Below are 72,089 nucleotides of genomic sequence, written 5' to 3'. Positions count from 1 at the left end.
ACATGGCAAGGGTAGGGATGGGGGCCAATGACTGTGACGGTGCAGTTGGTAATAAGTTTCTCTTCCCCCTGTACAAATCATGTAGGTCAGCGCCCACCAGAAAAAATATATTTGCTGTGCCATCGCCAAGGACGTCTGGACCCTGGGGGTCTACCACAGACGGAGCACCCACTGCCGGAAAAGATGGGAGGACATTCGCCGCTGGAGCAAGAAGATGGCGGAGGCTCAGCTGGGGATGGCCTCTCAACGTGGGAGGGGTGCCCGTCGCACCATGACCCCCCTGATGTTCAGGATCCTGGCGGTGGCATACGGTGGTGGTGTTGGATGGGCGCTTGAGGGTATCACAGCAGCCACAAGGGGGTGAGTACACTCTCATTCTGCTGATTGTGCGCGCAGTGGAGGGGTCTGGGTGGGGGAGGTGGGCTGTGGGTTTCCCTAGGCCAGGGCAAGTTCCGTAGGCAAGGTCCCTCCGTAAGGCAGGCCATGTGGCACCCCACCGCACCTCTGTAGGGTGCCAAGTACACCTAGTCATGCCCCTGTGTCATCCATGTGTGCAGATGTCGTCCATAGCCTAGTAGGCCATTTCCCAGGAATTGAACAGTGGAGCCCAAGACCGCGGCCTAGTGCAGGGGGCTTGTGTGTCCGCCAATGGTAGCGGCAATGCATGCACCCAACATGTCTTTCTTCTGTTGTCCCCCCCCCTATTTGTGGTCTCCCTGTTCTTGTGTGCATTAGCATCATCAGGCGGAGGAGCAGTGGCACCGAAGCACTAGGGGGCTGCATCCCACATGGCCATGGAAGGCCACACTACAGAATCGGAGTTCACCAGTGGGACGGAAGGCGAGGGGAGCTCCACGGCGGGGACAGGAGCTGAGACCAGTGACACAGACTCGTCCTCTGATGGGAGCTCCCTTGTGGTGGCGGCAACATCTGTGCCTCCCCATCTACAGGTACAGCTGCCACCCCCCCTTCCAGCACTGCCCTCCCAGCAGCCCCTCAGTCTTTGCCCCGTGCCCGCTCACCCGGGAGGGTAGGCATCACCTTCGCCCCAGCCTCAGCCCCTGCCCCAGTCACCCCTGCTGCCCTCAGTGAGAAGGCCATTGACCTCCTCAGGTCCCTCACTGTTGGGCAGTCTACCATTTTGAATGCCATCCAGGGTGTAGAAAGGCAGTTGCAACAAACCAATGCATTCCTGGAGGGCATTCATTCTGGTCAGGCCGCCCTTCAGCTAGCTTTTCAGACTCTGGCCTCAGCACTGATGGCAGCCATTGTCCCTGTTTCTAGCCTCTCCCCTCAAACTTCCTCCAACCAGACCCAATCCCCTGTACCCCAGCCTATCACAAGCACACCTCTAGACCACCATGCACACACGTCAACACACAAGGGAAGCTCAGGCAAACATAAGCACCACACATCCCACAGGCACTCATGCAAGCATCACACACATGCAGACACACCAACATCCACTGCCTCCACTGTGTCCCCCTCCTCCTTGTCTCCCTCCTCCCTCCCAGTCTCATCTACACTCACACCTGCATGCACTACCTCTACAGCCACTACTACCATGACCAGCACACCCACCACCACACCCCGCTCACGTGCAGTCACCACCCCCACTACCATTCACACGTCACCTGTGTCCTCTCCCAGTGTGTCTGTGATGCCCCCTCCCAAGATACACAAACGCAGGCACACACCCACCCAACAGCCATCCACCTCACGATAGCCTCCAGCGCATGCACCTTCACCCAAAGTCAGCAAACGAACCCCTCCTACAACCACAACCTCTTCCTCCACTCCCAAACCCCCTCCAGCTACCCGTCCCAGTGTCTCCCAAAAACTTTTCCTGTCCAACCTTGACCTCTTTCCCACACCTACCCCACCCCGTCCGTCTCCTAGGTCCCGAACTAGCACCTCAGCCACAACATCTCCGGGACCAGTGGTGCCTGTAGTCACCGGAATCTGGAGTGCACCAGCCACCAGGGCAGCCAGTGTGGCACGGAGCCACAGCACAGACAGTCCCCCACCTGTGAAGCATCAGAAGTTGGCCAGTGCCTGGCGGGAGAGGGGGAAGACTCCAGCCACCAAAGCCGCTCCCAGGGTTCCCGGTGGGAGTGTGGAGTCAGCTGCGACACCTTCCAAGGTGGGGAAGGGCCACAAGAAACCAGGAAAGTTTGGGAAGAGCAGCACGGCGGAGGAAACCGCCATCATCCCCGCTGCCCAGGAGGCCACAGCCGTCATCCCCGCTGCCCAGGAGGCCACAGCTGTCATCCCCGCTGACCAAGAGGCCACAGCCGTCATCCCCGCTGATCAGGAGGCCACAACCATCATCCCCACTGACCAGGAGGCTACAGCCGTCATCCCTGCTGACACAGAGAGGACCGTCAGCACAAGCCCCGCTGGGCTAGAGAGGACCGCCAGCACAAGCCCCGCTGGGCTAGAGAGGACCGCCAGCACGAGCCCCGTTGGGACAGAGAGGACCGCCAGCACAAGCCCCGCTGGGCTAGGGAGGACCGCCAGCACAAGCCCCGCTGGGACAGAGAGGACCACCAGCACAAGGCCCGCTGGGCTAGAGAGGACCGCCAGCACAAGCCCCGCTGGGACAGAGAGGACCGCAAGCACAAGCCCCGCTGGGACAGAGAGGACCAACAGCACAAGCCCCGCTGGGCCATGAAGGACCGCCAGCAGCTGAGTCACTGCAAAGGAGCCCACTGCTCCAAGCACCGCTGAACAGGGCACCACAATCTCAAGCACCATTGAACAGGGCACCACCGTCTCAAGCACCGCTGAAAATACCGGAAAATGAACCAAACATGCATAAATGGTGCAATTAACCAGCAAATAGAACACACCCAAACAGATTATGCCATTCAGTGACATATCGGGTAATCCTGACATACACTGCCACTGGTTGGTATGTGATGAACACCTCAGAAATCATTGGCCAACATACTTTGGAGCACCATCTGACACATAATGGGATTATCCAAAATTTGAGACATATCTGTGTCTAGAGTGGCGTGAATTGACATATAACGCACCCTGGCACATGAAAGTGAACGCGCCCTGGCACATGAAAGTGACTGACGTATTGGCATATGTAGACATCCAGCATTGAACGGAATATGATGGAGTTTTCCTGGTCCTTTGGCAGATAATGCTAATACTTCGGTACATGTAATCGGGTGACGGATTATTATGGAATATCTGGATATCATGTAATGGGACATGTCTGGGCTTGGGGTGATGTCATTGCTCAGAATCCGGCCAAAACATTGACAACCTTTAGCTGAAGTTTTTGTTTTTGTTTTTAATGGTATTCTTGTCAGAACAAGGGAAATGGGTGTGGGGTCTCTATTGCAGGCAGGTATAGACCCTTAACTTTCGGTGAACTTCATGAATGTTCGTTCTGAATTTTAATATTACAAATACTACAGAATGTGAGTCCATGAAAAATCTATTAAAATTTGAATGCATGCATACGTATTTATGTCTCCTTATTCGATGCATTTTTGTTTCATAGGCTATTGTGTTGCCATATTATTATATGTCTAAAAACCTTAGTGAGAAGGGTAAGAAAATCTAACATGGTGCACCAAGGATGACGGCAATGACTGGTAATTTTTTCAAACTCAACAAGGGAAACTTTGCAGTGAACAGTTAAATTTTTTACACCATTTCTGCTGCGCTTTCTTCCATTAACAGCACCAAAAGTGATAAATTATTTCAGCAAAGTATGTAAAACATTGCAAGACTAAGCCAAGACGTTATTTTATGTATTTATAATGCAATGGGTTGGGTTTATATGTGTGTAGTTTCATAAGTGTTCATACTCTTCAATTGAAAGCAGCCTGGTTCAAAGCAAATATCCTGAACCTGGTTGTAGTGTAGGAACACCAGAATACAGAAGGATTGATTTGTGAAGGAGTGGCGCCTCAGTAACAAAATAGGTTTACAGTAGCTATTGCTGGAGTTTGGCTTGGGACCAAGTGGTTGACTTGGGAGCCGGTGGTAGGCCTGGGAACGGGTGATCAATTTGGAAACGGGTGGTTGACTTGGGGGCTGAAAGGTTTACTTGACAGCTGGTGATTGACTTAGGAACATTCAGTTGTCTTGGGGGCTAGTGATCATTTTGCAACGGCGATAGGTTTAAGGGGAAAACACTCAAATAGATCAAATACAGCTCTGCAGCTCAATTGTGTCCATAGTCGTAGAATGCGTGACAATCTCTGAGAACAATTTCCAAGAATTGCCAACGATCAAGATTGACATGTCACGTAGGCTCTCATTATTCTAATGACACTACTGGATTTTGAGCGGCAGAATCACCCGCGGTGTGGGAGACTAAGGTGGTCATTACAACCCTGGCAATCTGTGTTAAAGCGGCAGTAAGACGGGCAACAGGCCGGCGGTAAACAATTTGCAATTATGACCGTGTTGGAAACCACCAACAAAGACAGCCACTTTTGCACTCCGACCGCCATGGTGGTACAGACAAACAGCGCGGCAGTCACCACCAACAGACAGGCGGAGGACAAAGTACCGCCCACAGTATCACAACCTACCAATCCACCACCTTTTCCGGGGCGGATTCACTGCAGATAAAAACACGGCGGAAACAGGATTCCGAAGGGAAAATGCTCACCTCTACACACCCCATGAGGAACTAAGACACCATGGAGTCGGAACTCAAAATTCTCCCTGCGATAGTCTTCCTGCTCCTCTACCAGGAGAACGAACGCCGGCGGCGAAGACCACGGTGAGTACTGCACCTACGACACAGGGGAGGGGGGAGAGAAAAAACAGGGACACACACACGCAACACGCAACACCCCCACCCCCTCCCTCACCCACGACAACACCCACACTAATACATATTGATACATCACAGTTACACCCTCCAACCCCCCCGGAAGAATGAAAAGACAAAAGAAAATGAGTGTAACCATTGTAATATATTAAAAGCAAGTATGCAAAAATATATGTACACCATTACAAAATATACACCAAGCATAGTAGTCCAGGTAGTGCTCCAATTAAGTCCGTGGAACACTGGGCCACACGGTATGGGCAAGGCCCACACAAGATCCCTGACCATGACAGAGAGAACACTGCAGGGGCATCAGAGAGCAAGAAAATAGGCACCTCAGGGGGAGGGAAAGGGGGGCACCTCAGCCGGTTGAGTGCACGACGCCAAATCCACGAGAGGGCCACATGCCCACTGTTCAATCTTGGGGAGTGCAAAGCCACAGTCTCTCAAGTCTCTACAGTGGGTGGCTTGCCCACTGTTCCATCCTGGGGAGTGCAAAGCCACAGTCTCTCCAGCGGGTGGGTTGCCCACTGTTCAATCCTGGGGAGTGCAAAGCCACAGTCTCTCAAGTCTCTACAGTGGGTGGGTTGCCCACTGTTCCATCCTGGGGAGTGCAAAGCCACAGTCTCACAAGTGGATAACAGTCTCCACTGGTTCTGGAGGGGGCATTGGGCCAAGAGTGCTTCATCCTGCTAAGGACAGAGCTAGTGGATGGATCTCTCCACTGGTTCTGGAGGGGGCATTGTGCCCAGAGTGCTTAATCCTGCCAAGGACTGAGGTAGTGGATGGATCTCTCCACTGGTTCTGGAGGGGGCTTGGTGCCCAGAGTGCTTCATCCTGCTAAGGACAGAGGTAGTGGATGTCATTCTCCACAGGTTCTGGAGGGGACTTGGTGCCCAGAGTGCTTCATCCTGCTAAGGACAGAGGTAGTGGATGTATCTCTCCACTGGTTCTGGAGGGGGCATTGTGCCCAGAGTGCTTCATCCTGCTAAAGACCGAGGTGGTGGATGGATCTCTCCACTGGTTCTGGAGGGGGCATGGTGCCCAGAGTGCTTCATTGTGCCCATGACGGACTCAGTAGCATCAGTGCCCTTGGTGCTCATGGGCCAGTGTTGCTTGAGACGGTGGTGCCCTGTTCAGCGGTGCTTGAGACGGCGGGAGATGACTCAGGGGCCTCGGGATCAGCTGAACAATATTATTTCAGCCTTCAGGGTTAGGCATCAGATTGCAGATTTGCATGGCAATCATTTCTAAAAATCTATAAGCAGATCATGAAACACCTTTGCTTAAGTCATGAAATAATAACTGTTAGACTTGGCATCCTTGGTGTGCTTTCCCCCTACCTTTTGGTCCTCAGGCCTCCTGATTTTCATGACTTTGTTTTTGCTGGCATTAGGACTCTGCACACTTTACTACTACTAACCAGTGCTAAAGTGCTTGTGCTCTTTTCCCAAACCAAGGTAACATTGGCTTATTGCCAATTGGCATTTTTAATTTACTTATAAGTATTCCAGTAAAGTGCTACAACATGTACCCAGGGCCTGTAAATTAAATGCTACTAGTGGGCGTTAAGCACTGATTGCATCACCCACTTAAGTAGCCCCTTAAATAAGCCTCAGGTCTGTCATTGCTAGGTTTGTGTGTGCAGGCACTTTGACTTGGCTGAAGTAGGCCCTAGGTAACCCACAGGGCAGGGTGCTATGTAAGTAAAAGGCAGGACATGCACCTATGAGTTTTACATGTCCTGGATGTAAAAAAACTCCCACAGTCGTTTTTTCACTACTGTGAAGCCTGCTCCTCTCATAGGACAGCATTAGCGATTACCTTATATATTTTTAATTGGTGAATTGTGATCTGAGAGGGATATACATGTCATATTGGTTATGGTTGGAGTGGTAGCAATAAATCCTACTTACTGGTGTAGTTGGATTTTACATTACTATTTCAGAAATACCACTTTTTTAGAAAGTATGCATTTCCCTGTACTTACTACCATCTGTGTCTTACAGCCTGTCTCCAATCCACATCTGATCTGTGCTGGTTAACAGCTGCATCTGCATTCAGATGGGATCTCTGAGCAAAAAGGGTGGAGGGGCTGTCTCTTACACTTCAAAGGCCAGTGGCCTGCCCTCACACAGATAGCTGATAACCCCCCTAGAGGGCTCCTGGCAGTCAGGGCTGGGTAGAAAGGGGAACCTCCGAACTTCAAGATCACTCTTTGAAGTTTTCTCCACTCCAAAGGTACTTTTGGGTATATAAACTGGGTGCCTGTGACCCCACCAAATCCGACACTACAGATCTACAACTGGACTCTGTCCGGGGGGCTGCCTGGCTGCCCAAAGATTCATCTGGACTGCTTTCCTGGAAGGACTTCTGGCTTGCTTGTTGTCCTGCTGACTCCTGACTCTGCTGGAAGGACTCTGCCTTCCTCCTCAAGGGCTCTCCAATGGCTTGGATTAAGCTTGCCTCCTGTTCTGATGTCTCAGGGCTATCAAAGCCTTCACCTAAGAAGGTAAAATCCAGCACATCAGAAAATCAACCAAACAGCTGCAAAATTCGACACAATGCCTGCCGAATCAACGCAGCGACTGCCTCGTGGCTGAAAAATCACTGCATCGCCTGCTGGATAGACACATCACCTGTTGCCTCTGCTCAACATGTTCTGAGTTTTCCACACATTGTCCGGGGGCATCAAAATATTCCCGCATCGCAGTGAGGAACCAGGGCTGTGCTCCTGGAAGCCAAGGCATCGCCTTGGAACATGGAAAGAAATTATGTATCGCCTTTACTGCACAACAAAAATCGATGCACCGCTTTTTGACGCATCCCCTCCTCTGTGGCCCCTCTGCATCATTATTTTTGGTGCATCCCAGGTACTGTGTGATACAACCACTGATTCTTAAGGATTGAGTGTCATTTAAACCTTTAAATAGTGATATTTTGACTTGTGCATATTGGATTTTTGTTGTTGTGGTCTTATTTTGTTCAGATCCATTTTATCTATTTTCCTAAACTGGTGTGGAGTACTTTTTGTGGTGTTTTCACTGTGTTACTGTATGTATTACTGCACAAATACTTTACGCACTGCCTTCTAAGTTAAGCCTGTCTGCTCTGTGCCAAGCTAGCGAACAATGATCACATGATAACTTGGGTTGTGTTGTGATTTGTCCTGACTAGGACTGTAGTCTCATCTTGGACAGGGTGCATTCATCTGCCAACTAGAGACCCACTTTCTAACAGCAAGAGATAACTGGTTTATGTATGGTGTCTCTGGAAACCTAATTTAAAATCCTAACATATGCTGAAGCCAGATTGAAAATTACAATTCTGAAAATGCCACCGTTAGAAAGTTGGCATTTTCTTGCCTTAGCCTGCAGCATGTCTCTCGTCACATGTCTGGGTGTAGTTGAAAGTTGGGCTTTGTGTACTCTACCTATTCTCCTAGACAGCCACACACAATGGGTGCTTATGTGTGATCAGGTGGGCCCTCACTGGCAAGATGGGAGGGAGCAGCTGGGCTCAGTCTCACTCCTGAACAGGCTGTGTACTTTCTCCACACAAATTGCTGCATACCCCCATAATTAGTCTGGAGCCAGGGTAGGCAAGACAGGGCCTCTGTGCACTTCAAAGGCATGCCTCTAGAAGTTTCCCTCCACTTCAAAGGTCGAACTGTGTATAAAAGAAGGACCTCAAAATCAAACATCCAAGGAAAATCCCTCATCAAAGAGGTCTCTCTCTCTCTTGCTATTGGTGTTGGAAATAGAAATTATCCGCCAGACAGGGATACACCTTTTCTCTTTAAAAGTAGGTTTTTTATTTGTCTGTCTTTTTCGTATCCAAGTAATCATTAAAGGAGTGAGAGGATATGATGGATAGATATGAATGAGTGTGTGATTGTTAGCAAGGGTATAGTGTGTTGTCTTAAGTATTGTGTGATGCTTGATTTATAACCCTTTTCACATAAAAGATATTTGGTGATTTATAATTTAAAAAAACGTGGATTTAATATATTAACAGGAAGTGAGATAATAAAAGAATAAGTAATGGAGAACTACTGAACCTCGCTTTGTTTAATAATGAATCACTGGATGAATCCTATAGAATTTGAAAGTCTAGCTTGGGTTTTTTCCTTGGATATTTCATTTCGTGTTCCCTGCCCCATTGCCTAAATATATACTGTGGGTCCTTTTTTTCATATTTAAAAGAGAGACCTCAGACAATGTGGTACTGAAAATTCTGGACCCGTGTTATAAACGTCGTCGTATTACAACGATTTTGGTATCAGCAGACCGGGAATGATTAGAACAGTATGCACAAGCATTGTATTCATATTCGGGTAACGAAATCACCCGAATATCAGAGTTTCCATCCTGAACCCTTGTGTTCCATTTAAACGACAGCCATTTTGTGATTGCCCTCACATAGGCCAATGTCTAATGCTGAAAACGAGTCTGAAGGACACGTACACATTTGCTGACTCCTCTGTGACCTGGGCAAGCTGACTCCACTGCCTGAAGCCAAACCTGTTAGGCCAGTTTCTTTCCCAGTGGCCGAATGAGATTAGTATCAAGGCACAACACATCATAAACCTTTCATCACACACAAACCATGCCTAATCTTACACACACCTGTCTCTGTTTCTTTCTTTATGACTTGCTTTACAAGGAGGAGGTGCCCGTTTATATTGGGGGTCCGTTGATATCTGATGAAAGTACTAAGCCTTTCCGGGTAATTGATTGAGGGCTGGACAAACTGAAATATGGGCTTGTCATCATAAACCTGCTATTTCTTTGTAGTGAAAATATGTGAATGGTCAACTGTAAAATAAGGAATGTTTGCCTAAAGCATAATATTTTGTATAAAAGAGAAGGTTAGCTTTGCAAAGAGAGCAGTCTCCTGAGAATATACACCGTGTTGTACTTCTAGGATACCTGTTACTGGCTGCAGCCAATAAACAAGATCTTTGACTTCACCAAGAAGACTCTGTGTTTCTGTAGTCTGAAACAGGAAGGACTCGAAGTCTTAGGGTGTGTTCCCTGGCACCACTGGGTTCTGAAAAACCCAGTACTTCAGTTGGCGCCCAACGTGGGGCGATTTCAGCGGTACCAGTCCAAGCCAGAGGTTCGTGAGGAGCTTCGTGTGAAAATTCTGGAGGAAGGCCGCCACTTCATCGACCCCTGTATGTCGACGTGGTCCGAAAGTCTTTGCTGCGAGGTTCCCCGCTTCCCGACGGCTACGAAGGACTGCTGCCCTGACTATCGCCCTGTTTTGGACCCTTGATGATTTGGTAGAGCGAAACGATAAACGAGTCTTCTGGTGACGTCATCGATACCTCAGTTAAGTATAAGTGGAGCGTCTCCCAGTCCTTAGTTTGGTTCTTAGTTTGGTATCCCCTTGGGATCTTTGATTTGGAACTTGCAAGTACCAAAGCCGAGGGATTCGTGTATTCACGAGACTATCGTATTCGATAATCCTTTGAAGTTTGAAGCTAGACTAGAGAGCGAAGATGCCTGGTCTTAGCAGATATGGAAATTTGTTTTGTCTTGGTTATAATAGGGATTCCCGATTGGAGGACTCGTGTCCGGTTCCTCCGATTGGAACTCCAACCTATGAACTATATGTGAAACATGGCATAGGCCCCCTCACATATAATGAAGTATGGATCCGATACACCAGGAAAGATGATGTTTTAAAATGGCCCCAATATGGTAGTTTTGACACAGAGATTCTGAATAATCTGGAGTTTAAACTTTTTAAGAAGAAAGCCCAGCCGGCGATGTTCGACTCTTTCCGCCTATGGCGTAAGGAAGCCAAACAGAAGGAAATTAAATTAGCAAAGAGAAATAAGAGGGAAGAGGGTATCTCGATAATGCAAGCTGCTATGCAGTTTAAAGATGATGAAGAAGAACAGATGAATGAGCAGTTGCACAGGCAACGTAAATTGGTGACCGATAAATGTTATCCAGTTCTTCCGCTTCTTCAGCAAGATGCAGCAAAAGAACTTGAGAAAGATCCTTTAATGTCACACTTGTTGAGGTCGCCACCCCCTTATGTGCAGAATGCTACAGCACCTCCGCAACCTTTAGCTGTGCAACCTCCGGTTATTGTTCCTCAGGTTCTTCCACAGCCACCAGCTCCTTTTCAGTCGGCTCCTACTACTATGGCGCAGCCCCTTCAAGGGCTGCCGACTTCGCTACCTGCTCCATCTGTACCTCCTACAACTTTATGTACTACATCGACTGCCTCTTCTGGTGTTCTTCCTGATACTGCCTTTGAGTCTGCTTCTGCGTCTGCCTTGCCTCCCTCTGTTTTTCCTCCTGTTCTTTCATCAACTTCTCCTTCTGTCTGACAGAGAATGACAGATACTGTTTCCAGCCTTATATTTCCTCTCTTTGGGTCGTCTGGTGTGACCCCAGATTCGGAGCGTAAGCAGTCGCATAGTCAACTGCCTAATTCTCAAGAGAAAGAAATGTTTGACCGTATGGCACGTAAATGGGTTGTTTACCCTTTAAGATACGATGTAGAGTCTATTATGGATGTCTTCCGCCAATGGGAAGCACCGAAACAAAGATATGTTTTTGAGAAAATGTGTGCTTTCCTTTGTGAGGAACTAGAGGAAAATGATTTGGAAACAAATCCGCCTAATTTGTGCCGTGTACGGTTTGAGTTTGCAAAGGGCACGATTGTGGGTCCTGATGTTGAGACAGCAGTTGCGACGTTGTTGTCCTTTAGGAATAAGGATCCTTCTCAGTCATTGTTCCAACATGACTCCTCTGTTAAGAAAAAGGTGCGACAGTACCCAATGAGAGAAGTCCCTCCGGTATGGAAGGACGCTGTTGAGGCTGATGATGCTAATCACATTGATGCTGTCCCAGCTCATTTTCAGCGTGTTTGGGTACATGTTCCGTGGAAGCGAGCTGAAGTTTTAGCCCTTAAGCAGACTTTGCCTGATCCCCGTAAAAACCCTGCAGGGTATTATAAGGAATTATCACAGACTGCAGACTCATGCATTATGAATCTAGCCGACATAGACATGTTATTTGGGAATGTTGTTCCACAGCCTTTGTGGGGATTGATTCGCCATACAGATCATGCGCAAGAATTAGGTGACTCATGGGCTAATATTAGTGCTGCAAATGATAGACAAGTTGGTGGTGCCAAGCCTGAGCCTTTGGTAGCAGAACTGCCTGCTAGGATTATTACTTACATGAAGACTTTAATGCCTGCGATGCGTGTGAATTGGGATAAATTGTCTGCATGTAAGCAGAAGAAAGATGAAACAGTGTCTGATTGCTTCACCAGGTTTGAGGAAACGTTTATCGACCACAGTGGTCAAGATATGAGTACAGAAGGTGGTCAACGGTTGTTCGTCGACAAGTTTGTGCACAATTTGCTTGCCGAGCTGTGTAAGAAATTGAAGGATTCAGAGAGTTCTTGGGCCGTTTCCTCTTCAACACAAATATTGGCTACTGCACAGTACTACGAAAATAGGGATAAAGATGAGAAGGATAGAGCAGACAAGAAAACTAAAGACTTAAAGACGAAGGTTCTTTTACAACAGGCGTATCCGCCACGTGGTGGTCAGAGTAACTATCAGCAACCTCAACAGTTCCAGAGAAACTCGCAAAGGTTCGAGTTTTCTCAACCACGTGCTCCTTTAGGTCCCAATCAGTGTTCATATTGTAAAGAAGAGGGTCATTTCAAGTATAGTTGTCCTATTTTGTTACAGCGTACGAATGGTGCTTCTGGCGCAAGAGGTCGAGGTGTTCAACAAGCTCCTAGAGGTAGAGGACATGGAAGTTTCCCACAGAACACGCGTTCCTTTCCGTCTCAAAACTCAATGAATAGTTTTGACCAGCAACATAACGCGTCTGGTAGGACGGCTCAGTACTATGCTGACGACTACTATGCAGAAGATGAGAACTTGGAAGGTAATAATTGCTAGGACAGCCATAGACGAAGAGAGGGAGTTTTTTTAGTTCCAGTAGATCAGAATGGACCTTATGTTAAGGTGATTACCTCAGGTGTGTCGGAGCCTTTTCTATTGGATACTGGTGCTACAAAGAGTTCTATTATGCACTCAAAACTCCCTGGCGCACCTTTGTCTGGCGAGATGAATGTTTCAGTAGGTTTTTCTGGCGCCCCGGTTAGGAACCCGATTTCTAGTCCTATGTCCCTTTCTGTTGGACCTTGTGAATTAGAAGCACCCCTTATTCTGACGACAGGTTGTGGTGAAAACTTGTTAGGATTGGATTTGTTGAAAAGATTGTATGCAACATTATATTGTTCTCCTTCGGGAGTACAACTTACACTGGGTAGGAAAATGATCTCTCCAATGTATTTGTCGAAGGATAAACTTCCGACCGAATTGTCGTTTCTTCCTGTTATCATTTGGGCTACTGGTCCTAATGACGTGGGTCTGTTGGAAATACCGCCTTATGTTGTGACACTGAAAGCCAATGTTAAATTACCACGCATTCAACAATACAAGATCTCTAGTGAAGGTGAAAAGGCGTTGCTAGCGATCATTTATGATTTAATTGCAAAAGATGTAATTGAAGAGACAAGAGGCAACGTTTGTAATAGTCCTGTTCTGCCTGTTTTGAAACGTACTGACCCCTCTAAGCCACCTGTTTACAGGCTCGTGATTGATCTTAGAGAGGTAAATAAAATAGTTGTGCCACAGTTTCCAGTTGTTCCTGATATCACTGCCATATTGACTATGATTCCAGCTTCCGCCACCTGGTTCTTGGTGATTGACTTAAAAAATGCTTTCTTCAGCATCCCGATTGCCGAGGAGAGCAGGGATATTTTTGGCTTCAGTTTAGGAGGCCGAAGTTTCCGCTTCAAACGAGCTCCTCAAGGCTACTGTGAAAGTCCATCAATATATAGTCAGGCTTTAAAAACACAGCTTGATGCAATTGTTTTACCTGACGGCGCTACCCTTATTCAGTACATTGATGATTTGCAAGTCGCTACAGATACTGAAAAGATTTGTAAAGAAGCCACCTTGTCGTTGTTGCGTCATTTGTCTGATTTACATCACAAAGTGTCCCTTTCAAAACTGCAATATTGTCGACAAGAAGTGACCTACTTAGGTCATCTCTTATCGAAGGAGGGAAGGAAACTGACCTCAGAAAGAATTCAGGCAATTGCAAAATTGAGTGTGCCAAAGACACAGAGAGAAGTACGTGCTTTCTTGGGCATTACATCATACTGCAGACAATGGATACCGAATTTTTCTTTGCTGGCCAAACCTTTGGTAGCGTTGACCTATAAAGATACACCAAACCCTGTTCCGTGGTCTGAAGATTGTCAGAAAAGTTTTTCCGAATTGCGTAATGCATTGTGTTCGGCTCCTGTGTTGGGTACCCCCGAGTACAGTAAGCCCTTTACACTGTATGTCCATGAGAAAGAGGGTTGTGCATTGTCAGTGCTGACACAGTCTTTTGGAGACAAGCAGCGCCCATGCGCATATTTTTCATCGACTTTGGATCCGATAGCTAAAGCATTGCCGAGTTGCTTGAGAGCCACAGCGGCAGCAGCTGTTTCTATTCGACAGTCTGCTGGGTTAGTGATGAATAATATGTTGATTGTGATGGTTCCACATGCAGTGGACATGTTGTTAAACAGGACCAAGACACAGCATTTAACTAGTGCTTGATTGTCAGGTTACGAGTTGACACTGTTAGCGAGTCATGTGCACATAAAGAGGTGCAATACGTTGAATCCAGCCACGTTATTGCCAATTTCAGTAGAAACAGATGTTGTTGAACAACATGATTGTTTTCTTAAGACAGAAGAAGAAACGAAAGGGAGAGTAGATCTTAAAGATACTCCCCTTGTAGAGTGTGATGGTACCTTATGGGTGGATGGTTCATGCTTCAAGCTTCCGAATGGTGATACGACTGCAGCATATGCTGTCACAACTTTGCATACGATTGTTGAAGCTGCACGTATACCACATAATTCAGCTCAAGCAGCAGAGCTGATTGCTCTTACGAGAGCGTGTGTGTTATCGAAAGGAATGAAAGTGACCATATATACCGACAGCCAGTATGCGTTTGGTGTGGCCCATAGTTTTGGACGATTGTGGAAAGAACGTGGGTTCCTGACTTCGCATGGAGCTAAAATTCAGCATTGTCAGTTGGTGAATGAGCTTCTTGAGTCACTGACCTTGCCATTACAAGTTGCGATTGTGAAATGTAGTTCACACAAGAAGGTTACTGATGATGTCGGTCGTGGCAATGCATTTGCTGACGAAATCGCAAAAGAAACAGCAAAAGATGTGATGAATCGAATGTATGTTGCAGGCCCCGCAAGATGGGTTGGTGACGTTGGAATATGTGAAGATACGATAGAGGGTGTGAAGTCTATTCAAGCTGAAGCTTCAGAGAAAGAGTTGAGTGTGTGGAAAGAAAGTACGGGTAAATTGGATGAAAATGGTTGTTGGGTTGACTTGTCAGAACATCAGCGATGGTTGTTACCCGATGCGTATGTGCTTGCAGTGGTGACAATGGCTCATGGAATGGCCCATATCAGTGTGAAAGGGATTTGTAAGTTGTTGGCTCCAGTATGGCAAAATGCTGGAATTCCTAAATGTGCAGAGAATGTGGTCAAGAATTGCATGGTGTGTCTGAAATACAATCCTGGTAGGGGAACCCCAACTCCAGCTGGTCATTTTGCGCCTCCAACGTATCCGTTCGAGGTTTTGCAGCTAGATTTCATCCACATGGAAAGGTGCAACAATCTGAAATACTTACTCGTTGTTGTTTGTGCCTTTTCAAGATGGGTAGAAGCATATCCCTTAAAAGACAACACTGCCTTATCCACAGCTAAAGCCCTTGTCAAAGAATTCTTCCCTAGGTTTGGAATGCCGCGAATGGTCTGGAGTGATAATGGGAGTGAATTTGTGGGTCGAGTGATGAAAAAAGTATGTGAAGGGCTAGGTATCCAGCAAAAATTCCACGCTGCAAATCACCCCCAATCAGCTGGACTAGTAGAGTGCTATAATGGCACGCTAAAACTGAAGTTGGCAAAGATACAAGCGAGCTCTGGTCTTAAATGGCCTGACGCTCTGCCTCTAGCACTCCTATCAACAAGAATGACTGTGCATTCGCGAGTGGGACTTAGTCCATATGAAATTGTGTTCGGCCGCCCGGCCAACATATGGGGAGTGCCAAGACCAACAAAATTCAGTGAGATCGAACACCCTGTACTGCTTGATTATTTGTATGAATTGACGGCTAAATTGCGTGTTCTACACCAACAGGTTCACAATACTCTGCCTCAGGTCTCTGAAGCTCCAGGACATCTTATCGATCCTGGATCATGGGTACTGGTCAAGAACTTCCAGCGGACAAAGAATGACCAGCCCCGTTGGACCGGCCCCTACCTCATCCTTCTCTCAACAAGATCAGCTGTTCGAGTGGAAGGGAAAAAGAACTGGATCCACGGCGTACACTGCAAGAAGGTCCCTTTTCCTCTACCGTACGACCGGTGGGTCCAGGAGGGGATCGCTGACTCTGAGACTGAGACTGTGCCTCGTTTTTTGCCATTTAGCGATGCACGTGTAAAAGGAACAATTTCTGAACAAGAAAGTGACAATAATTTGCAAGAAGCTGTGCCACCGTCAATTTGATTGAACACTACAGAGCCTGAACTCTTGTTCCAGAACCAGACAGTTCCTGGAAAAAGCCGTTATAATTTGAGACCAAGAACTAAGGACAAATAATTTTTTTTCCGTTCCTTTGCTATTTTTTTTTAAAGTGCAGCTCTCTCATCTGAGAAACTTTCTTATTTTAGTTTTTTTCTTTTCGAACCGCTATCCGGGTTCAGCTGTAGGGTCGTGGTTGCCCAAGTCTTTGGAGTGCAGCTGAAGACGTTAGGTCGACAGTTCTGGTCGGTCTAAGGGAGTTGCCCTGGACTGACAGAAGCATTCCCTAGCATAGAACACCCTACCACCACAAGCAGCAATTAGAGAGGATGGAGTTTTTCAAGAATGAGAGACCTGCCAGACAGATGGACTTTAAAGCCAGAATGGGTATAATAATGAGAAAGAAACTATTTTTGATATTATGTATTTTCATGTTGCTTAGTGTAATGACGTTTTTAATAGGATATGTTTTATTCTCTTTTCAAGTGACATTTGCACCCATTACTCAGCCCATACCTCCTTCTACTGTTTCCTCGCATTCTTTTCACCCCCTGCCTGAACACGAGTCTGCCAGAAGATTAGAGTTTGCCAACAATTCATTCATTCAGCTTCTACACCAACACCAATTAGTAGTGAACACAACTAACTGTTGGGTGTGTGGTCTTATGCCTCATACTACTGATAAAGGTATCCCTTATCTGGTCCTACCTTTCAGCCAAAATGGTTCTGTGTAGGCATATAGAACGGTGTTCATATACGCATATGAAGCCAACCCCCTACGTTCTGTGAAAGATAATCCTAAGAATAGTGCTCTAGCTAAGGGTATAGTAGATATGATTAGGGAAGATATTTCCTATGAGACTATCCTGAGAGATGAGACACTAGCATATATTGGATGGAACATAACAGGATATGGAGTTACTCTGAGTGGGAACCAGCGAGCAAAGAGATCCTCCCCGATTTGGATTGTACCCCATCAGGGTCACCTATGTCTGGACGGTAATGGCAAGAATCCCAGAGCTCAGTTAGGGAAAAGTATCTGCACTGAAACATATGTTTTTGCGTCTCAGACTTCTCCTTCGTTCTTAGCAGCTAAGGGTACCTATTTCATCTGCCATAATAGAGCCTATACATGGTTGCCTCCTGACTTCCCAGGCACATGTTTTGTTTCGTTCCTGTTACCTCCCACATACACGGCCGCGGCAGATTACCATAAGACAAGGATAGTTCGAGGTGTCATAAGTAAAGAAGACACTACAGGACAAGAATTTGGAGATTTCGCAAAGGGTTTTCTGCCGTTTTGGGGCCCTATGGTTAACAGCAGGAACATAAGGCAATTGACAAAGGTGGTTGAATCCACGGTAGTTGAAACCGCCGGTGCCCTTAGTAATTTGACTGCTGAGCTCCAGTCGGATCGCCTTATGACTCTTCAGAACAGGGTCGCATTAGATGTCATACTTGCAGACCGAGGTGGGGTATGTAAAGTGATCCAATCAAGTTGCTGTGTTTTCATCCCAGATAACGCTCCGACAGTCTACCAGGCCATTTCCAAACTGCATAAGATCTCCGAGTCTATTCACGTGGATAAAGGAGATTGGTCATTGATGGGGTGGTTCTGGGAGTTGATATCCGCCTGGGGATGGAAGACTCTGGTAGTCATTTGGATGATCTTAGCCATTCTTTTCCTGTCCTGTCTATGTATACAGTGTGCTCCTGCAATATGTGGCCTCTGTGCTACATTGTGTGTAAGGAAACCGGTATCAAGGGACGAGCTAAGTAATAGGATGATGCTACAGCAACATCTCAACGACTTTATGAATATAGACCTGGACTCAGATTAGCGTGAGTATGGGTTATTGCCTATGTAAGGGCAAAAGGAGGGTCTGTGGTACTGAAAATTCTGGACCCGTGTTATAAACGTCGTCGTATTACAACGATTTTGGTATCAGCAGACCGGGAATGATTAGAACAGTATGCACAAGCATTGTATTCATATTCGGGTAACGAAATCACCCGAATATCAGAGTTTCCATCCTGAACCCTCGTGTTCCATTTAAACGACAGCCATTTTGTGATTGCCCTCACATAGGCCAATGTCTAATGCTGAAAACGAGTCTGAAGGACACGTACACCTTTGCTGACTCCTCTGTGACCTGGGCAAGCTGACTCCACTGCCTGAAGCCAAACCTGTTCGACCAGTTTCTTTCCCAGTGGCCGAATGAGATTAGTATCAAGACACAACACATCATAAACCTTTCATCACACACAAACCATGCCTAATCTTACACACACCTGTCTCTGTTTCTTTCTTTATGACTTGCTTTACAAGGAGGAGGTGCCCGTTTATATTGGGGGTCCGTCGATATCTGATGAAAGTACTAAGCCTTTCCGGGTAATTGATTGAGGACTGGACAAACTGAAATATGGGCTTGTCATCATAAACCTGCTATTTCTTTGTAGTGAAAATATATGAATGGTCAACTGTAAAATAAGGAATGTTTACCTAAAGCATAATATTTTGTATAAAAGAGAAGGTTGGCTTTGCAAAGAGAGCAGTCTACTGAGAATATACACCGTGTTGTACTTCTAGGATACGTGTTACTGGCTGCAGCCAATAAACAAGATCCTTGACTTCACCAAGAAGACTCTGTGTTTCTGTAGTCTGAAACAGGAAGGACTCGAAGTCTTAGGGTGTGTTCCCTGGCACCACTGGGTTCTGAAAAACCCAGTACTTCAACAACACCGCTTCAGTACACTTCTGGACCTGTAAATACTGTGCCAGGAAGAAGGACTGCTGTGCTACTACAAGGATCGCCACCCTGCTGGACTGCTTTTCTGAAGGAACTGCTGCCTTCTGTGCTGACCTGCTGCCTGCTGCCCTCGTGCCTGGGGGAGAAGTACTGCACCTGCATTGCTTTATCCCATAACCCAGAGAGACTCCGAGGGCTAGTTGGCTGGCCTCCTGATCTGAAGCTTCAGGGATATAACAGGCTTCCAGAAATGTTTCATCTGCACCTGGACTCTGCCACCTGTGAGTCGACCCTGCCAAGTGGTACGATCCCAGTCCTGCACCCTTTGAAACAGGCTTAAGGTTTTTTTCCAGAATCTGCCATACCAGAAGTACTGATGTATTTCCTCTGCTGTGCTTCACAACCCAGAGCCAAAACCAATACACCTCTGATGCTGCATAGACAGGACCTGTTGTAAAAGACTTGCATTGCTGCCAGAGCCACAGCACCTTTAGAACTGCCCCAGCATGATTAACCCCTGATGCAGGCCCTCACGTCTCTCACCAATGGCAGTCTCATTATCAACCCTGGACTCTGCATTACAGTATTGCAACTCCTCATAACCAACACATTGACACGCCTGTGTGTCGCATCCCCAACACCGGAATTCGAATCGCAACCCCTTTTGATAGGATCCTTGATGTTGATGCAACAGGGCCTCACACCACAGCCTCACCCCATTCCTGAACCAACGCATCGCCTTGTCTGTGAGATGTCTCTTCGACGCACATCCATGCATCACTCTGCAAACCAGGATCGAGGATGCTTTTGATCTGTGGGCCTAACTGGGATCCTGTAGCTGGCCGGGGCTCCATCATGATCGGCCTGAACTGGGGAATTTGTCCCAGTCCGATGAGATTATATAACCACAGATGGAACATTACGTTCACGCTATATTTCTTAAATATATTCGCTTCCCATAATCATATTTTTGTTGTTTTGCTCTTGCTTTATTCATTAAATTAAGCTCTATTTGTCTACCCTTGGGTGGGATCTTTTTGTGTGGTGCCTTATCCTGACATGGGTTGTTGTTTCTGCTTCAACAGGGCTTACACTCTAATTAAACAATAATCAATTTTCTAATTACGGCCATAACAGCAACTAGAAGTTCTTTTACACATAATAAATCATTACATATGCTCAGCAATCCTCTGCATCCTCCACTTTGACTTCTCACTGAAGAAACTGCATCTGGACCCTGTAGGAACTCTACAAGCTGCAACAAAGAAGCAAGACACCTTCTGCAACATTGTATCTCCAGCTACTGCCAGCAAATAAAACAGTTTCCCGGTCATGCATCCTCTGAGGACAGTCTGTCTTCAGCATGCATGAGAAGAGTGAAGGAATCTCCTTTGAGGTGAAGGAGTCACTCCCCTGCTTCAGCAGGCACCAACTGCGATAAGAACCGGCTGCATGGATCCCCTCTCCTGCAGAGCTATGTGGATCCTGCATCACAGGTGGTGGACTGAAGTGGTCCAGAAGGTCCTCTCTTCCAGCTAACCCACTTTGGTGGAGGTAAGACCTTGTCTCCTCACGCAAGACAGTACCCCATGCACTGCATCTTTTGCAGCTGCCAAAGCTTGTTGGCAACCTTCCTCCAAGTCCTTCATGCATCTTATAGCTTCGGCCCCCAGCACTCTATCCTGTGGTGCACAGCTTCCTAAATGGTTCTCCAGCGGCGTGGGAGCCTTTGTCATAGTGCTGCATGGGCCTCTTTTGCAACTTTCTTGTCCCCGTGCTGTGGGACTCCTATGTGCGCTGCCTGGTCTTCTGTGGGCTCTCGGAGGTGCTGAGCACCCCCTCTAACTCCCTGTCCTGGGTAGCGTCCTCCTGGTCCTTCCTGGTCCCCGGCAGCTCCATTTTCTGCTAACTGCAAGCTTTGCATGTGCCAAAGCTTGTTGGCGGACTACAATGCAAACCCGACTGCAATCCTCCATCCGGCATGGGACATCACTTGCACCCTCCAGGAACCCAACTTCATCTTCTTGGGTGCAGTACTGACTTTTCTTCTCCACCGGTAGTTCTCCTTTTGTACCTTCATCTTTCTGGACTCTTCTGTGCTTTTTGGACTTGGTCCACTTCTTCCGCAGGTCTTCTTGTCCAGGAATCCACTGTTGGTGTCTTGCAGTCTCTTCTGGGTTCTGCATAATTCTTCTTCTTGTTTCTGTGTATGTTCCCGGGAAACTTACTGTTATTCACTCCTGTTTTCCTGGGCACTTGGGTGGGCTGTGGTACTTACCTTTGGGTGTTTCTAGTACTCCCAGCTCCCCTTTACACACTACACTTGCCTAGGCGGGAGACCGACTTTCGCATTCCAGTTTCTTAGTATATGCTTTGTGCTCCCCCTAGGCCCATTTCTAACTATTGTGATTTTCACTAATTGCACTGTTTTCTAACAGTTTTATGCCTATCTCTGTATACAGGTGTATATAATTTGTGTATTACTTACCTCTTAAGGAAATATAGCCTCTGTGGTATTTTTGGTATTTGTGTCACCAAAATAAAGTATCTTTATTTTTGTAACACTGAGTATTTTCTTTTATGTGTGAGTACTGTGTGACTACAGTGGTATTGCATAAGCTTTACATGTCTCCTAGATAGTCCTTGGCTACTCATCCACAGCTACCTCTAGAGATCCTGGCTTCTAGATACTGTCTACACATCCTCACCACATCCCGGAACCGACGCATCACCTTGGCTGTGAGATGCATCTTCGATGCACATCCATGCATCACTCTGAAAACCAGGATCGAAGATGCTTTTGTTCTGTGGGCCTAACTGGGATCTTGTAGCTGGCCTGGGCTCCATCATGATCGGCCTGAACTGGTGAATTTGTCCTCGTCCAATGAGATTATATAACGACAGATGGCTCATTATGCCTTTCACTCTATATTCCCTAAATATAACCGGTTCCCGTAATCATATTTTTGTTGTTTTGCTCTTCCTTTATTAATTAAATTAAGCTGTATTTGTCTAACCATGGGTGGGATCTTTTTTTGTGTGGTGCCTTATCCTGACATGGGTTGTTGTTTCTGCTTCAACAGGGCTTTCACATTCCAGTTTCTTAGTATACGCTTGGTGCTCCCTCTAAGCCCATTTCTAACTATTGTGATTTTCACTAATTGCACTGTTTTCTAACTGTTTTTATGCCTACTTCTGCATACTAGTGTATATAATTTGTGTATTACTTACCTTCTAAGGAAGTATAGTCTCTGGTATTTTTGGTATTTGTGTCACCAAAATAATGTACCTTTATTTTTGTAACACTGAGTATTTTCTTTCATGTGTGTGAGTACTGTGTGACTACAGTGGTATTGCATAAGCTTTGCATGTCTCCTAGCCTAGCCTGGCTTCTAGACACTGTCTACACTACACTATTAAGGGATAACTGGACCTAGTATAAGGTGTAAGTACCATAGGTACCCACTATACACCAGGCCAGTCTCCTACATTGGTGGTGCAGCAGTGGGATAAGTACTTGCAATTGCCGTATCACTCTGTCACCTGGTGCTTTCCACAGGAAAGATCACTCCATACCTAGGGACAATACATGCCCTAGTGCCGGAATCTAGTCTCTAAACTTCTTTCTGAGAGACTAGAGGTTAGGTAGGTTAGGTACACTCTACACCACCCTAACACATACCATGTCTGCAGCTGGACCTAGCTCTGAGGTCATGGACCCTCCTTATGAGGGTATGGCCTCTAAGGAATTGAAGGGGCTGTGTTCAGAGAGGAAGTCTGACATGGGGAAGAATCCTAACAAGATTTTACTTTTGAGCCTCCTTCATGAGGATGACCAAAAACATGCTGATGGCCAGGAGGAGGAGGAGGAGGAGGAGGAGGAAGGAGACTATCCCTATTGAGTTAGAGGATAATTTTCTAGGCCCAGGGGAAGCTTCTCCAAAGGATCTTGTTACTAGCAGACCAACCAGTGTAGCTGGTAGTGGGAGGGTAAGTTACTCACATAGGGCTCCCTTTACACCCAGAGGACAAGTAGCTAGGGCCACTAAGACTAGGGAAAGATCCACTTCTGCCCACTCTCTTGTCACTTCAGTGTCTGAGGGGTCACACTGCACAACACTAGGAGATGACTCTATAGATAGAGAGCTCAGAAATGTGAGACTGGAAGAGGCAGGCTGAGGCTGCAGCAGCAATAGCTAGCCCTAGATAGGGATGCCTTGGCAGTGGAGAGGGAGAGGAAGGGGTTGGGATTAGCACCCCATGGTGGCAGCAGCAACAGTTTTAGGGATTATAATGTCAGGGAGGACTCCATAGATTCCAGAATCTTTCACTTGTCCCTCATACAAGGTGGGGGGTGACATCTACAAGTGGTTTGCTTCACTTGAGAGGGCCTGTAAAGTTCAGAGGGTCCCTCAAAGAGTCCCTCAAAGGCATTAGGCTACTATTCTCTGGTTGTCCTTCTCTGACAAGGGGAGGAGTAGGCTACTCATTGTCAGAGAAAAAGATGCCGACAACTACAATATTATAAAAACAGCACTCTTAGAAGGTTTTGGTCTCACCACTGAACAATACAGGATCAAGTTCAGGGAGACCAGAAAAGAGGCCTCACAGGACTGGGTTGACTTTGTGGACTGTTCAGCTAAAGCTTTAGAAGGCTAGTTACATGGCAGTAAAGTGTCTGACTATGAGGGCTTATATAATCTGTTACTGAGAGAGCATATTTTAAATAATTGTATCTGACTTGTTGCCCCAGTACTTGGTAGACTCAGATCTGACCTCTCCCCAGGAATTGGGAAAGAAGGCAGACAAATGGGCCAGACCAAAGGTGAGCAGAAAAGCTCATAGAGGGGGTGACAAGGACAAGGACAAGAAGAAGGATGGTAAGTCTAAAGACAAAGTTGGGGACAAAAATAAAAGGAAAGAGTCTTCATCAGGCCCACAAAACTCTTCTGGGGTGGGTCTAAATCCTCTTCTCATCACAATCAAAATAAAAAGCCTTGGTGCTATATTTGTAGAAATAAAGGCCATAGGGCAGGAGACAGCTTTTGCCCTAAGAAAGGCACCAACCACCCCACCACCACAACCCCCACTGCTACAACTAGGGACCCTGTAATGTAGCCATTTTAGTGATAGCTTTACATATGTTATTTTAGCAGGCTAAGCTTGCCGTTGTGCACTTTAACCTAGATATGTTTTATTCGAGCTTTCTTATAATATTTTAATAACAGCCACATTTGTGGTCTTATTTTATTTTCGCTATCTAGTTGCTCCTCGCCTAAATCAGCAATTTGTCCTTAAATAAAGACATCTCTTTCACTCTGTGCTTTCTCAAGGCTGCAGTGAAATACGTTGCTGGAAAAAGTGGTACACTTTGGCCCTCATTACAACCTTGTCGGTCGGACAAGGCCGCCTGCCAAGGCTGAACCGCGAAATTCGTGAAAATCACGACGGGCTGTGCCCTGCAACTCCCCTTACCGCCAGCCTTTCTATGGCGGTGTCTACCACCATGGACAGGCTGGCAGGAAGGGGAGCAAAATCCTGAGGGCAGCGCTGCAAGCTGCGCTGCAAGCAGCGCTGTCGTGGCGGATTCTGACCGCCGGGACAACCATGGCGGTAAACCATAAATAAAGCGATTTGACCGCCAGGGTTGTAATGAGGCCCTTTGTCTCCAATATTCACAGAAACATACAAACTGTTACATAGGTATACTTTCCTGGAACAGTAGCTGTTTTATTATAAAAAAAACTACCTTAACCCATGTACGTTAGAGGGAGATTCTGGCCAGATGACCACGACTGGGTGTTGATTGCTGATTGCTTCGCTGCAGCTGCTTATATAGACTGTAGGCCTCTTGCTCAGGTATGAGGGATGATGTCTTTCCCATGGGGAACCCGAAGGGCAGAATTAGAGCTTAACATGTTGTTCTCTAACACAACCTAGGTAGAAACTATCCATACAAGCCTTAGTGACAAAATGGTAGCGTTATTCTTGTGTTTTACTCTCCTTGTCACTTTTTTAATCCTATTGTGCTTGGTATTGCAATACATGCTTTATTATCTAAGATGCAGTTACTTCAATCAAATCTTATTGAACTTTACTCTGCCTCTGATTGTCCTTGCACATGTGAGACTAATGTAACTGAGAGAAACAGAAGAGATTTGGACGACCACGAGTCCCCTGAGAAGTCATTTATGTCATGCGCCTGGTTGCCCAAATCATCCCTGCTCTTGAGGAAAGATGATGCACTGCTAGTTCGCCGGAACAAACCCGGATTAGGTTTACAGGTGTCACCTGGAGCAGCTTCAGACTCAGTCCCCCGCAATCCAGGCGATTCTGCCACCCAAATCCAGTAGTCTCATTAGGATAATGAGAAACTATGCGACAACCCTAGCAATAGCAGTGGTGGTGGTGGGAAAACTAATACTACAAATTGTCAGTCCAAGGGTGTAGGAGGGCTCACTCTGGGAAATGTAGTGGGGGTTGGTTTAGTTAGGGAAACCACTGGGGCTGTTTTAGTCTCTGGTGGTGGCATTGACCTTGCCACCCTTGTTGCTTGTCCCCTTAATATGGGTAAGTGCAATCAACAACCTCTAATAAATGGTGTTTAGGTTGAGGCCTACAGGGACACAGGTGCCATTGTCACTATGGTGAATGAAAAACTGGTGGCACATGAGCAACACATACTTGGTCATCAGTACCAAGTGCCTCACGCCCACAAAAATACTGTGAACCACCCCATGGCAGTTGTTAATCTCAACTGGGGGGGGCATACTGTGAGAAAGTAGACTCTTTCTAGCATGGTTACCCACACTTTTGGCCTGTTTGTGAGTCTGTGAGTCGGTGTGTTTTTACTGTGTCACTGGGACCTGGCTATCCAGGACCCCGGTGTTCATAGTGAAAACCATATATGTCAGTGTGTTTTGCCTGTCTCACTGAGATCCTGCTAGCCAGGACCCCAGTGCTCATAGTTTGTGGCCTAATGTGTGTGTTGCCAGTAGTGCTTAACTGTGTCACTGAAGTTCTGCTAACCAGAACTTCAGTGCTTATGCTCTCTCTGCTTCCAAATTTGTCACTGTAGGCTAGTGACTTCATTTACCAATTCCAATCTGCAGGAAGAACAAACACCAGCAATGCAACAACAGTGGATTTCCAGACCTGAGTACCTGTAAGACAAGGGGACCAAGTCCAATAGTCGCGACAGTGTCGAGAGTGGGCAAGAGCCCAGGAAATGCCAGCTGAGGGTGCAAGGAAGCTGCCACTGGATGGAAGAAGCTTGGAGTTCTGCAAGAAAGAAGAGGACTAGGAACTTCCCCTTTGGAGGATGAATGTCCCACATCGCGATGAAGCTTGCATAGGTGTTCCCACGCAGAAAGACCGCAAACAGAGAAAGACCGCAAACAAGCTTGCTTGCTGCAAGGGTCGCGATAGAGGTTTTTGGGTGCTGCTGTGGCCCAGGAGGGACCAGGATGTCGCCACTTGGAGGAGGAGACAGAGGGGGCACCCAGCAACTCAGGGAGCCCTCATAAAAGCAGGCAGCACCCGCAGAAGTACCTGAACAGGCACTTGGAAGAAGAGTGAACCGGAGTCCACACAAAGTCACAAAAGGGAGTCCCACGATGCCGGAGGACAACTCAGAAGGTTGTGCACTGCAGATTAGAGTGTCGGTGACCCAGGCTTGGCGGTGCACAAAGGAAATCCTGGAAGATTGCACAGGAGCAGGAGCAGCTGCAAATCACTGGGTACCCAGCAATGCAGTCTAGCCTGGGGAGGCAAGGACTTACCTCCACCAGACTTGGACTGAAGAGTCACTGGACTGTGGGAGTCACTTGGACAGAGTTGCTGAGTTCCAGGGACCACGCTCATTGTGCTGAGAGGGGACCCAGAGGACCGGTGATGCAGTCTTTTGGTGCCTGTGGTTGCAGGGGGAAGATTCCGTCGACCCACGGGAGATTTCTTCAGAGCTCCTGGTGCAGAGAGGAGGCAGGCTACCCCCAGGGCATGGACCACCTGGAAACAGTCGAGAAAGCCGGCAGGATGAAGCGATACAAGGTTGCTAGTAGTCGTCTTGCTACTTTGTTGCGGTTTTGCAGGCGTCCTGAGCTGTCAGCGGTCGATCCTTTGGTAGAAGGTGAAGACGGAGATGCAGAGGAACTCTGATGAGCTCTTGCATTCGTTATCTGGTGAGATCTCCAAAGCAGAGACCCTAAATAGCCAGAAAAGGAGGTTTGGCTACCTAGGAAGGAGGATTGGCTACCAAGAGAGGTAAGAGCCTATCAGAAGGATCCTCTGACGTCACCTACTCACACTGGCCACTCAGGGCAGTCCAGTGTGCCACAGACACCTCTGTTTCCAAGATGGCAGAGGTCTGGGACACACTGGAGGAGCTCTGGGTACCTCCCCTTGGAGGTGCAGGTCAGGGAGTGGTCACTCCCCTTTCCTTTGTCCAGTTCACGCCAGAGCAGGGCTGGGGGATCCCTGAACCAGTGTAGACTGGCTTATGCAGAGATGGGCACCATCTGTGCCCATCAAAGCATTTCCAGAGACTGGGGGAGGCTACTCCTCCCCAGCCTTCACACATATTTCCAAAGGGAGAGGGTGGTACACCCTCTCTCAGAGGAAATCCTTTGTTCTGCCTTCCTGGGCCAGGGCTGCCTGTACCCCAGGAGGGCAGAAACCTGTCTGAGGGGTTGGCAGCAGCAGCAGCTGCAGTGAAACCCCGGGAAAGGTAGTTTGGCAGTACCCGGGTCTGTGCTAGAGACCCGGGGGATCATGGGATTGTCTCACCAATGCCAGGATGGCATTGGGGGGGCAATTCCATGATCTTAGACATGTTACATAGCCATATTCGGAGTTACCATTGTGAAGCTATACATAGGTAGTGACCTATGTATAGTGCACGCGTGTAATGGTGTCCACGCACTCACAAAGTCCGGGGAATTTGCCCTGAACAATGTGGGGGCACCTTGGCTAGTGCCAGGGTGCCCACACACTAAGTAACTTAGCACCCAACCTTTACCAGGTAAAGGTTAGACATATAGGTGACTTATAAGTTACTGAAGTGCATTGGTAAATGGCTGTGAAATAACGTGGACGTTATTTCACTCAGGCTGCAGTGGCAGGCCTGTGTAAGAATTGTCATAAAAATAAAGTACCTTTATTTTTAGTATATCTGTGTATTGTGTTTTCTTATGATATTGTGCATATGACACCAGTGGTATAGTAGGAGCTTCACACGACTCCTAGTTCAGCCTAAGCTGCTCTGCTAAGCTACCTTTTCTATCAGCCTAAGCTGCTAGACACCCCTCTACACTAATAAGGGATACCTGGACCTGGTGCAAGGTGTAAGTACCCCTTGGTACCCACTACAAGCCAGGCCAGCCTCCTACATTGGTTGTGCAGCGGTGGGATAAGTACTTGCAACTACTTACCACTTTGTCATTTTGTACTTTTCATAAGAGAAAAATATACAAAACAAGTTCAGTGTATGTACACCTAACCAAAAAGTTTTGCTTTTCTCTCCTTACTCTTTTGCTAAGTGCTGAAAAGTACCTCTAAAACTTTCAAAAAGTTCTTAAAAAGTTTTAAACATTTTTTTTCAGTTCTTTAAAAAGTTCTGAAACTTTTTCTTTCTTCTTCTGTCCCTTAAACCTTTTCTATAATGTCTGGTACAGGTCAAACTGTTGATCTGACCAAAGTTGCTTATGACCACCTTAGCTGGAAAGGAGCAAGGAGTCTCTGCATTGAAAGAGGTTTAGTGGTAGGGAAGAATCCCTCAAGAGAACTGTTAGTTAATATGCTCATTGAACAGGATAAGACCTTAGTTGGCACCTCTGGTGAGAGATTGGCTGATGGTTCCCACTCTGATTCTGGGGCACCCCCAATCAGAGGGTTAGAAGGGAACCTTCCCAACCTGCCCCTTAGCAGGCCACCTAGCAGGGTTGGTACTGATGTGAGTTCTCATCATAGTATAGAGGTTACTCCTTTAGGCCAGGTTGTTAGAGTGCCATCTGTTAGGGACAGGTCTCCCTCTGTTCATTCTCACCATTCTTCTGTGTCAAAGCATGCCCAACCCAACCTCCCTGAAGACAGAATGTTAGAAAGGGAACTCAATAGATTGAGAATGGAAGAATCCAGGCTGAAGCTCAAGAAGCAACAGCTGGATTTAGATAGACAAGCATTTGACTTAGAAAAAGAAAGACAGAGGTTGGGGTTTGGACCCCATGGTGGCAGCAGCAGTATTACAGATAGTAATCCTGTAAAAGAGCATGATTCTAGGAATCTGCATAAGATAGTTCCCCCTTACAAGGAGGGGGATGACATTAACAAGTGGTTTGCTGCACTTGAGAGGGCCTATAATGTACAGGGGGTCCCTCAAAGGCAGTGGACTGCTATCCTATGGCTATCTTTCAGTGGAAAGGGTAGGGATAGGCTCCTTACTGTTAAGGAAAGTGATGTCAATGATTTTACAGTTCTTAAGAATGCACTCCTTGATGGTTATGGCTTAACCACTGAACAGTACAGGATCAAGTTCAGAGAAACCAAAAAGGAGTCTTCACAAGACTGGGTAGACTTTGTTGACCATTCAGTGAAGGCCTTGGAGGGGTGGTTACATGGCAGTAAAGTTTCTGACTATGAAAGCCTGTATAACTTAATCCTGAGAGAGCATATTCTTAATAATTGTGTGTCTGATTTGTTACACCAGTACCTGGTAGACTCTGATCTGACCTCTCCCCAATAATTGGGAAAGAAGGCAGACAAATGGGTCAGAACAAATGTGAACAGAAAAGTTCATACGGGGGTGACAAGGATGGCAAGAAGAAGGATGGTAAGTCTTCTGACAAGGGTGGGGAAAAATCTAAAAATGAGTCTTCATCAGGCCCACAAAAACACTCTGGTGGGGGTGGTGGGCCCAAATCCTCTTCAAATCAAAATCAAGTAAGGAAACCATGGTGCTATTTATGTAAAATAAAAGGCCATTGGACAACTGATCCCAGTTGTCCAAAGAAAAGCACCAAGCCTCCTACCACTACAACCCCTGCTGCTACACCTTGTGCCCCTAGTAATAGCAGTGGTGGTGGGAGCAAACCTACTAATAGCCAATCCAAGGGAGTAGCTGGGCTCACTTTTGGTAATTCAGTTGGGGTTGGTCTTGTTGGGGAGACCACAGAGGCTGTGTTAGTCTCTGAGGGGGCCATTGATTTGGCCACCTTGGTTGCTTGTCCCCTTAATATGGATAAGTACAAGCAACTTCCAATAATAAATGGTGTTGAGGTTCAGGTCTACAGGGACACAGGTGCCCGTGTTACCATGGTAATAGAGAAACTGGTCCACCCTGAACAACACCTACTTGGTCACCAGTACCAAGTGACTGATGCTCATAACCACACTCTTAGCCACCCCATGGCTGTTGTGAATCTCAACTGGGGGGGGGTTACTGGTCCAAAGAAAGTTGTGGTTGCCTCAGATGTACCTGTAGACTGTCTACTAGGGAACGATTTAGATACATCAGCTTGGGCAGAAGTGGAGTTGGAGGCTCATGCAGCAATGCTGGGCATTCCAGGGCATATTTTTGCTTTAACCAGGGCTCAGGCCAAAAAGCAAAAAGGACAGGGTGACTTGGATCCTGGAAGAATGGACCAAGTGCTCCCTAAAGCTAGGGTTAGTAAAGGTAAAACACTACCTACTATCCCTCCCTCTACAGTGGATTCAACTTCTGAGGAAGAAGAATTTCCACCCTGTGCAGAACCTACACCTGAGGAGCTGGAAGCAGACACTGCTGAGCTTTTGGGTGGAGGGGGGCCTGCCAGGGAGGAGCTGAGTGTGGCACAGCAGACCTGTCCCACACTAGAGGGTCTAAGACAGCAAGCTGTCAAACAAGCAAATGGGGATGTCAGTGACTCTCACAGAGTTTACTGGGAGGACAACCTCTTGATTACTGAAGCAAGGGATCCAAAACCTGGAGCTGCCAGGAGATTGGTGATTCCTCAGCAATACAGAGAGTTCCTCCTAACTCTAGCCCACGACATTCCCTTGGCTGGGAATTTAGGGCAAATGAAAACTTGGGACAGGCTTGTCCCCTTGTTTCATTGGCCTAGAATGTCAGAGGACACAAAGGAATTTTGTAAGTCCTGTGAAACCTGTCAAGCCAGTGGCAAAACAGGTGGCACCCCAAAGGCACCCCTTTTTCCACTACCTGTGGTTGGGGTTCCCTTTGAAAGGGTAGGGGTTGACATAGTTGGCCCCCTTGACCCTCCGACTGCTTCAGGCAATAGGTTTATCTTGGTGGTAGTGGACCATGCCAACAGATATCCTGAAGCAATTCCTCTAAGGACCACTACAGCTCCTGGGAATCTTTTCCAGGGTCGGCTTCCCAAAAGAGGTGGTATCAGACAGGGGAAGCAATTTCATGTCTGCTTACTTAAAGGCCATGTGGAAGGAATGTGGTGTGACATACAAGTTCACCACACCCTATCATCCACAAACAAATGGACTGGTTGAGAGGTTTAATAAAACTCTCAAAGGAATGATAATGGGACTCCCTGAAAAACTCCGCAGGAGATGGGATGTCCTGTTACCTTGCCTCCTTTTTGCTTACAGGGAGGTACCCCAAAAAGGAGTGGGCTTCAGCCCCTTTGAACTCCTATTTGGACACCCTGTGAGAGGTCCTCTAACACTTGTAAAGGAGGGTTGGGAACAACCTTTAAAAGCTCCTAAGCAAGATATAGTGGACTATGTACTTGGCCTAAGATCTAGGATGGCTGAGTACATGAAAAAGGCCAGTAAAAACCTTCAGGCCAGCCAAGAGCTCCAAAAGCAATGGCATGACCAGAAGGCTGTTCTGATTCAGTACCAACCAGGGCAGAAAGTGTGGGTCTTGGATCCTGTGGCCCCAAGAGCACTCCAAGACAAATGGAGTGGTCCCCACATTATTGTTGAGAAAAAGGGAGAAGTCACCTACTTGGTTGGCTTGGGCACTGCCAGGAGTCCCCTTAGGGTGCTCCATGTCAATCGCCTAAAACCCTACTATGACAGGGCTGATCTCACCCTGCTCATGGCAACAGATGAAGGACAGGAAGAAGAGAGTGACCCTCTCCCTGATCTCTTCTCTTCCACAGAACAAGATGCTCTAGTGGAAGGTGTAGTTCTGGCAGATTGTCTTACTGCTGAGCAGAAAGACCACTGCATAAATCTCCTGGGTCAGTTCTCTGAACTCTTTTCTACTGTGCAAGGCACCACTTCTTGGTGTGAGCACACTATAGATAGTGGAGACAGCTTGCCTGTCAAAAGTGAGATATATAGGCAGCCTGACCGTGTCAGGGACTGCATAAAACAAGAGGTTCAGAAAATGCTTGAACTGGGAGTGGTTGAGCACTCTGACAGTCCATGGGCCTCTCCTGTGGTACTTGTACCAAAACCTCATTCCAAAGATGGAAAGAAGGAAATGAGATTTTGTGTAGATTACAGAGGTCTCAACCAGGTAACTAAAACTGATGCTCACCCTATACCCAGGGCAGATGAGCTCATAGATACACTGGCATCTGCCAAGTATCTAAGCACCTTTGATTTGACTGCAGGGTATTGGCAGATCAAGTTATCAGAGGATGCTAAAACAAAAACTGCATTTTCAACCATTGGAGGGCACTACCAATTCACAGTAATGCCTTTTGGGTTGAAAAATGCACCTGCCACTTTTCAGAGGTTGGTGAATACAGTCCTGCAAGGTTTGGAGGATTTTAGTGCAGTATATCTAGATGATATAGCTATCTTTAGCTCCACCTGGGATGATCACCTGGTCCACCTGTGGAAAGTTTCGGAGGCCCTGCAAAAGGCAGGCCTCACTATCAAGGCTTCAAAGTGCCAGATAGGGCAGGGGAAAGTGGTTTAACTGGGACACCTGGTAGGTGGAGATCAGATTGCACCACTTCAGGGGAAAATCCAAACTATTATAGATTGGGTTCCCCCCACAACTCAGACCCAGATGAGAGCCTTCTTAGGCCTCACTGGGTATTACAGGAGGTTAATAAAGAACTATGGCTCCATTGCAGTCCCTCTTAATGAGGTTGACCCATAGAGAAAAGTGTTGGTCTGCCATAGAGAGGGAGGCCTTTGCTGTGGTCTGGGCACTGAAGAAGTTGAGACCATACCTGCTTGGCACTCACTTCATTGTTCAGACAGACCACAAACCTCTACTTTGGCTAAAACAAATGAAAGGTGAAAATCCTAAATTGTTGAGGTGGTCTATTTCCCTACAGGGTATGGACTTCACAGTGGAACATAGACCTGAGAGTAGCCACTCAAATGCAGATGGACTTTCCATATATTTCCACTTAGACAATGAAGACTCATCTAGGCAAGGTTAGCCTTATTGTCCCTCGTTTGGGGGGTTGTGTAGGAAAGTACCCTCTTTCTTGGCATGGTTACCCCCATTTTCTGCCTGATGTCAGTGTGTTTGACTGTGTTCACTGGGATCCTCCTAACCAGGACCCCAGTGATTATGCTCTCTCTCCCAAAAGTCTGTATTTCACCCACAATTGGCATACTGGTGCCCCCTTATAAGTCCTTAGTATATGGTACCTAGGTACCCAGGGCAGTAGGGTTCCAGGGGATCCCTATGGGCTACAGAATATATTGTACCACCCATAGGGAGCCCATTCAAAGGCTTCTGCATGACTTCCATTGCAGCCTGCGTGAAAAGGTGCAAGCACCCTTTCACTGCCATTTTCACTGCACAAGGTCACTTATAACACCCCTATAGCAGGCCCTCCAGCCCTGAAGGTGGGGTGCAAAGTACCTGTGTGTGAGTGGACTCCTGCACTAGCAGAGGTGCCCCTACGAACTCCAGGACCATTTTCCCAGACTTCATGAGTGCGGGGACACCATTTTACATGTGTACTGGACATAGGCCACTACCTATGTCCAGCTGCATAATGGTAACTCCAAACATAGGCATGTTTGGTATCAAACATGGTGGAATCATTCCCCAAGGCTTTTGCAAGCATTGGTTGTATGATCCCATGCACTCTGGGGGCTCCTTAGATGACCCCCAGTACTGCTATTTCAGCCTTCTGAGGTTTTGTTTTTCAGGCAGCCCCAGCTGATGCCACCTCACAGACAGGTTTCTGCCCTCCTGTTGCTTGACAATCTTGAGCTCAGGAAGGCAGAACAAAGGATTTCCTTTCCGAAAGGGGTGTTACACACTCTCCCTTTTGAAATAGGTGTTACAGGCTTGGGAGGGGTAGCCTCCCCGAATCATTGGAAATGCTTTGAAGAGCACAGATGGACACTCAGTCCCTGCTCTGGCACAAAACTGGACAAAGGAAAGGGAAGTGACTACTCCCATGTCCATCACCACCCCAGGGGTGATGATCAAAGTGCCTCCAGAAGGTCCCTGGATTTAGCCATCTTGGGTTCAAGATTGACAGGGACCTCTGGGAGCAACTGTGTGGCCAGTGCCAGCAGGTGATGTCAGATCCCTCACCTGATAAGTGATTACCTGGTTGGGTGAACAATCCCCCTTTCAGGGCTATTTAGGGTCTCTCCTTTGGGTGGTTCTTCAGATTCAGATTGCAAGACTACAGCAGGAATACTCTGCATCCTCCAATTTGACTTTTCAAAAGACGCCTTTTGCAATATTGTATCTCTAGCTCCTGGCACCTACTTTCAACATAATCTCAGCACATTCCAGTCACTGCCATCATGTCCTGGAGGAGGGACACGTGCAAGGTAGGCCACGTCACATTCCAGTCATTGTCTTTTTTTGCTGCTAATAGAGCCAAGAAATTGTACAGTGCCAATGCATCAGAGACTCCTCAAACCATCCGAGCACAAGTTTTAATAAATAACAGGAGCTTGCCAACCAGAATACTGTAAAAAAGCTTACCCTGTACATCTTGTCAGAACTTCAAGAACCTGCTATTGGACCTCATGAACAAAACACCAAGATTAATCTACTCCAATTTAGGACCCTTGTCTCTCATTCCCTTAACAATTCCCTGATTCTGAACCCCTTTCAACATCTTCTATTCTGGATCAAAGAGCCCTTAATCTAATTAAACAGCCCTGATTAGTGACATGCATCAAATAATTTCTCCCTTGTCCTGGTTTCAGTCATTATTTCCATGATCACATCACTGTTTAACTTGGTTGTTCTGGGACAGTTCATGCATGCCGTGATTATGCCTCTCATATAAAACCATGAGCTGGTCTAGCTAATCTCCATTTAACAGAGCCCCTATAAAGTCACTAAAAAGGAGCCCACAGTCTGCGTAAAGAGCATGAACTTGCCAGAACTGTGCCTTCTTATGTACACTTTTGTCTTCCTTGCACAGCAGCAGTATATCCATTCAAACAATGTAGATGGGATCATGTCAAGAGGCCATAACACTGGACATGCTGGGGGCCTTACTCTAGTTCATCTGTGATGGACACACAATAACACTAATAGCACTCCTCTAGATCGGTGAAAGACCCCTTGACTGCAACTCAAAAAATCATGGGACAGCTGCATGTCTCAGCACAGACAGTGCCCTGGCCTCTGTGATACTTCTCATTCTCGCTATCAATAGGAGTCATACCGAGGAACCAGTGATCAGGATTATGGTTTTTGCCTAGATGATGGTAGATCTAATTTTCAGCGGTTCTGATTTCTGTCATCATCTTAAGCTTTCCCAGTTTCAACCTAAACACCATCCTTTTCTCAGGTCAGCCGGCTACACGTGAGAAAATTAGGCCAACTGGTAAATGCATGCAGGAACTGAGGGGGGAGGCTCCCTCTTGTTATCTAAAATTTGATGTCCCAATTCTATATTTGCTGACTGCGATTCTTTGTGACATGTCTTGTATAAAAATGAGAAACACTGCTCTCTAGTATGTGAACTTTTGCACATTTGGACACTGTAGGAAATTACTATCTTTTGCATGCCTCCCCCTAGATATTTTCGCTCTCTCTGCTTTGTTGACGTTAGAACTCCTATCCATTTTGCGACCTTCTTGAGGGAAGATTGATATCAAGATGATCTAAACATTCATATAATTATTAATTATGTATTGAATTGAACATCAATCTTAGGGACTCATTTAGATATTGGCGGATGACAGATATTCCATCACTAATATTTGAATCCCAGAGGATAGAACAGGATTTAGATATTGGCAGATGGGATTATCGTCACTGTTGTGACAGAGTCACTAGTCCGCCAGGCCCTTAATTTTTTTTCTCATTTCACAACTCATTCCCTGCAGTCACTTCCCTAACTAACCCTCCCAGGGTTTGGCCAGTCTGATCTTCAGAGGTTCAACAATTTGCAGAGTCGGTGCTGCCTAAAAGTGGGCTGTTGGAAATCTGATGCTGCTGTGGGATCATAGATCTAACAAAACTAAACCACACCCCAGATGACCATTAATCTATTTAATTTCCTTGAGGATCAGGGAAAATGCCCTGGCCAAGAAAGAGCCAACCAGATCAACCTGGCTCTTTTAAGCCAACCAGAAAAATCTGGGTGAGTTAATAAAGCCTTGATTTAGACTATTGCAACATTTTTACAGAGGGTTCCTAACAAAGCTCATTGACAGGTTAGAGAGGCTTGAAAACCAGACTGCTACATTTCATTTTTTCTGTATATTGGAGGAGAGTATCCACATAAAGTGTCCCTACAGTGAAATTATATTGCAATGAAGAAAAGTGACACTTCCCAATTTGGTGAATTTGCCGTGTGCCAGGAGGCCCAGAGGCAGTAAGCCATATGTATTATAAAGTGCCCCACTTTGACTATCTTCCCTAAGTACTAAAGGGAAATTCTAGCATCTAGTCACACAACATCACTGAGTGACGTATGGAGCAGAAGTGAGCATAAAATCGTATTGGCTGGAAAATGGGGATTTCCGGCACATAATGGCATTGACATGAGTATCTAGGAAACTGTAGTTTTGAGTGTTACACAATCGCAAAGTGGTGGCACTATCTGGATTATATCACCCACCTGGGCCCATACTAGCATTGAATGATATCATAGGTATGGGGCCATTGAGTGACTTACGGGATATATCTGGGAACATAATGGGAACGCCTGTATTATTGTTTTGTATTCCCTTCCTTGGAGACATTTTCTTGAGTGATGTGTTTTAACTTTTGTTCGCTTAAGAATGTGGTAGATGTAATGAGTTTTTTACTCAATGAAGTAATGGAAAAAGTTATCAGCCACAGGCTACTCCCTACAAAGAAAAAGGTGGCTACAATTAAGAAAGAGTGGTTTGTCATAGTGTAGGCATTATGCAATGTGTTACTCATAACACATTGCAACGGCATTAAAATAAAGATTGTATCAACATTATAGCATCAAATAAGATTAAAGAAAATCACAGTATATCCTCAGTCTCAACTATTTCTCTAGTAGCCAGAAAATATGAACTTGGCCCTTATCATGCAAATAATACAACAGATATATAGAAACACTGAATAGTTTACACTAAACATGCATGACTAAACAGAGATATGAAATCAGTTGAACATAGAACATACATTATGCTCCTGTGCATGTCTCATATTTTTAGCAGCTTCCCCATCACAATTCATACAAGGAAATCAGGAGAACTATATGCACATATGTCACATTTTTGTGCAAGAAAGCATATATCCCTTCATCCTGATTGTTTCCCTCTGGATATTTCACCAACGAACCTACGGCTGCCTTTGCTTCCGCTCGTCCAATCTCTTGTACTAAGTATGCGTTCCAGATAAGACCAGAAAATAAATCAAAATTTGAAAAGTGTTATTTGGCAAGCAGAACAAGAGGAGAATTCACTACAATATTGCATTACATACTCAAATGTGTTACCATATGCACTGTGCTTGCAAAGTATGCATCATCCAGAATAGGAGAATAAAAAGTTGCCAATGGAAGGGTCAATGTTACTTCTCTTCATAATCCTTGTATGCTTGAGGCAAGGACTGTGACGCCGCGAAGACCAGCAGTGCAACACTTATTGGCCACAGTCCGATTGGCGGTTCGTGTTTCGGACAGCCGTTTCAGCCGCGGTCCGCTTTTTGGCTAAGCTTTCCCTTTGGGCACTGTTTACGCTGCCCTCGCTCTTGCCCTCTTTAGTTGCTTACCTGTTCTTGCTGTTTTCCTGTTTTCTTCTTTTTTCATCCTTTTTCTTTTCCTTGCCTTAGCCATGATTCTTCTTCCCAAGATTCTGCGTTCCTTTCCCGACATGCCTTGCTCTCTACCTTTCTATACTATGGCTATTTTTCCATTCACCTGAATGTGGTCTTTTCCAATCCAAGATGGTGTCTTCAATATGTCTTGCTTGTCACTTCCTGTTTTCAGTATATGGCTATTTTTCCATTCACCTGAATGTGATCTTTCCCAATCCAGATGGTGTCTTCAATATTTCCTGTATGCCAATTCCTGTTTTTCAGTATAGAAGCACAAGTTGGTTTTCTGTTTCTTGTGTTGCAACCCTTACTTCGTGGTTGTGCTCCTTGCTTCCGTATCCTGTGATTTTGGATTTCTCCTGTTCTTTTTCCGCCTGCAGTTTGTTCCAGTTCTTTTTTGTGCTTTTGTTCTTCTTTTTCCAGGAGCCCTTGATTCTGAGGTTTTTACCACATTGGGTTTTTTCCTCTGGAACTCCTTCTGGAAGTTACAGCCTGCTTGGTGTATTATTATCAGCAGAACCGTGGCTACTGGAAACGGTTGCCCGTACCTTGGTCAATCCAGTACAAGCAAGAAACCAAGTAGCAGGAAGAAGCATTCACGTTGTGACAAGGGCATATTGATATAAGACATATGTTAGAGGTCTTCTTATCTATTTCCCAGATATGAATAGCATATATTTCCTGGTGGCAAAGAGCCTAGAAACAAAAAACTTTTCTTTTTTAGATATTTATGCCCATGCCGAGCAGTTGTGCTGTATTACTTAGGGACAGTGGCTCCTTATCCTGTAGTTATTAGTTAGTAAATCCCTGACAATTTTTTTGCATAATTGTGAGTTGGAGTCAAAGTAATTAGCAAACCAACAGTTTTGCCCCTCCTCTAACCATGGCCATTGTAAGAAATTGGATTATTTGTTGAGGGGGGTGGAAACCCTTTTCAAGCAACTACCACAATCCTTGTCAGTGTGAACAACAAATGTCACTAAATTAACATGTGCTTAATCGTCTTGCAGCTTGGCATAGAAGCAGCCAGACACAATGTAGAAACAATGTGTAAAGTATTTATGCAGCACATAAACAGTAATAAAGTGAAAATGCAACACAAAAATATCCCACACCAATCTAGAACAAAATAACACATTTTAATAAATAAATGTGTACTAAAATGGCAAAAATTAAACCAGTAGAACCAGAAATATGAAATTTCAAAGGTTCAGCTGAAAAAAACATTTAGAAGAACAAAGCACCAACTGCAGTTTTCTGGTTGCCCTGGACCCGGGCAAGGAAACAAGTTCAGGCAAACCATGATGGGATGTGTGCAGAATACAGGACTGAATTTGATCTGCTGATGATTGTGCCTTGTTTCCTTCTGGGTTGAGATGCGAGTCCACGTTGGCCTGCGCCACACTGTGTCAGAGTCTCTAGAGCTGTTGAACAGAAGCTGTGATGTGAGGTGCTGCATCGAGATGCATCTGGCTGCATCAGCGCCAATGGAACCACCAATCAGGATCTGCAAGATGAGGCCCAATGGCGAGATGTGTTGCATAGTGTCAGGACAGATGAAGCCACTAATAAGGAGCAGCGATGTGGAGTCCTGCATCAAAATGCATCACACAGAGTCAGTATCAATGAATCCGACGATCAGGAACTTCGATGCAAAATCCTGCATAGGGACACATTGCACTGTTTTGGTTCTGCTGAATGATCAGTTTTGCCAGGAGCACACTCTGATGCCTACCAAGGGTGCAGGACCAGGTAAGGCATCTCATGGAGATCAGGGTCTCACTCCAGCAGAGGCCAACCAGGCTCAAGTAGGTCCAGTTGCATGTTCAGACAGGCCAGTGCAAAAGGTCAGCTGGGCAGATGCAGGGTAGTTTCTGTAGTTTTTAGATCCCTGTAGCTTAGAACAGGTGGTCAGTTTACTGGCCATTTGAGTCACTCAGGTTAGCCTGGGATGAAGGGAGCAGGTCCAGTATTCCTTCTTAGAGAGCAGGCCATGCCTCACGCAGCAGGGCAGTCCTCTGGGGGACAATGCAGGCCTCAAGCAGCAGGCAGTCCTCTATTAGCAGCCTGGCAGTCCTCTGGAGAACAATGCAGGACTAAATCAGCAGGGAAGTCCTCTGGGGTACAAAGCAGTCCTTCTTCTGTAATGTCCACTGGTCCAGGAGTGTACTGAACAGGTGGTTCAAGTACACTCCAATGTTTATTCCTGGTGCTAGCCTTTGGAGTGGGGGAAAGATCTGGGCTACTTCACACGTTGGTTCTTTAAAGTTCTTCTTTCCCCTGCCAAGGCTCCAAGTAGTCTAGTGTGACAGAGGACTTTGTGTCAAGTTAGTTTGTTTGCATGCTGGAGGCGACCTTTCGAAATGTAAGTGGAGCACTAAACAGTTCCATCTTAATCATCCAGACTTGGTGGCCCATTCTGCTAGCACCTAGTCCCTACTCCCCTTTGTCTTACTGTCAGAAAGGAATACACAAAGGCCAGCTGTAAAATTACACATAGTCATGTGACCCAGGACATGGTTAGGACAAGAAAATGCAAAGTTTCTAAACGTGGTAGTTTGAGATTTGTGACTTAAAATCCAACTTTATCATTAAAGAGTGTTTCAAATTACAATTCATTGGAGACCAAACATAACATTTCTCCCCTTTGCACCTCCCCTGCGGAGGCATAGGATTTTGATGCATTCCCAGGTTTACAGATTCTTGTAAATCTGGGAATGCACCAAAACACCTCGGTGTTGTGTGGGAAAACCCACTGCAACACCCATAGAACACCTCCTTGGTGCAGTATAGGACAACACAGTGACTTGTGATCCATTGCCTTACAACATATCTACAAGGTCACAAAAGGGCACACAAAGTGGCTTCGCCTTGTTGATATGGACCTGCACTAATCACCACCAGTGCATCACAAAAAGTGATGCACCGCCGGTGCACAGGGCTTGTAAATAAGCCCCTAAGTCCCATGGTTAAACCTCCAACTGCTTCAAGCCTTGTTGGTGTAAAGGATATGTGCTCCATCGTGATCTTCCAAAGCCTGCACCAAAGTCCCAGTTTAGTGCTATGATTGATCACCATTGATGCTTTGTGCATTTTGGTGCTATTTTTACTTAACCTGGAAAAAAATCATATATCCAGTTACCCTTTATCATTTTTGTGTCATTTTGTTAATCAAAGTATTCTCTGTTTTTATAAATTTGAGTGGGATGTTTGTTATATTGTGTTTTCCACTTATAAACTGATTTGGTACTTCTAAATGCTTTATACATCCTCTTAATTTAAGCCTGCCTGCTCTGTGCCATAGTTTCCAGGGGTAGCGCTCAGGTTACAATTACTAAAACCTTAAACAAGACTTAACGTGATAGTGATGTTATTACTTGTGGTGAACTACCATCCATCCCAATTAATAGTTCTCTTGATCACACATTGGTAAATGAATGTGGTACGTTTATGCTGAATTTCGCACAGATCCATGAAACAGTGCTAACATTATCAGCACATGAAAGATGTTTTGACACTCCCTCTTTGACTTTGCCCCCTTGTTAGAAATGCATAAGACCTGGATTTCTGCATTAGCTTTAACTTTCAGGCCGATTTAATAAACTCAGGCAAAGTGTTTAGCCCATGAAAAATGTTTTGTTCCACTTTACCTTTTCCCAAATTTATAAATCGACACCCCCACCATGCAGTTTTTTAATTGATAACTTTAGAGCGAATGTTACAGTAATATTATCAATGATGTTAGAAAAGATGTCATAAGTGCCGTAATGTCTGGGGTAATTAGCAGTGCATGGCAAGGGCCCGAGTTATAGTTACCTTAGGGCACAAGTGCTAGTTGCTTGAAATAACTCTAACTATAACAGCTGAATTTTTATGGTTCTGTATGCTTAAAAAGTGAGCCTAACTATAACGTTCCTGTAAACTTTGGATTTTTCAGTGAATTTCTATTTTTGTTTAACATAAAGTCATTTTAATCACTATACATTAATCGAACAACCACTGTGACCAGGCCTTGCAGTCAACCCCGTATAGCCCTTAGCCCCACACCACACACAGCCTTTGTCCGTGGGGTTTAGCCACAGGGCAGCATTGCCATGCAGCCAATCTCCTTATAACCACCCAACCTTGCGCCATGCACTGCCCTTGGCCATGTGGAGCAGGTGTTGGCCACAGGCCAGACCCTGTGGGCAACCCCTTATAATCAACCAACCCCGTGCCACGCACAGCCTTCAACCATGAGCAGCAACCACTCAACCCCATGCGGCAGTGGTTGACCGCAGGGTCTAAATGCAGGCCAGGCCCTGCGGTCAACCCCCTTTTAATCTACAAACACCTCGCCATGCATGGCTGAAGGGGGTTAATGCTTAAATGGGGCAACAGTAAAAATATATATTTAAGGGGGCCACATATATCGCCTGGGCCCCAGAAACCACCTCCTCCCTAGGGCTACCTAATACAAATGATTTGGGGGCCATGTGGACCCCACAGGCCCCGGAGGACATCACCTCCCAGGGACAACAATAAATAAATATATGGGGCCAACCCAGCCCCCCGGACCCTGAGGACCACCTCCTCCCCAGGGCTGCATTAAAAAAAATAAGGAGCCACACAGACTCCCGGGGCCCTTGGGACCACCACCTCCAAGGAACTATTTTGAAATGTTGTATTGGGGGGCTGCACATACCTCCACCCTTCCCCCCCCCGGCGGGGAACACCACCTCCCCATGGCAATTTTTACATTACTGTTTGGGGTGGCTGCAAGGATCTCCCTTGACCCCGGGGACCACCACCTCCCCAGGGATATTTGTAAATTATTTATGAGGAGGAGCCGCACAGACAACTCTGAACCCTGGCGATCACCACCTCTCCGGGCTGCATTTTAAAACAACTAGGGGTCCACGTGGACCTCCCCTGGCTTCGGGAACCACCAACTGCCCAGGGCTATTTTCACATTTTTATAAGGGATGGCCACATGGACCTTCTTGGCCCCTGGGGACCACCACCTTCCCGGGGACAAATACTTTTTTTTAAAAAGGAGGGGGCATGTGCCTCCCCCTCCCTGGAACACATTTGCCCCCAAGGACTCCATCCCCTGGAGCCTGGCCATGTTTTCCTGAGTGCTCTTGCCCCACCCCGGGCACCCTTTAAACAGTTATGGGAACTGCAAGGGGAGCCTCAAAGCTCCCACGGTCCCAGTCCATTCTCGCCTCATGTGGGAGCCAGCATTGTTCCTGCACGCTTGGAGCAGCTACAAATAGCAGCCCCCTACATGGGGTTGCAATGTTTTTATCTCTTTCCTTTCCTGCATGCTTGGCCACGTTTTCACGGGTGGCCTGGCTACACCTAGGCGACCTGTAAACAGTTGTGGGAACTGTATGGGGAGCCTCAAAGCTCCTGCAGTCCCAGCCTGCTCCCACCTCCTGTGGGAGTCAGCATTGCACCTGCACCCATGGAGCTGCTACAAGTAGCATGCTGGAGCAATATTTTCATCCATTTCCCTGCCCACTCGCTCATGGGCAGGAAAAAAGATGAAAACTCTGCTTTCAGCAAGCAAGAGCAGTTTGACAGCTCCCGCTTGCTGAAAGAGAAGTGTTTGCTTTTGCTTGAGGGAGCTGAAGTTCAGTCTCAAAAAGGCAGCCAACACTTCCTAGTTGAAGTGTTGGAAGGCCAATCAGATCTCAGGATATCTAGAGGTGCAAAGCCTTCGCACCTCTGGATATACAAATTTGGCTTTCCTTTTATTTATCTTAAACTACCGAATAGATTTACACCAAATAACAAAAAGCACAATATGTGTACCAAAAGCTACCATTTGGCCAAATTCACTTTTTGTGACACCACTTTTTTCTTGGCCTCCGCTTGAGGGGTCACTCCGAAAAGTTCCCATGCACAACAAGATTCTTGGGCACACTACAATTTCGTGAAGATTCGCCAAATGGTGCAAAGATATAGGCAAGTCAGAAAACGCTAGACTGGGTCCTAACTATAACTACCAGTAGGATATAAATATATATCTATATATGTGTACACACACACATATATATATATATACACACACACATATATATATATATATATATATATATATATATATATATATACACACACACACATATATATATATATATATATATATATATATATATATATATATATATATATACTGTATATATATATATACACACACACACACACACACATTCGGTCTGGGTTTCCATAGGGCAAGCATATTTTGGTTTGCTTATAGCTTTGGTTGTGTTTGATAAATATTCACAGAAAGATTCATGGTGATCCATCAAGCTAGGGCTGAGAAAAATGGGGCACAAAATGCATTTTCTCCATTCATTTTCCATAGCACAACTGAACAGCGATACCACAAAAACAGCTAAACTGAATCACACCAAATTTGCCAGGAGCTAGATTTTGTTCTAAAAGGCATGTTTTTTGTGATTTGCTGTCAATCCATTCAGTAGTTTTTAAGAAATTAAGACTAAAAAATGTAAATTTCATATCGTGGAGGGTATGCAAGGCCATCAGATCTTAAGATAAGATCTCATTGGCTTCACCCACATCAGTGATAATATGGTAGCAGCCATTTTAGGACTTGGGACCCAGTCCATTGTCCTGGAAAAAAACATGAAACAAAGATATAAGGTGGCATATTAAGGATACCCTTCCCCCAGAGCCAAAAACAAATATTTGTGTAAGAGTTAACCACATATTTACGGTGGATCTGAGCTATAAAATGTATTTAAAAAGTGTGGGCTCCCTTGCTTCAAAAACAAAACAAAAAACAGAGAAGTCTATGGCCCTTGTGGGCTGAAAAATTAGGTTTATTTGGCGAAAGGGTGTGTGGCCTCTCTCCCCCAGCCTCCTTGAATCCCCTGGTACACCATATTTTGGGGTGGAGATATAAATAAAGGGGAGGTTAGCACGCGGCCCCCCTTTCCAAGCCTAAATCACACCATAGGTGCCACATCTATTGCAGTGGCACTTAAAATTAAAGGGGGTAGTGGCATGTGGACCCCTTCCCTGAAACTTAATCAAGCACCGGGGATCCTATCCATGGGGCTGACACTTAAAATAAAGGATGAGGGGGATATGCAGACCATCTCTTGAGCATCAATGAGGCCCTAAGACCCATCCCCCTAGGTCACCACTTAAAACTAAAGAGGAGCAGATGCACAACCTCTCTCCCTGAACCATTTTATGGCTGCGGGGGCCTTGGAGCTGCCCCTGCAGCATCCAACATGTAAAATGCACCCCATTATGATTTAAAAAAAACTAAAAGAATGGCCAGCCCCTGCGCTTGCAGGGAGTTCATGGGGCATCCCCTGCTCCCAAAAGAGTAAAAAAACTTTTTTTTTTTTTTTTTTAAGGAGAAAAAAGGATTGTTGGCTTCTGTGCAGCCCATGGGACCTGTGCACTCTGCCAGGAAGAAGGACTGCTGTGCTACTGAAAGGAATGTCACACCACTGAACTGTTGCTCTGAAGGACTACTGCCCTGCTGTGCTGACCGCTGCCATTTTGCGGGGTTGAAAAGCACTGGAACTGCATCTTTTCAACCCAGCACCCCAGAGTGACTCAAAGAGCTAGTTGGCTAGCCTAAACACCCAGGGACTGAAGGCTCCAACAACCGTCAACTCTGCCTCTGGACTCAGGGCCTGATTCTAACTTTGGAGGACGGTGTTAAACCGTCCCAAAAGTGGCGGATATACCACCTACCGTATTACGAGTTCCATAGGATATAATGGACTCATAATACGGTAGGTGGTATATCCGCCACTTTTGGGACGGTTTAACACCGTCCTCCAAAGTTAGAATCAGGCCCTCAGTCATCTGTGAGCCTACACTCAAGTGGTGGTACCAAAGTCCTGGATCCTTGTAAGGTGCTCTGTAGTTTCAGCAGAACTGTCACATCTCATCAGATGTATGGTGCAAACCCGAGCAGAACCGACTCATTGCATCTGCTGCAAGGACTTTCTCAATGCAAGGATTTTGCACCACAGCTTCATCAGAACAGCAGCTGTGTGTCACATCCCCGATGCAGAGTCTCACAGCATTGTAAGTCCCTCATCGACGGAAGCCTTGACAATGATGCAAGGCTCCATATTGTAAGTCTTGCAGCTTCTTAGGAATCACTTGGTGCACAATGCATCCTCGATGCAGGGCTTCGCATTGCAAGTCCCTTCGTTGATGGTGTCCTCAACAATGTAGGTCCTTGCCTCACAGCCTCGCAGCTTTTTAGAACTGATGCTGCAAAATGCATTTCTGGCCAGGACATTGTATCTCCTTGGCTGCGTAGCACATCCTCAACTTGGGACACTGCAACTCTTCACAATCAGTATTTAATGTATCCTTGTTCAGTGGGCCTAGCTGGGATCCTGTAAATGGATTGTGCCTCATCACAGTCAGCCTGAAATTGAGACTTTGGGGGTCATTCTGACCTTGGCGGTCTTTTCGCAAGACCGCCGAGTTACCGCCGCGGTGAAGACCGCCGACCGCGGCGGTATGCCGCTGTGCGCATTCTGACCGCTGGGAGCGTTCCGCCGGAAAACCGCCAGCAGCCACACTGGCGGTCGGCGGGAAAGTGGAGACTGGTCAACCTCCACCGCCACGCCAGCAGAACACCGCCCACAGAATTACGACCCACATTTCTGTGTGGCGGTCTTCTGTTGGCGGTCTTCTGTTGGCGGTCACCTCCCCATGGCTCCTGTCACCTCCCGGAGGACCAACGCACAAGGTAAGTTGATCGTCCGTGAGGGGAGGGGGTGGGGGGGTGTTGTGTGATGTGTGCGTGCATGGGGGTGTGCGTGTGAGTGTGTAGAGGGGGTGTGTGAGTGCGTGCATGCGGGCGGGGAGTGCTGCTGTGCCTATGGGCAATGTGTGTAGTTCGGCGGGTGCGCATGTCGGCATGTATGTGTGCGGGTATGTGTCCCCGTTGTGTATGTGTGTGTGTAGGGGGTGTGTATATGTGCATGTTGGGGGTGTGTGCATGTCGGGGTGCGTGTATGTGCATGTCGGGGTGGGGGTGGGGAGGGGGTTCGTACCACCTCTGGGGGGTGGCAGGGGGGTGGAGGGTGTGGGGGGAGGACTCGGGGGGGCAGTGGGGGGTGGGGGAGACCCCTATCAGTGCCAGGGAAGGAATTCCCTGGCCCCGATAGTGCCTACCGCCATGGTTCGCATGGCGGTTCCCGAACGCCAGAAACCGCGTCGGTAAGCAGGGTCATGATACCGTTGGCGGTCTTGGGTCGACCGCCGGACCGGAGTGCGCAGACTCCAGCCCGTCGGTCATGACCGCCGTGGCTGTCGGAGTGGGGAAGTGGCGGTCGGTCGCTGCGGTGACCGCCGTGGTCAGAATGCCATTTTTAATACCGCCGGTCTGTTCGCGGTCCGACCGCCGCCTCTCCGCCGACCGCCAAGGTCAGAATGAGGGCCTTTGTCCCAGTCTAGCATGAGCAGATATCCACAGTTGCTGCTTTGTTCTTTGTTCTTCTATTGGATTTTTGTCATTGTGGTCTACATTTATTTACTCAAATGTACTCAATTTTTTAAATTGGTGTAGGATTTTTCTTGTGTTGTGTTTTCAGTTTATTATTGTTTGAAGTGCTGAATAAATGCTTTACACATTGCCTCTAAGTTAATCTTGACAGTTTTCTGTCAAGCTACCAGAGGTTAATTTGAGATTTGCTTTTTCCTCACCCTGTCAAGTCTGGTGGTTATTGCTTGATTAGGGTTTCACTCCCCCAAGCAGTAACTGAATTTCTTACATTGAGGTACTTTAAAACTCAACTATAGGGTCACACACTGGTGCTATCCAACAAATAAATAATTATAATTGAAAAGCAGCACATACTGAAAGCAATAAATAATGCAACACTCATGCTCATCTCTTTCAAAATGGTAAGGGTGTAATATGTAATCTCATCTGTAAAATTAGTTTAAAACATTTGTAATTGCATCTGTCACGTTAACTGTAAGGTTATGAGCATTGCGTGGTAAGTTTGATGGTTTTTGTGTGAGTCATGGATCTTGGCCCTAATATAACTTGCACATTTCAGTGTTTTTCCGGTATTAACTTGTGATCATACTCCAAGGATGTAATAGCCTGTAACAAATGTGTGCCTTGTACATGGCTGGTAGTTGCTTAATGTTGAGGAGTGAGTTGAAGTGGGAGGTATACATATGGCCAGAAGTTGAACAGATGAAATACTGGATGAATACTTGACTAAGTGGCATAGACGCTGAGGTAGAGGTAGGAAGTGCTGCAGTGCAACCAAAATAGTCATGACAGAGTTCAGAAGATAACGAGCAATAAAAGAAGCGTTTTTATCTTGTCACATTTGCTGTGTGTTCAAAGACCATGGTCAAATGCCAGGCTGTCTTCTGACAAATGTCTGCTAATTGTTTAAACATGTAGATTGGTGGTTACTTTTCGTTCTCTAACTGCAAAGTGCGAGGATTTCTTAAGTGAACTATTTGACAATCTTTCGCGGTTAAAGGGAATATGACCGGAAATGTAGCTGGATGTATACACCTGTAAATGAACTGTACAAATTATTTAAAATATATCAGTAGTTAGCAAAGCACAAATGAAACACATAGTTTAGTAATTCTGAAGTTTGATGGAAACAACTATTTTAATACGATCAAAATAAATCAAGACACTATTGGGTGATGCCAATATAATTATTATTCATGAAACCAGATTTGTACAAATTATTACTTTTGTGCTACATAGATTTATTAGTAAAAATGCATGTCTGTACAAAGTTAGAGACCATTTCAGTGCAACATGTGCTGTCTATAAATTGAGTGTTCTACCATACCATACTTTATTAATATATGTGCAACAGTGTGCTTCACAATGCACCACTGCCTGTATATCACACAAGTACCACTCTCTTGCCAAATGACCATGCCTCATTTGCTAGACCTGTTCGCATTGTGATGCTTTGATTTTCACAATCCCTATGACTTCAGTGATAGAACTATGATGGCAGCACAACCCCACTTGAAGATTGTTCCAGCAACACTACTAAGAGAAGTGCATACATGCAAACGCTGCTTTTTCATCTAGATTCAGTGCCCCCAAGATCGCTACATGAATTATTTCCTTATTCATATTGATCATGCTGCTGATGATTTAAATTCACTGCATAGATTTATGCTGCATATCTGGACTGTGTAGATGTTAGATATGCTATTACCGACTGTCAAGTTGGTTTATTATGCTGGATTTAAAGTGCCCTGTTCCTTTTTAAAACATCCAGTAAAGAATTTAAAATACAATATTCTAATTGAGTACTTAAGGCTCCTGTCACCTGACACGTGTATTTGTTTGGTGTCTTTATTTTGGTCTTTACTAGAGATAAAGACGATGGATCATCATAAAATATTGGGGGGAAACGATCCTAAACAATGCGTCCTCAACAGTCCTCAACAACTCAGATAGTTCCCATGCAAGGGGAACAACGCTTGCCTATGACTGCCTTTTTCTCTGCCTTAACCACACATGTGCCAAACCATGCATATGCATGGTTGAGGCAGAGAAAAGGCAGAGAGCAGTCTAGTGAATTGGGAAAGGACGTGGTGAGGTAAGTGGGACTGGGGCAGGGTTGAGGGGATAGTTTTTAGGGGTTGGGGTGGATGAAAGGCTTAGAGTGGGAGGGGGGTCGGGGTAGTTTTTTTAGGGGATGGGTGGTGGGGTTGAGGAAGTTCATTTTTTAGGACTAAGGGTGGGTGTGGGGTGGGGTAGTTTATTTTTTAGGGACAGGGTGGGGGAGTGAAGTTTATTTTTTAGGGGCAGGGTAGATTATTTTTTACGGGTGGGAAAGGTTTAAGGAAGGGCTGGGGAGAGGAGGAAGGATTGGGAGAGGATGCAGTGAGGTAAGTGGGTCTGGGGCAGGGTTTGGGGATGGGGTGGATTTAGTGCTTAGGGTGGGTAGGGATTGGGTAAGTTTATTTTTTAGGGCTTAGGGTGGGTGGGGGTCGAGGAAGTTCATTTTTTATGGGCCGGTAGTTTATTTTTTAGGGGTGGGGAAGATCTAAGGAAGGGTGGGAAGTGGTGGGAGAGGAGAGGAGGAAGGATCAGGAGAGGACACAGTGAGGGTGGGGCAGGGCTTAGGGGTAGGTTTTAGCGGTGGGCTAGATTTGAGGCTTAGGGTGGGTGGGGGTGCTGATGTGGTTTATTTGCTCGGGTGGGAGAGCAGGGGATCAGGGTAGATTTTTTTAAGTGCTAATTGCGGTAGTTTACTTATTGGTGTGGGGAAGGTTTTAGGGCTCAGGCAGGGTGGGGTGTTTGGGGAGTTTATTTTTTAGAGGCAAGGGTGGAGGGTTGGGTAGTTTTTTTTAAGGCTTAGGGTGGTTGAGCGGTCGGGTAGTTTAGTTATTGGGGTGAGGGAAGGTTTTAGAGTTCATGGTGGGTGTTGTGTCAGGGTAGTTTAGCTTTTAGGGGTAGGTTGGGGGTTGGGGTAGTTTTGTTCCAGGGCTTAGGGTGGGTGGGGTGTCAGGGTAGTTTAGGTATTAGGGGTGGGGGAAGGCTTTATGGCTCAAGGCAGGTGGGGGTTGTCTGGGTAGGTTATTCATTAGGGGTGGAAGTAGTTTTGAGGCTTAGTGTGGGTTGGGGGTTTGGCGTAGTTTTTTAGGTTAAGGGGCGTTGTATGACACAATCACACATGTCGTTTCCACATATGCCTTTACTAAGGATGCTTTTATGTGAAATTGTAAATGCATGCGTGGTAAAGGCATGCGTGGAAAATACTTGGTTGTGGTTCCGACCACGTTGTTAAGGCATGCATGCTTCCGACATGGTGGTTGTGTCATTCCTTTTAGACAAACATTTTGATTACCCTTGTGTTATTACTCTTAAGTAGACTGCCAGTCTTGGATTTCTGAATTTTCAGCATAATAAGTTGGTCTGTGTACAAGTGAGATCTGTCAGTGAATGCTTGACTAGATATCACTTTTGTTTCTTTTATCTGCTTAGTCTCGTGATTGGTGACCTTTCCTAACGCTGGATTGTAGAGGACATTACATTGTGTATGTGTTGCACGAAATAATGTCCACTACAATGTGTTGACCCTTAAAATTGACATTTGTCATGTTTCAGTCCACAACATGATTTTAACATGTGCGCCCACTTTGTTTGCCCTGGGGTACTTTGGTATTACAGAAGGGGCCGCTTCTGTAATACCGATAGCACTGGTGCATATATAGCACCAGTGGTATCACCACAGGGTGTTCCCTCATTTCTATGGGGGTTTGACCACATGCAAAAGAGGGAATCCCTTTGCCTTTAAAACCACTGCCATATTATAGACACGGGTGCTGAGGCAAAAAAGCTGTCAAAGTGCACACTGACAGTGCGCTAGCTTAAAGGTGGCCCTCCAAGATTGCATCCCTCTGAAGGGGGAAAAAAGAGTCCCATGGACCCCCCAGACATCCCCTTGCATGTGTGTGTAGTCCCTTACTAGACACCCCCCAGCAAGGAGATCTTTAATAGCACTTAAATGTGCAGGTTGGTTGCCACCTGCACAGTGCAAAATAGAGCAGCTTTGAATCAGCTGCTCCATTTTTCACTGGAATGTGCTGCCCCCAGGGCAGCGCAAGGTAGCAGCTGCACGGGTGCAGCGCATTCATGCTAATACTGTGCATTTTCCTTGTTTGCGCTGGGTGCACCTTTTAAAAAATGCAACTTGAGCAAACAAGAAAAAAACGCTGTATCTGTGTTACGGCCCCAGGTTTATGGGTGTGTCTCTGCACAGCCTACCGATGTGCACTGCAAGTGCCCTCACAGCCCGGCACGTGCAGCTTCATTGAGGCTTTTTGTGTGATCCTTCAAATATACTGCATTGACAAAATGGCCTCACTGGCCTAGGTTGGACATATACACCACAAGCCTGGTGAGATTTCATGAGGTGCAACACAATGAAGAGCTCTGATATTGCTAGCCAGGCCACCTGTATGTCTTCTCTTTCATTCACAATTTGTCTCCACTTTGTATTTTATTTTGAGCGGTGTTACTTCCATACATAGATCATACATACATGCAATTTACATAAAATTTAGAATATGAATCATATGAGAATTTAGCAAACATGGTAGAAAAAAACTAGAAGAGCAGTTGAGTCTTTGAAGCAATTTACAATGTGCAAGATGAACAGCAAAAAGGCATGGACTGTCAAACCACACATTTTCGACAGTAACTGCCTGTCATTCTTAAATGTAAAGTAACTGAAGACAGTGGACATCCATGCTGAGGAGATTTCAGTCAGAACACTTCAGACATTTGGTAACTCAGCCGAGTATCATGGGCTAGAGCACTTTAGAGCTTTGAAAGCTTTGTGAAGGTTGTGAGAGGTCCACAGCGTTTAATGCTATTCAACAATCAGAAAAGAGTCATGTTAGTACCTCTTTCAGAGGGCCACAGGGCATGCAGGGGCTATGGGGCCCAGCCATGGTGGTTCAGGCCTTTTTCGTGTGAACTCCTGGGCCCAATCTACTATGGATCTTGCTCAACTTGGCCAAGTACCCCTTCTGCCCTTGACTGTTAATGGTAACTGTAGTCGAGCAGTCACGGCTCCCTCAGGGGGATGTAGATACAGGTAAGTAAACATACTCAAAGTCCAGTCAAAAACTTGCTTTTATAAGAAAAAGTAGTATTTTACTTTTTTACTTGACACAGACAAAGAAATGTGAAATTCATATGCAAAAACACAATCCCTTTTAAGAGCTGGGTTCTAGTAGTTGTCAGGTTAATCCATTCTCCACCCTCTTTCTTGTTACATTTTCAGGGTTTTTCCCTATTCCCTGCTTCCCCCATCAGGAAATGCAAACTATTAGATCATACTCAAGAGTTCTCGTTTGACTCTTCATGCTTGCCATCAGAAGAGTCTGTGGTGTATAAGAACCTTTAGCAGTGAATTCCTCGAAGCCCCAGAGACCCTGTGTCATTCTTACCCAGTCCAGCAGTGGGACAGTGTTCAGCAGTGAAGAAAGTGCCTTCTCCTCCAGTTTTCCCATGTCCTAATCATGTACGGAAAAGTTGGGCCACTCATGATGGACCCAGCAGCACCCGGCGGTACAGGCTCTTACTGTCGAGCAGTGCTGCTGGTCGGTATCCAGTGAGCGGATCCCCTCCTGCTTGTCGTATACAGAAGAAAAATTGCACTTCCCCTGGCAAAAGGGTGGGGGGAGTTCTTCAGCTCCTGACTGGCATTCTGGTGAGGGTGTGAGGAAACAGTGAGGTGTAGTTGGTAGGCTAGACCCACAAGGCGCAGCATTGATCCTTTTGTCCAGGCCACAGCCCCAAGCAATACCGGCACCCCTTTCTGACGTACAGAATTGCTGCATGGTTTGCTAATAGGTGCAGACTCATGTTCTGGCCCAATTAAAATCACCAGTGGTCCATTCTGGCATATGGGGTCACTGCAGCGTGGTGATGCAGGCCTGGTACTTCCCACATGGTGCACCTCACACAGCTATGATCATGGCAGCCCTCTCCTACTATACAGGTTTCACTGGACTGTTCCTGCACACGGGAAATGACTTGATCAGTGTGCAGCCACTCTCATCATATCTTACCCACGAATTCCTCTTGACAGATCTCCCCACTGGACCTCACTCCACCTACGTTCTCCTCTTTCACAGAGGGCACACTGGTCCTGGCAAGCAGGCAGGAGATGGTGCTCCAGGGCAAGTGGCCCTTGTGTCCCTGGGTGAAATCCCCTCCCTCAGCAGAGGAAAGAGCAGGCCTTGGCCCGCAGTCCTGATCACAGGCAGATGTCATGCAATCAATCAATCAATCAATCAGGGATTTGTAGAGCATGGCTAATCACCCGTGAGGGTCTCAAGGTGCTGGGGGGAAGACGCGAGGGGGATTAAGAGGATCAGTTGAAGAGCCAGGTCTTGAGGTCCTTCCTGAGCTGAGACAGGGTGGGAGATTGCCTGAGGTGGATGGGGAGGATGTTGCAGGTCTTGGCGGCGATGTGAGTGAATGATCTTCCCCAAACTATTGTTTTTCTGGATGCGGAGGACCTTGGCGAGGGCCTGGCCGGTGGAATGGAGTTGTCTGGCTGGAGTGTAGAGAGAGAGTCTGTGGTTGAGGTAAGCTGATCCGGTGTCGTGTAGAGCCTTGTAGGCGTGGGACAGGAGCTTGAAGGTGATTCTCGTGTTGATAGGCAGCCAGTGTAGGTCTCTTACGAGGGTGGAGGTGTGGCTGTGTCATGGGGCGTTCTTGATGAGACAGGCGGAGGCGTTCTGCATGTTGTAGTCTTTTCAGGGTCTTGGCGGTAGTTCTGGCATAGAGAGCGTTGCCATAGTCGAGGCGGCTTCTGACAAGATCCTGCTGGCTTCGGTGGGGATCCACTTGTAAATCTTTTGAAGCATGCACAGGGTGAGGAAGCAACCAGATGAGTCCACGCTCACCTTTAGTCCGAGGGCGGAGGGCCACCAGGACTCGTTCTAGTCGGAGGGTGTGGAGCCGAGCTCAGTTTGAGGAAACTATCTTTCATCTAGGCAGCGACTGCTTTCATTCCTTTGTGGAAATAGTTTTTGGTGGTGGTCGGGTTGTTTGTGAGGGAGACTATCAGTTGGGTTTCGTCGGCGTAGGAGACGATGTTGAGTGCATGGCTTCTGATGATGGCGGCTAGTGGGGTCATGTAGAGGTTGAAGAGGGTGGGACTCTGTGAGGATTCTTGGGGGATGCAGCAGCTGATCTTGGTGGCTTCAGAGAGAAAGGGGGGAGTCAGACCCTCTGTGCTTTGCCAGTGAGGAATGAGGAGAGCCATTGCAGTGCTGAATCTCGGGTGCCGGCGTCATGGAGGAGGGTGCGTAGCCTGTCGTGTGAGAATGTGTCGAAAGCGGCAGAAAGGTCCAGGAGGATGAGGGCGACGGTCTCGCCTCGGTCGAGGAGGGTGAGGATGTCGTCTGTGGCGACGAGGAGGGTGGTCTCGGTGCTATGGTTGCTTCTGAATCCTGACTGAGAGGGGTTCAGGATGTTATTGATTTCCAGGAAGGCGGTGAGTTTTTGTTGACTGCCTTCGCAATGACTTTAGTTGGAAAGGGGAGCAGGGAGATGGGCCTGTAGTTCTTGAGGTCTGTCAGGTCAGCAGTGGGTGTCTTCAGTAGAGGTTTGATCTCGGAGTGTTTCCAACTCTCTGGGAAGGTGGCAGTGCCAAAGGAGCGGCTGATGGTTTTCTGGAGTTTGGGTGCAATGTTGCTGGCTTTGTTGAAGATGTGGTGAGGGTAGGGGTTGGTGGGAGCTCCTGAGCGGATTGTTGCCATGATGTCGCGGGTCTCTGTGTTGGTAATGTTGTCCCAGCAGAGGAGGGTTGGGGGTGTGGAGACATTTGAATCGATAGGCTGGTGGTGAGAGTCGTGGAGGTGCTCTAGGTGGTGAAGCTGTCGTAGATGTCTGCGATCTTGTGATGGAAGTAGGTGGTGAGGTTTTCGCAGAGTTCTTGCGACGGGGATGTCGGGGGAGTTAAAGGTGGGGTTGGTGAACTCTTTGATGACGGTGACAAGTTGCTTGCTGTCGTGGGCGTTCTTATTGATGCATTGTTGCAGGGCAAGTCTTTTGGTGGTTCTAATGAGCTGGTGGTGATGTTTGACAGTGTTTTTGAAGGTTTCGTGATTTGCAGGGGTCTTGTCGGAGTGCCACTTTCTCCGGACATTTGCAGACCTGTTTTGATTCTTTGAGTGCAGGGTGAACCAGTTTGTTTTCTTGGCTGTGCTTCTGTAGTGAGGTGTCTTTAGGGGGCAGGGGTGTTGGCACAGTCAGTGAACTATTCATGGAGGTTGTGTGCGGCGGTGTTGGCGTCGTCGTCAGCTTGGGGGGGGTGTTGTTTTGAGGTTGGAAGTGAGCTGGGCTTCAGTGACCTTGTTCCAATTCCTGTGGGGAAGTTGGACAGTGTGGAGTCGACAGAAGGGTTTGTTGAAGTTGAAATGAATGCAGTGGTGGTCGGTCCATTGGAGTTCGGTGATGTGGCTGACAGAGACGTGGCTGCTGGCGGAGAAAATGGGGTCCAGAGTGTGACCGGCCGAGTAAGTGGGTGTGGTTGCTTGAGTCCGAGGTTAGAGAGCTTTTCGATCAAGGTGATAGAGTTATTGTTGTTAAAGTTTTCCAGGTGGAAGATGAGGTCCTCCAGTAGGATGTTGTCCTTGGACGTAAGAGCGTGGGTGGAGGCTAGGTCAGTGAAGGTATCACAGAAGGGGGGTCGGGGATCCGGCGGCCTGTAGAAGAGGGTACCCTCAGAATGGTGTTGGTCTTGGTTCCAATCTCGAAGTGGAGGAGTTCCATGTTGGTAGCGGAGTCTTCGCTGCTGGTGGATAGGCGTAGTGACTCTTTGTGGATGATGGCAATACCTCCCTACTGGGCGGTTCATGCCGTCTCTGCGGATGATCTTGTAGCTGTCTGGGATGGTGGTGGTGATGTCTGGAGCTGAGGAGGGGTTAAGCCATGTTTTGTGAGGAAGGCAACATCCAGGTATGTGGTGTCGATGAGGTTCAAGAGTTGGATGGTGTGCCTGTGGATGGAGGGAGTGTTGATCAGGATACGTCTGAGGCTGTGTTCTGCTTTGTGGGTCCTCGGGGATGGGCTAGAGAGACGGAGGCTGGTGAATTTGCAGTGACGACAGGTGATGGGTCCCATGGTGTTGATTGGAGATGCCTGCTTGCAGTTGATGTCGTGTCCTGGACTGAGAGCGATGAGCGCTGCTGGTGTGTAGCGGAGGTGGGTAAGAGGACCAGGGGTCCTGGCACTGGCTGCGGTTGGGTCTCCAGCAGCGCAGCCAATGCCATTAAGTAGGGAGGGGAGAGGAAAGGACAGCTGGGAGCTGGAGCGGTGTGAAAAAGGAAGCGGGCTGCAGGGCAGCAACGGTGGGGAGAATGCAAGAGGAGGGGGCGGGCCACAGGGGCAGCAGCAGCTGGGAGTAAGTGAGAGAGAATGAGAGGAGTGAGGGGAAAAATGAGGAAAAGAGCACAGAAAGAGAAAAAGGCACAGAACAGCACACTAAAGACAAAAGGGGAAGAGGCAGAGAAGGAGGAAAGAGCCAAAGCAGGAGGCACCAAAAAAACAGCACACAAAAAGAAAAGGAGGAGAAAAGAAAGAGGCAGAGGGCAGCCCAGCAGAAGAGCAGAGCTCTCCCACTAGGCACCAGGGATGAGGTGCAGGCAGAAGCCTTCGGTGGAGGAGGGCTGTGAACTTCTGACAGAGGTCAGAATTCGAGTCAGGAAGGGCTTCCACTTGCAGGTGGAGCTATGCGGATGCAGAGCAGCTCACTGACCAGGTCCCCATCTTCACACAGCCCTCCTGGCTACTTGACAATTGACAAGGTTTTGGTGACACAATCACCCCTTCTTATAGTCTTTTCAAAGACAGCAAATGTAATTTATATTCTGGGTCTTTAGGGTCTTTGATGGTTTATGTTGGGTGCTGCTTCTTTTGAAATGGGCATGTCTCCTTTTCATCTTCCTTCATGAAAGTGGGCTGTCAAAGCAGGCATAACTCTGAAGTTGATTGTTCATAACATAATTAATAGGAGTGGCCAGGGTTTACATCTAGATTCCAGCCATAGTATCATGTACAACAAAGGGCTAATCCCAGACCCACAGTCCCATTCTTTATGATTTTCTCATCAGCCCCATCTCCCTTGCAGAGATGTGCCCATGCCCTCTCCTGGTGATCTATCACTAAATCAAAGAGAAGCTGTTTTAGATGCAAAGACAGTATATTGTTTTTCTGCAGACTGTACTCAGCTAGCTCACAGGAATGCAAAATACACACATTTGTTGTAAAGTTTTCTCTCTGCCTCATGTCTTCACCAGGCAGGCCTGGGTTTCCCAAAATGGAACCCAGAGTCCTCCATATGGTGTACCATTGTAAACGCATTTACTAAGTGTATGCTCACAGTACACTTTCTGATTAACACTTTATGCATTGTACCCCCACATCTACATATGCATTCAGCACACACACACACACATACACTTAGGGTGTCATTTTAACATCGGTGGTAAAAAATGCTACCGCCATGGCGACAGCTGACAACCGACAAAAGACCGTCACCACGTCTACCAGCCGTCCACCATATTATGACCACAGCCGGATTTCTGCCACGAGAAGGGCGGAAATCCTGCTGTGGCCATTCCGGCAGATGGCGGTAAGGTGGCGCTGCTACCACCATCAGCACCACGCCAGTAGACTGCTGTCAGCCGTATTATGACCAATAATACGGCCTGGCGGGGTTCTGCTGGAGGGTTCTGCTAGCGGGCGCTGCTGGCGGTAGCAGCGCCCCGTCCCTTCTCTTGATGGAGGACCCCCTGGATCCAGGTAAGTCGGGTCTCCAACAAGGGAGGGGGTTAGGGGGTGTTTTGTGTGTGTGTGTGGGGGGGGGGTGAATGTATGTGTGTGCATGAATGCTGGTGTGTGTAGCGTGTTGAATGCGTGTGTGCATGTACGGACTTGTGAGTGTGTGTATGTTGTGAACTGTGAATGTGTGTCAGTGTGTATGTTAGAAAGTGTGTGCGGATGTGTGTGTGAATGGATGTATGCATGCGTGTAAGCATGTGGGAATGGGTGTGGGTATGCGTGTATGTGTGTATGAAGGGGTGTGAATGTAGGATGCTTTAACTGGAGAGGAAGGGAGGGAGACCCCTATCAGTGACAGGGAATGAATTCCCTGTCACTGATATGACCCACTGCCATGGTTTTAGTGGCGTTACGAACACCATGAAAACCATGGCGGTAGGAGGGTCATAATTCGCAGGTGGCACAATGGCAGCCACTGGGCTGGAGATTGCCGCCGTGGTAGTCGGAGTGGTACATTGGCGGGTTGGCTGAAGGCAACCTGCCTACGTCATAATGTGGCAGTAAGTACCACCAGCCTGTTGGCGGTACTTACAGCCACATTATCGCCGGATGCCGGGGTCGTAATGACACCCTTTGTCTGTGCACACAGTTCAGCAGTGAAGCTTTTCTATCTTAAACAAGGATGTCTTTTTTCAAAACGCACACACTGCCAGCACACACCCACTATGTGTGTGTCACTCATCTTTTCACCCTTCATGTTTTCTACTTCATGCAAGCACACATACACCCAGCACATGCAGTCGCTGCGCATGCACTTCACAGCACTACATCCCTCATGTAATCTATTCCTCTTAAGCATACATACACTCTGTACATGTATTATCCACAAATGCACCACACTGTACTGCTCTATCGCTGTACTGTACCCTTATTACTACACAAATATCCAGCACAGAGTCACTACCCCTACAGTTTGCAGTAGCACACATATACCTGATGTAGGCGAAGGGTGAGTTTAGCATACAGCAGTAGAACTTTTAAAAAGGCGAGTGAGCCTGTAGGCCTCACTCCAGTCACACTGGGTAAAAGGGACTTGTTCACTACTACAGATCACTACACAGTATGCTGCCACCATCGAGCTTGTGCTGCTAATCTCCTGATGGAGGCGGTTGCCTTCCCAATACAAAGGTTTTTCCCTTGGACCTGTTGTTAAAATACAATTGTTTGCTATGTGGATGCTTAGTTATCAACTTAAGAACAACATATAAATTCAATATCAAAAGTAAACAATTATGCTCCAACCACAATATTTAGAAATACCTTATGAAATACACATAAAATATGATTGCCATTTGTTAATATAATTACTGTATACAATCTAGGTACTAAAAAAGGTTACTGTGTTGATGCAGAATTTTGGTGGGTTCTTAAACTTTGTCCCACCTTCTTCAGGACCAATAACTGAATTAAAACTAGAAGAAAACATAAAATATATATCTCCATAAAGACAATTGTTAAACAGATATCTAAACACATACCGTTGGGCATACAATGCTGTTCTTACTATTATTATTTTGTACATACCACATATTAAGACAAAAAAGGCAAAATTATCATAATGATGTATACCTATGTTATAACTTTTAAGCATCAATAGACACGATGTTTATATATATATTATTCTTTACTGTGTCTGATTTCATGCATATTTAAATAATATGCTTAGCATATATTATCACCATGAGTTTCCAATAAAAACATACTAAGGGACATAATTAATTTCCTTCCTTTATATTTTCACTAACTATACCATTATTCTTACTCATTTATCCTTTCCAGGATTTTATATCATGTATCTTGAAGGTGCCATTGTAGGAAGCTGGGTTCTGGTTGCCCAAGCCCCCCATCTTTTGCCTGGGTTTTGATGCAATTTTGGGTGGGATGCACTGGGGTCCTGATAACCAGGTCCAGTGTTCCTTCCTCAAATCAAGACACTTTTGGCCCGATGGACGACCTTTTGTTTTAGGACTTGCAATTTGTGATCCCTTTGTGAATCACAAATTGCGGGCCACAGAAAAAAATGCACAACAATGTGAACCACACTGTTTGGAATTTCCAAATAGGTTGCAAGGGGGCCTGCCTTATTAATATTCATGAGGCAGATCACAATTTGTGACCCATTTGGGAAATGCCGTACTCACAGGCATGGTGGCCTGCTTGCCTCAGCAGACCACAATGTCTATGACTGCTTTTCAATAAAGCAGTTTTTTAAATCCAGCCCATTCTCCTTAAAGGAAAACGGGATGCATTTAAAAAAGAGAAATGAAAAGTTTTCTTTTCCCTTTTTTCAGAGTAGGCAGTGATCTGCATGTTTTCGCATATTTTCCCATGCATTCACAAGAGAGAAGGGGTCCCTTGGGACCCCTTCCCATTTTTGAATGGGTTACCCTTTCCCAATAGCGATTCGCAAACTTATTTTGCGATTCGGTAATAGATTGCAAGATAGCATTTGTACATCCCAAAATTCTTTTTCTGTGTGCAAATTGCCGGATTCTGCAGATTGGGCCCTTTGCGCACAAAAAAGCAGCTTAGCACATCTGGCCCTTAGTCATTTGGTCCTCAAGTGGTGAGGTCCTTTAGCACCTATGTAAATCCCTTGTAAATGGTACCTCTGGTGCCTAGGGCCGAGGTACTGAAGAAGGTCCCTAAGAGCTGCAGCACAACTTGTGCCACTTTAAGGGTCCAAGCAGGCTGCGTAACATGGTGCTCCAAAAAGTGAAAACAAGATTTGGCGCACAGCCTGTAGGCAATATCCCCTAAAAAGTAACTGTAATATTTGTAAGCCACCCCCTACAGCAGGTTTTACAGCCCTAAGACACAATGAATTATATTGCAGGTGAGGACATATATGCATCAGTAGATATGCCCCTACTATGTCTTTGTTAATTCATAGACATAGTAAGTGCATATGGAAGCCATTTTTAATACATCTGCGGGACTATGGTCAATACGAGTTCCCCAGCTACATGGGGCTTCACTGAAACTATGGATATTTGGTATGAAACATCTCATATGAACAAACCCTCAAAGATTGCAGTGATGGATTTAATAATACATGCTCCCAGATGGCACCTTAGAGGTGTCCCCTGAAAACTTATCAACTGCTCATGGGCTCATTAGTAGTTCTAGCCAGCCTGCCACCAATGGATGAGTTTCTGACCCACATCGGTGATGGTCTTTGCTCTCGGGAGGTCAGGAACAGAAGCTTGCTCTGGCAGGGGTGTTCCACAGCCATCCCAAAAGGATGACCTGCAAATCTGCATTCAAAGGCAGGAGGCATCAAAAATCCTACTGCCTTTGGTATGCAGCTCTGGATCTCTTCAGAGGAAGATGCTTACCCCCATGACCCAGGACACATTTGGTGCCTGGAAAATTAGCTATGCAGTAAACAGGTTGTATTTGCAGACTGGACACACCCCTAGGGTGACCAGCCTGAAGTGAAAACCACCTTAGAACTTCTGCCATCTTGTGTGTGGTGGAATTAGGAACTCTGGGATAGGGTGGTGCCTACTCCTCAAAGGAAGTGGTCATCTAGGGTGTGTAGTGACCCTAAGTGTAAATGGTCCACTGGCTACTACCCTTCACCGCTCCTTAACTTACCCTAAATTGCATATTTAGGGGACCCCTTGATACCAGGAAAACAGATCTTGCTGCCCTGAAAAAAATGGATACTCCAGAGAAGCAAAAGCAAAAACTGAAGACCAGTGACGGACTCAGTGCCAACCCTGTCAGCCTGCCTCGACAAGCATGCCAAAGTCACCTCATCCTTCTGCTGCTGAAACTTCTAAAAACCTGGGAAATCTGCCAGCCTTCAGCCCAGCACAACGAACTCCTGTGCAGCCAAAAACCGCTGAAGAGGACTCTGTACCACCAAAACCCAATGCTGGCTAGCACCACTGCACCCATGCCCCCCAGCCTGGGTTGAATTGGGTCAATGGTGCCCTCCTGGTCCTGAGCCTCTTCAGAAACAAAGTCCATTGTGGGTTTACCCACTGCGACCTTCAAGCTGGCGCCTGCAGCTTCTTTGAACCGTGACCTCCTCTGGTGATGGCGACCCGATGGTCCACTGCACTTTTGCACCCAGACGCCGCAGACCAAGGAGAAGAGGGCCACTGGTTCCCCTGCGTCTCTCCAGCTTGTGAGGCTTGAGTCCACTTATCGGTTCAGCCGAACTAGTCCCCCAGCACATGTTTGCAACCTGGTTCTGTGGGCCTGCCTCCACAGCCACCGGTGATGGAAACCTGACAGTCAAAGACCCTCTTCTCCAGGACACCCTAGACTGGTAGAGGAGTACCACCAGTGTCCCTACATCCCTGAGCATCACAAAAACAGCCCACTTGGTGGTTTATTCTGACTGGATCTCAGTGGGGTAAAGAAACTTGAGAGGTTCCCCTGAAAAGTACATGGAGGGGCCCCCCTCCAGAATCACTCAGGAGCTTTCAGGCCAGGATATGTGCAGAGGGGGCCCCCTGGAGCTCAGGAGCCCCCATACTGTGAGGGCTGCAGGGGCTTTCGTTACTGCTGCTGGATTCTTAGTCCTAACTACCAGCCTCTTTTCAACCAGACCGATCCCCTTTGACTAACATTGGGCACCCACTGCCATACTACACTGCTGCACTGAGCTCTCCCAGTGCCACCCGGTGTGACCTATTGGTGTGTCTTGACCCTTGCCCAATAATTATCTTAAGTCCAGGAGATAGGTTCTGTAAGTCACTGTACCATACCTGTTTGCTGTGTCTGCTTTTGCTCCCTAGTATAACTTCTAGCTTCAAGAATTGCACTGTCTACTTTTCTAAACTGTAAAGATTTTTCTTGCAAAACGTACTTTCCTGATTGTACTATTTCCTGATTGTACTGATTTTGGTGCTACAGCATATATAAAAATACTTGTTATTTTTGTAAATTGGTGTGGGTCTCCTTCTTGAGTCGGGTGTCTCATTTATGGACTGTGTGTGTAGTTGCAAATGTCTAACACTCCTCTTTCATATGCCTAACTGCTTGACCACACTAACTCAAAAGAGAGTATTTGGGTTGTCATTTGTGCCTCTCTGATACCTTTAGGGTTTGCCTAGACTTTCTGCACAGTGTACTTCTTTTCGGTCCACTATATAAAGAGACAGCTTCCTACGGCCATGCTTTTCTTGTCCTTTACCCATAATAAAAACATTCTGTTATTTTCCAAATTAGATTAAAAAAACTGTAGGAATAAAATGCTTTTTTTCCTTCTTTTATAATGACAATAATACAATAATATGTAATTATGGATCTATATATGTCACTCTACCTAATATTTAAGGCTTTGTTTCATTAAAACACACAGCTCAAATTCCACATAGGTAAATGAACTTTAGCAAGTCTACTGTTCCTTTCCTGCCCCAAGCAAGGCCACTGCTATGATGATGCAGATCTCAGCAGTCAATAAATAAATAAATAAATTGTTTCCTAATGCAGCATTTTCAATTACCTGCACAACAAAAAAATCCATTTTATAACTCAACTTATATTACATGAAGCGCCATAAATCCTCCAGTGTATAACTTATCACAAAAAATCTCACATGTCTATTTGAAGTGGTTCAAACAGCTTATTATAGATGCTTGCTTGCAATAGATGCTTGCTTACGAGCCACCAAAGGTCTTACAGGCTGTCAGTACATTGCCCCGTGGTTCTAAAAACACATACATTCATGTTTAGTTGAATACTCTATTAAAAGCCACCTATACTTATTTGGATGTAATTTGTGCCTAATTAGAGCTCACCTCAATAAAGTCAGCATCTAAAAGACACAAATGGTTGCTCTTTAAAAAAAAAACAAAAAAACAGGACTTATTGTTATCATTAATTGATACAGGAAGATGGTTTCCCATTGGTCCCTTATCTATCCAGTTGGTACCCTTAGGCCCATATTTATACTTTTTTTCGCCACATTTGCGTAATTGTTTTATGCAAAAGCGGAGCAAACTTAGAAAATACAATTGTATTTTGTAAGTTTGTGCCGCTTTTGCGTCAAAAGAAGACACAAATGCAGCACAAAAAAGTATAAAAATGAGCCTTATTGTTTTAATCTTCCTGTTCTTAGGCCTGTGGTGTTCTATTGGCCCCCTATCCAGCCAATCCATACTCTTATCTTTTTAGCCTGCCTGGTCTCATACTTGTGGTTTCCCATTGGTCCCTCTTCTATCCAATCCATACTCTTATCTTTTTAGCCTACCTGTTCTTGGTTTTATATCACCATGTTAATAATGGACGCCTCCTTATACCCTACTTGTCAGTGTACTGATTAAATGCAATATTCTAGTTTAATCTTGTGGCAATTTAACATGAAATTCTCAGGCACAACACAATGAGTTTAATCATTACACAGTGCCATTGTTTTTATTCAGATAATACAGGACTCTTATGATCATATGCATTATCTCCCAAGGAAGTCTATCTTAATATTCTATCCCACTCTTCTGGGTTATTCAAGCCTTTCCAATGGGAAGCAAATTTAGACATGAAAAACTGTTTTTACACATTGCCATTAAGTTAAGTCTGCCTTCTTTGTGCAAAGACTGCTGTGTGCAAAGCTACCAGGGAGTTAAGCACAGGTTAGTCTGGGATTTGCTTGTACCTTTCCCTACCAAGAATTGTGGTTGCTGCTTGACCAGGGCTCACTCCCCAGTCCACACACTTTCTTGCAGCACCGCCTCCATAATGTTGGGAAATGCACTTTCTAAAACTACATGGAAGGTATTGCCTTGGTTACCTATGGTGGCTCATCTGAGTCTTAGGGATTGCTGGTTAGCTGGATACACCACACCAGTGAGGGATAGGTGGGCTCAGGTATTATGAAACTAACTATAGAATTTATTTTTGATCTTTGGAACTTACTAGTGGGAACAATGTGGTCTGCCCTCGGCTATGGCCTAATTGGTAAAACAGCCCAATGTATTGGTGTATACCATTTGTAGTGGAAATCACAGTGAAGCAATTACAAACAGGTCATATTGAATCTAGTTGTAGAATATAGATTTATGGTCAAGGATGTATGTTCAAAATAAACAAGCATTTGCAATGCAATAGGTCTCACATTAGTGAGAGTTAGAGCTGTTGGCATTATAAATGATAATGACAACCTCGCATTTGGGACCTTACAAATATTTATCAATGCAGCACATTAAATCTTTATCAAAAATAAACTGCGTTTGACTTTTCCTTCATATACTTGGCATTAGACTGTAATGGTCTGAACAGCCCCTATAGAGCAGCACAGTAAAAATAGCATTTGGAAGAAACATGGCCTTGTAACCATATATTCAGCCGTTATAGGGCATGATCACATAAAAAAGAATGATAAAGAACACTGCAGTGGAACCATACAATCAGCCCCTTGAGGGCATAGTGTATTAAACAATTTCAGGCCTAGCAGGCCTTTTAAATATCATTTAACTGTGGAGTCAGTGGCACAAGGGTGCAGTGCCACAGCTCATTACTAGATGTCCCTGTAGCGTCAAAAGCAAAAGGTGCAGTACCATTGGCCATGGCTAAATGGACCTGTGGAACCAAAAGTACTCAGGGGCATATTTGTACTCTGCTCGCGCCGGATTTGCGTCATTTTTTTTAACGCAAATTCGGCACAAACCCTACACCAGTGTCAAAATCCCACTGTGTACGTCATTTTCTGGATGCGTGAAACTGCCTTGCGTTAATGATATGCAATGTAGGTGTTCCTGTCCAAAAAATGACTTAAACACCCGTGCGCCATATTTCTCCAACCGCGCAAAAATCCTGCACGGCTGGAAGGCAGAGTCGGAAAATGGCGCAAAGCCCAATTTGCATAAAAAAATAAAGCCGGGGTCAAGGCAGGTGTTAAAATGGGGCAAACAAAAAGTATTTAAGGAAAACACACAGAAGCAACATCAGAGCTCAAAAAGGAAGACATGGAGGTGCTATTCATCCAGCATGCACCAAGACGCAGAGCACAGGACCAACAGCAGCAGCTTCCACCACATCAACAGGGACACCAAAGGCAACGCAAAAGGTAGGAGAGGATATTCAGGACCAGGACAACCCTTCTGGGCCTCAGGAAACATGACATCATCCAGAGGTACAGACTCAACTGGCAACCCATACAGGAGCTGCTGAGCAACATTGAGCCACAGTTGTCACCTGGCTTGCAGACACCCCACATCATTCCACCAGAGATCAAGCTGCTAGCTCTCCTCCACATGTTGGCAATTGGCACTTTTCAAACAACTGGCGCCCTGGTTGCTGGGATCTCACAGCCCTCATTCTCTGCCTTCCTACCCAAGGTACTGGATACCATCATCTCCCTCTCACCCCGCAACATCAGCTTCCCAAACACACAGCAGAAGCAGAAAGAGACCAAACAGGGCTTCTACCAAATCAACGGCTTCCCACACGTGCTTGGTGCCATTGACTGCACACATGTACGGATTGTGCCACCTGCTGCAACAGAGCATCTATACCACAATAGGAAGCACACACACTCCATCAATGTGCAGGCCAATGTTGATCACCGGGGATTGATCACCAACATCCTGGCAAAGTATCCAGGGAGTGTACATGATTCATTCATATTCTGCCACTGCACCATCAATCAACACTTCCAGGATGGATGATATGGAAATGGCCTACTTGTTGGTAAGTACAGAAACCCAGTTATATACACAATGCACAGCAACCCTATAGGACACACAACACATACACCACTACATTGACACGTGGCCAGGAAGATACTGAGGTTGTGACACTGCTAGTCATGTTTGATATCCTGACCCAATGTGATACACACCTATGGACAAATGGCAGATGCAAATAACAACAGATGCCACTCCAGAGCCACAAGGGACCAATTTAAAACCATACAGTGACAATGACATGGCCTTAACTGGCAGTACAACTTGGAAGATAAATCTCTCAATATCACATCAATAACACTCAATCAACACCCTTCCAAGCAATACGTACTGTGTAAGGGGTGTGTAATGTGTTTTGCTGCAGGTCAAACACCATGAGACACATAGCATGATGATGATGACTCTAATGAAGGTGACATGGAATCATTGAGGCAGTACCAACATCTCACATCACTCCTGGGGTGACACTGCCCCCTAGCAATAAGCAAGTGGACTGTGCTAAGAACACATATTGATGTGACATTATTGCAAAGTGCACATTGCTACACATACGGATTGAGACAATTACACATATGCACAACAGATGTACAGGCATAGGGACCTTCTGACAATTAAACCTTCACCCCCACAACCAAGTTAGCCAGCTTACCTGGAGCAGGTTCAGTAGTGTAGATACACGTTTGCACATAAGTCAACTCAGTGAGGGCACAAAAACAGGTTTGCCCACACATGGGTTATTGTTGCATTGTCAATTGTCAACACTTCAGTGCTGCCAACTTATTGAGATGTGTTGTACATTGTCACCTGCAACAGTGCCCACATACCTCCTAGGATCAAGACCAACCACCTCCGTTGCATACTCCTCAACACCCGCTCAGCACGCAAGCACGCCATCGAAGTCTGGGACCTGCTCGACTCCACCTCCCCTGACTTGGCCTTCATAACCGAAACCTGGTGGAACGACTCCTCAGCACCCAACATCGCTATAGCCATCCCGAACAGATACAAAGTCGCTCGTCAAGACCGCACCAACAGAACCGGAGCAAACATAGCCATCGTCCACAAAGCCACCCTCGAAGTCAAAACCACCCCGGACGACTCCTTCAGCGCCGCCGAACTCTTTCACTTCTAAATCCGCACCAACCTCAACACCAATCTCAGAGGAACACTCATCTACAGTATAGACCCCCAGGACCCAGGGCACCCTTCAGCAATGCCATTGCCGACCTGGCCAGCACCCACGCACTCGCCTCCACGGACTACATCCTCCTCGGGGACCTGAACTTTCACCTCAAAAACAACAATGACACCAACTCAACCACCCTGACCTAAAACCTCGCCAACCTCGGCTTCACACAGCTCGTCAACACACCCACCCACACAGCCGGTCACAACTATGACCCCATCTTCTCCACAAGCAACCACGTCACCTTTAACCACACCACCGAACTCTACTGGACCGACCACCGCTGCATTCACTTCACCTTCAAGAAACAGACAGAACGCCACCTCACAGAACAACCACCATATCGCAGATGGGGCAAAATCATCAAACTTCAACTAATCAACGCCCTAGCCCATAAACCACCCGTCAACCCCACCGACCCTGACATCGTGGCACACAACCTCAAGCTATGGATCACCGACTGCGCCGACTGCCTTGCTCCACTCAGAAAACCCTCCAACAACCACATCAACAAAAAAGCCACCTGGTTCACCGACGACCTCCACGCCTCCAAACACCACTGTTGAAAACTCAAGCAAATATGGCTACTCGAACGCACTCCAGACAACCACACGGCCCTCAAGGATGCCACACGCAAACACCACCAACTCATCAGGCTAGCAAAAAGATCCTCCTTCAAAACCCGCCTAAAAAACAATGCCCACGACTGCAAAGAACTTTTCAGCATCGTAAAAGAACTCTCCAACCCAAAAACCACCGTCAACGACATCACCCCCTCCCAAAAACTTTGCGACGCCCTAGCAACCGCCTTCCACCGAAAAATCACTGACATCCACAACAGCTTCAACTCTCCTCACACTCCAGACGCTCCTACCCCACCCACTACGAACTTCACCCGCTCCAACCGACTGTCCTCCTGGACCAACATCAGCGACGACGAAACCCGCAAGACCATGAACTCCATCCACTCCGGATCACCATCAGACCCCTGCCCACACCACATCTTCAACAAAGCAGACACGGCCATCACACCACACCTACGGAAAGCCATCAACATCTCCTTCGAAACTGCAAGATTCCCGGACAGGTGGAAACATGCCGAAATCAACGCCCTCCTCAAGAAACCAAAGGCGGACCCCAAGGACCTTAAAAACATGCGGCCCATCTCTCTGCTCCCGTTCCCGGCGAAGGTCATCGAGAAAATCGTCAACACTCAGCTCACTCGATACCTCGAAGACAACAACATCCTCAACCTCTGCCAGTCCGGCTTCAGACACAACCAAAGCACCGAAAAACCGCCCTCCTTGCCGCCACAGACGACATCAGAAGCCACCTCGACAATGGAGAAACATCAGCCCTCATCCTCCTAGACCTATCAGCCGCCTTTGACACCGTATGTCACCACACCGTAAAATCCCGCCTCCACGCAGCAGGAATCCAGGACCAAGCCCTCTAATGGACCGCATCCTTCCTCACTGGCAGAACCCAAAGAGTCCGCCTCCCCCCGTACCAATCTAAAGCCTCCAACATCATCTGCTGCGTACTCCAGGGCTCATCCCTCCGACTGACGCTGTTCAACATTTACATGGCCCCCCTCGCACAAGTGGCCCGGCAGCACAACCTCAACATCATCTCCTACGGCAATGACACCCAACTCATCCTCTCCCTCACTAAGGACCCACACACCGCCAAAACCAACCTCCACGAGGGACTAAAAGCCATCGCCGACTGGATGAGAGACAGCCGGCTAAAACTGAAAACAGACAAAATAGAGGTCCTCATCCTTGGGCGCACCCCCTCTGCCTGGGACAACTCATGTTGGCCGTCCACGCTGGGTCCTCCACTGATGCCCACCGACAGCGCACAAAACCTCGGCTTCACCCTCGACTCCTCACTCTCCATGTCAAAGCAGGTCAGTGCCATCTCCTCCTCCTGCTACAACACCCTCCGCATGCTGTGCAGAATTTAAAAAATGGATCCCAACATAAACAAGAAAAACAGTAATCCAGGCCCTCTTCAGCAACAGACTCGATTACGGCAATGCCCTCTACACCAGTATCTCATCCGAACTCCTCCAACGCCTCCATCGCATCCAAAACGCCTCCACCCGACTCATCCTCAGCATCCCTCGCCACTGCCACATCACCCCCCACCTAAGAGACCTTCACTAGCTCCCGTCAACAAGAGGATCACCTTCAAGCTCCTCACCCACACACACAAGGCACTCCACAACACCAGACCATCATACCTGAACAAAAGACTCAGCTTCTACACCCCCACCCGACATCTCCGCTCTGCTAACCTCGCCCTCGCCTCCGTCCCCCGCATCCGACGCAAATCTTCCGGCAGCAGATGATTCTCATACCTCGCAGCCAAGACCTGGAACACCCTCCCGCCGGATCTACAACAGACCCAGGACCTCCTCCCTTTCAGAAAACTACTCAAGACTTGGCTCTTCGAGTGTAGCAGCACCCCCCCCCTCCCAGCGCCTTGAAACCCTCACGGGTATGTAGTGCGCTTTACAAACTGCTTGATTGATTGATTGACCCAGCCAAATAAAAGGTCCCCACTGTTGTTTTTCACATGCTATTAGATATGTTGAATTGGATGGGATCTTCAGGCCACATAGTGCAACCGTGTTTTCACCACTGTGGAATCGATTCTGTGTGTCGAAGTATCATGTCACCCCCCAGTGAAGACACATGGACACTTCTTTCACATGACATAATGCATGGGAGTACACAATGTACTGCAAGTGTACAAAGATACCGCTGATGTCCGGTCAATCAGCCAAACACCAGTTTAGATAATTAAACAACCCAATGCTGATAGTACATCCGAGAAGCCTAGGATTTCACACGATAACACAAACACAGATGAGTCACAGACAACACAAGATAACAAATGCCATGCTAAGTGATAATCATGGTGCAAGCTACATCCACATTTTTTCACTCATTTTCCCTTTCAGCTGATCAGGGTTATGGGATCCAGCCGTGGATCATGACCCCATTTGGCAACCCAAGCACAGCATCAGAGCATCAGAGCGTGCCTATAATGAGGCACATCGGATGACACACACCATAGTAGAGAAGTCATGATTCAAGTGCCTCAACATCACCAGAGGCAGCCTCTTCTATTCACCTGAAATGGTCTGCAAGATCATTTTGACCTATGCCTTCCTGCACAACATATGTGCAAGGAGGAACTTTCCCCTCTATGAACCAGAGACATAAATGCCTGAGGAGGAGGAAGAGGAGGATGTTGTCCATCAACATGAGGGGGACCATCCAAAAACTGCAGCAGGATTGCATTGGAGACAACACATTGTACAAAACTTCTTCTAAGTCTAGTCACCATCACCACTGTCTTACCATATGTCATTAAACACCTCACTTCATCACTAAATCAAGGTCTGAGTAATTATTAATGCATCACATGATCCCTAGGAATCATAATCAGAGGTTAGCCTCATGGAGCGTTGCAGATATACAGATTAGGATACTGAAAAAGCCACATGA

Source organism: Pleurodeles waltl, chromosome 6 (assembly GCF_031143425.1).
Source record: "Pleurodeles waltl isolate 20211129_DDA chromosome 6, aPleWal1.hap1.20221129, whole genome shotgun sequence".
NCBI lineage: Eukaryota > Metazoa > Chordata > Amphibia > Caudata > Salamandridae > Pleurodeles > Pleurodeles waltl.
Note: the sequence above shows the minus strand (reverse complement) of the source record.